Source organism: Cryptomeria japonica, chromosome 11 (assembly GCF_030272615.1).
Source record: "Cryptomeria japonica chromosome 11, Sugi_1.0, whole genome shotgun sequence".
Classification (NCBI taxonomy): Eukaryota; Viridiplantae; Streptophyta; class Pinopsida; order Cupressales; family Cupressaceae; genus Cryptomeria; species Cryptomeria japonica.
In genome coordinates this window covers 627,534,406-627,606,494 of record NC_081415.1, presented here as the reverse complement: position 1 = coordinate 627,606,494, position 72,089 = coordinate 627,534,406, and the positions used below count along the sequence as shown (strand labels likewise).

Here is a 72,089-nt window from a genome sequence, read left to right as displayed (position 1 = left end):
AGTTTTTTTTTATGGCTAAGGGGAGATTAACGGTCAAATTACCTCCAGACCCCTTGAGAAAAATGAGCCGCAAAAGAATTTTGAAACATGAAATTTTGGTAACTTTTTGTCAATATGTTATCAACCGGTTTTCTCCTTGAGCGGTAAAATTAGTGTTTGTAACCCTAACGAGCGAGCATTTAATGCAGTAGGTAAAAAGGATAAAAGCAAGTTTTTGCTTTGTCATTTTTACCCTAACGCATTCAAGAAAGAAATTTGGAGCACTTGCTAAGCTGAGATAGATTATTTGTTGTTAATTGTTGAATTGTTTCGTGATTTGTGTAATTAAGCTGAATTGAAGGTTGCAAAAGGTCGAACTGGTGTGCACTTGGGCATTTCAATTGGTAAATAGGGCAACGTGTGCGAAACAAGGTATTTCTTCAAACATCCTACTGAGAATCTTGTTCATCTAGAATGGCATCAACTTCAAAGACTATAGAAAGGTTAATGATTACTTCTGAGCCTATGGAAGTTGTAGAGGCATAACAAATTATGTCATATAATGCATTGTCACAAGTTCCGAGTGGAGTTTTGATCAAAGGTGATTTATCTAGTTTTATTGACTATAAGATATAAGATTTAGGATCTCTATACATTTATACACAGTTGAAATCACTTTGTGATGAGAATGAAAAGATTGAAACAAAGTATGTTAGGGTTTTCATAATGTTGCTTACTTTCTTAAAGATTTCGAGGATGAACACATCAGAATAATTTTGAGTCGAGTTCATGGAGAGAATATGTATTTAGAGAGAACTCACACAATAACTAAGGAAGTCATTCGTGTTGTAACTGGTTATTTCTCAACCGGTGAAGTACCTATTCTCAAGTGAATTTCAAAAGATACGGTATTCTCTTTAACCGGTTCTACTTCTGATAAGTGTGCCTTTTCTATCAACAATATTAGAGACCCTGCAGTGAAACTAGCAACAATGGTGATAGGCTACCGAGTATTTTACTCTAGTAGACTTAATAGTGTTCCATCTGCGACAATTCATACAACTCACAAAATGATTGTTGATAATGCAAATTATGATCTCTGTGAAGCCATCAAAAGGCAATTATTTCAAAATTTGCAATCTATTAAAAAGGATAACAGTCAAAAATCCAAGTATGGTCAGCTATTAATTGGGTTGTTCTTCTATTTTCAGAACATGCTACCGTTAATTGGAGACATCGAATGGTCAAAAGACCTACTAGTCTCTGCACAAATCAAGAACAACATTAAGGCTATAAAGAATACTTTCCCTGCAGCCACGAATAAGTATTTTAATAAATTTCAGAAAAAGATGAGCATGAGAATGAGATTACCGGAAGATGTGATAAGCCACTTTGCAAAAGACATAGTCTTTATTGTTACCACTGACTTTTGCTTGATGCAAGCAATTGAGCCAAGGGAAGAAGAGATGGAAGACATGAGTTATGAGGTGAACCATGATCTACTGGTTGGTTATGCTAATACTCTATTAGCATCTCCCAAAGACAAACATAAGGCAAAATTGGACACTGTGGCAGTCCAAGATGCACCAGCAAAAACCAGTTCTGCTCCTATCACTAATGTGAAAGGAAAGAAAAAGAAAATTGACTCACCTCTAGTGATAAAGACTACAAGGGTGACTTGGAGTGTCCTAACCAAAAAGGAACTGACACCTAAAGTATATACAAAGAAAGAGAATGCACCAAAGAAGAGGAATCAAAAACTTATTCTCCAACTAGAATTTGAAGGTTCAGATACTGAAGAAGAACCTAAGAAGGTAAAGGCTACCGGTAGAGTAGCAAAAAAAGTTAAGGAAGTGCCAAAGGCAACTGTGCCTATCGATATAACATCTTTCAAGCCTGAAACCCATTTTGAAAGAACAACAAAGACGCTAGGGAGGAATAGATTTGACAATGTCAGAGAACATTTTGATTCCTTCACTATAAATGAGAAAGAGAAAGTCATTCAACAGGTAATCTCTCATTTGTATCATTACAATAGATATCCACAAGAACTGGAAAAGGATATCTCAAATTCTTTGTCTACTATTATTTTGGGTAAATGGGACCAAGCTATAAAATTAGAAAAATAAATCGTTGATGAGATATTTGTATAATATTTTCTTGAACTTTCTAAAGATGATATTAGTGCTTTAGTTGCTTGATACAAATCTCATTTTATGTTCAAAGCAAGAAGACTGAAGTTACTCAGTGGAAAGAGGGCAATTGTTGAAACTGAGACCCATCGAATAGCCTGTGAAATCAAAAGAATGGAAGAACTCATCCAATCTTCTATGAATGAGGATAATGTTGTTGATGATGTTCAGCGACCGAAAATGGATGAAGAAGAGATTGTTCCAGCTGATGAGGTATATCCTATCAAGAAGAAGGATGAATCCATTATTCATGTTGATAATGATGCTCAGGACATAGTTGATCTATCTGGAGACAATACTGTACCAAATATGGAGCCTCTTGCAATTACTGATGTACATGTTACCTTAGTTGAGAAACCAACTACTCAACTAAAAGTGGACAACCCACCGGAAACAGAACAACTAGAGAAACCCCAATCTCCATCGGTCACTAAAGATAATAAGAAGGAGTCTACTGAAAAGGTTGTCACACAATCTTTTGAAAGGAAACAAAGAAGAATATAGAAAAAGAAACCATTAAGGTTGTATCCTCTGAACCAGCAAAGCAGAAACAACTTGATGAAGATGATGATGATTCTTTGAGTATTTTAGGACCTATTGATATGAACAACATGAGTGCATCGGAAATGATGAAGATTGCAAACGCCATGCAATCTAGAGCGCATAAAAAGAGATTGAAAGAGAAAAGGGTCGAAGCTGGAATAATTTAGACTGCAGCAGATTTTTTATCTGGTATGCTATCGGAAACATCTACAACACATCTACCTACACCTATTAGCAAACTTGGTTAGTTAGTTGTAGATGCATCTGATCAAATCAAGTCACTAGAAGATGCTTCTCAACTCTATGTTGAAAAGACTCACAAGAAGAAGTATGGAGAAAAACTGGCAAAGGACATTGATAATGGAAGAATGGCTTTGTCACACAATAAAGATTTGTTGAGTAAAGCTATTGAAACAAGAGGAAAGTATCTTGCTTCCACCTCTAATGTTTCTTTTTGTTATTCTGACATTTCAAAAAGACAAACAGAAATAGAGCAAGAGCTGGAAAAGATATGCAAGGCATATGTCCCACTTCAAGACTCTATATTTTCCTTTAGCAAATTTGTAGATGATTTGCACAACAGGCTGGATATCTATGATACTAAGAAGGAAGAGAGACTCCGGTCTCTCAAGGAACTCAAGAGTATGCTCACATCACAAGTAGACCTACTTCAGAGAGCCTACTCCAATGCAGAAGCTATCTTAGCCACTCCTGAAACCTACACACTGGACTCAATGAAAGAATTCCATACACAATTGATGTCTACAAAAGAGTACACTAAGAACGTGCTAGCGACATGGTAAAATGCCATATCATAGTTGAAGCAGAACTTTAATGATATTTTTATGAGATTAGCTAATGCATGAACTTTTAAGTTATTGTTGTATATGTTGAACACTTTGATACAAATGTAAAGCGGAAAAATCGAACCCTAGTTGTTCTCCCCTCCCCAACTCCGAGGAGAGAGAAGGGAGAGTCACTAGGGTTGATGGTTTTCACTTGGGAAAGACTTTACATTCAAAAGAGGGGTTGAAACCCACAAGATCCAATCCCACACAATGCAAGATTGGATTCTAAATGAGTTTCAAGGGTTAAGATATCAAGGATACCCTCTTTTGTAAAGATATGTAGATAGAAAGATTGAACTAGGAATGCATGTAAAGTAGGAAAGATTCGCTTATAAACAGAGATAGGGATATGGGATGAAGCTGCGGACCTAGAATTAGCAGTAAAATATCAAGACGGTGCTATTCTGCAAATTTGAGCGAAATTTGATGGGACGATGGCGCCCGGCGTGCACACGGTCCTCCGAAAAATCCGTGAAACGAAGGGGGATTTGTTCGTCTCTGCACAAGGATTCCAGATCTTCAATTACAGTCGCGTACCTGCAACCTTGTTGTAAGAATGTTTGTATTCTTACATGCAAAGGTGTAATGTATGTAGTATGTAATGTGTTGTAAGTGATCTCCTCTTCAATGGTTGAATCCTTGTCTTGAATGCAACACTTAGCCTTGAATGGAGACTTAGAATGCTCAATTGCTTGAAAGAATGTTTGAATGCTTGAATGCTTGAATGCTTGAATGTTTGAATATCGTTTTCGCCTTTTTTCCCATCTACCAAAATGGGAGAGGAAATGTAGTTTATATACTTGTCAATTAGGGCTGATAGACTGATTTTCCCGACCTTAGGCCGACCAGGAAACATTATTTTCCAATTTGCAAACTTAAAGACCCGAAGCCCCATAAGAGACCGGGCCCAAAATAGGGCCAGGGACCAGGGCGCTGGGTGCCCTAGTCCTGAAGGACCAGGGTGCTGGGCGCCATGGTCCCACCTCCTGGGACAGCGGGGTGCAAGGAGGATCAGGCCAGGGTGCTGAGAAATGCAGTTTTTGGTGTCATGAACAAGTTTCGGGGTCTCCATTCAGGTTCCGTGTTGCATCACCATCGTGAAGACCCAAATGCAGTCGAAATTGCAAGTGTCGCAATTTTAGGACGCTACAACAAATTATATATATATATTGCCTTTTCAATTTGGCATTGTTGTCAAAGGGGGAGTAGAAATATGTATGTGTGTTTTTGAAAATTTTGTATAATGTATGCATTAAGGGGGAGCATAAGTATATGTGTAAATTTGTTGTGTATGCACACTTAGTGGTATTACTGTAAAATTCTCTAAGTGTTGCCATCAATGCCAAAGGGGGAGATTGTTGAATTGATGGTGATTGTAATGTATTAGTCATTTGTTGTCATTGATGAAACACTCATACACACACACTTGATTATATTGACTACCGGTGTAACTTCAATTGTTTACTCTGTCAACCGATATGTTAGAGGCTATACTAAGAGGTTTATCTCTAACCGGTACTTTGTTTTAACTGGTATGTGCATAAGAGACAACCTGTGATTATACTAAGTCGGCATCAATGAAGATCAAGCGGAGATTCAAGGACAATGGTTCATATGTTTTATTCAAATCGATACTTGATTGATTCAACCGGTATTTGGTAATTTTGTGATGAGTTACCACATTTCATGGTAAGTTACTAGCACCGACTGCTTGGCGGTAATTTTTGTGATGAGTTATGATCACTTGTCCAGATACACTACACCTAGGAAATTGTGTTATGATTTCTTAAGGCCGACATGAAATCATAAGGTCTATATATTGACATCGCAATGAATTATTTTGTAAGTAAGTGAAAGAGTTATGTTACGTGTGAAAGAAAAAAAGAGTTAAGTTGGAGAGTATGCAAAAGAGAAGTGTTGAATATGTTTAAAAGGATTTGATCAAGCAAGTATTGTGCTACTCAGAACAAATCAAACCATTCTTGTTATTTTCTAACAATTACAATAGAATCAAATCCCCTAATTGGGTAAGCTCTAACAAGCTTCAATGTATAAATCCTTTAACAGGGTGATCCATTAGTTTGGATTTAGAAATCCTCCACCGAGGTTACTCCTAATAGGGTACTACCTTTAACAAGGTATAAGCTTCTAATCAAGCTTTGGGATCTCTAACAAGATTCTCTCATAGCAGAGCACATTATAGACCTTAACTAGTTAGTTATCTATTGTTGCAGCTAGTTAACTTGTGAGTTCCATCTCACCATGGTTTTTACCTATTTGGGTTTTCCATGTACAAACACTTGTGTTATGGTGGATGCTTTACTTTTTGTGGATTTTGTTATATCATTTTGGATTGCATGCATTGTGTTTAAAAGCTTTGTTAAGTTCATCTACTGGTTAGTGTTTGAAGTAGTTTTATTTTTTGTGTCATTGATTCATGCCTCCCCCCCTCTCAGTGCTTTTCAAGTCCATCAGTGCCATTATCCCATGTTGACTGAGCATCAGGCTTATGATGAATACATAACAATCAATTTGGGTGCTCATCCCTTTAGATCAGATAAGGATTGGTTGGACACTATATAAGTTATTTTGTCTAAATGGGATAAGAAGGTGGAAGGGAAGTTTGGGTCAAATAGTAAATTTGATGAACAGTCTTGAATGAATGTATGGGGTTAATTGTGGCTACATCTCATGTTACCAATGTGGTGAAAGCCTTAGAGAATTCCATTACCAAACCAAATAAAGTTGTTAGAGTTGTTAACTTTCTAATCAAATGGATAGATAGGCCAAATGAAATATCTTTAGGCTACTATTTGTATAATTATAAGGAGTATAAGGAAAGGCAAAAGAAGGCTTCCTCCACAAGAAATCCAAGTCTGAATTGATTTGTTTCAAATTTTGATCAAGTAGATGGCAAATAATGGATTCTTAGTTAATTCGAAGTGATGACCTAGCAAGCTTATCTTTATTTAAGTAAGGGCCCATCCAAATACTATTAGTGAACTGCACCCAAATTAGAAAGTTTCCTTCTTTCTACAAGCATTTCAACTTCTTCCTCTACATACATGAAATCCAACTTCAAAGCACACAAAGTATAAAGGAAAGTGTGAGTTGTCCACTCTAGTTCGGGCTAGTAATTACTCACTTTCTCTTATTTGGCATATCATACTTACTATTCTGAGGTTATTGGACTAGAATGAAAAAATTTAGCAACTTACATGTTGGCTAGACTTCCTAGAGGTTAGGTAATTTTGGGCAAGTTATTTCATAGAATTAAGGAGGTTTCCTCCTATAAATTGATGTTTTCAAGATATTTTAAAGGTTGGAAAATTGATGATTTGAGACCTCTAGCATAGTTCATTTCAATTTTTGTGGCTCTTTATTCTCTTTGTTTCATGATACATTTTATGAAGACAGTGGACTCAAGTGATAGTGATTTGCTAGTACATGGTTAATATATCAAGTTGTTGTTGATTCATTGTCTCATTGAGTTTTTGGTATTTTTCTAGTGTCTACATCTTCCAAGATTTAAGAATGATCTAAAAATATTTGTTTCAAGCTTATTTACTTCAAAAATCACTTTATTTATGCTAACATTTGGTGTTTGAGGTTAGGGTAAATTTATGGAAAAGGGAAGGGTAATATGTGGTTACTTAATTTATTTGCTAGATTTGATTAATTTAGCAGGTCAAATGGATCTGAAAACTAATCATGTCAATAATGTATGCTTAGAATATGTGCTTGTAATTTGTTTTCTCTTGCTCCCTACTCTATCTTTCTTGTTAGAGTATAGTTGAGAGGTCACCACTACCTCAATATATTTTTTATTTTTTCTAAGTAGATGATAGTTTCTTCCTAATAGAATTCACATGAATCATTCAATCACCTTCTATCTGCAAATTCTGCACTCATTTGAATCTCAAGTGTTCACAAGTCTATAGGTCGAGAAATGGTGTATGTGCTTCTGCTTCATTGATAGTTACTGGTGCTAATCTCTTTGAGGCAGCTCCAACCATATTTCTACTAAGGTCCCCTACACGACCATATTTCCACTATGATCCCTAAATATGCAACTAGTTTTTGAGATTACAGGGTGTCCCCTTGACACATCAAATTAAGTTTGAACCAACCTTTGGGGCTGGACAAACCAACCTATTCCCTTTCTTGGATTTTTCAAGGGATTAATCCCTCCATCCCCATTAACATGGGGTTATTTACTACATTAATTATTATATCTATATTATTTTATCCCTACTCTATTTGTTTTCTCTTGCTCCCTACTCTATATTATGCAAATATTATGCAAATTCGAAGATCCAATGAATGAATTAAGGTGAAGATTCAACAATCCTCATTATGCAAATCCAAAATTAAGGTGAAGATTCTACCTCAAATGGTGAGTGTGTCGTTTGATCTTGCCAGGGTTGAAGTCGTCGCGGAAGCCTACGATAGATTGAATGCACAAATGACTTGCCCTCTTTTTTTCTTTTTAAGTAATGTTCGTTGTCGTCAAAATTTTGACGAACGCAAACACTTTTTTGAAAAAAACAAAAAACAAATTTCTTTGCTAATGCCTTCTCCGTTGAAACCAAATGTGAAATTACTGTCAGAATTCCGATGAATTCGGCCATTTTTTCAAAAAAAAAAAATCAAATTTGATCACAATATACCTTCTCCATCGGAAATCTAGACCAAATGTATTAGTGACAATATCAACCTACTAGATGGATCAGGGATGTAAACAATGAGTACATGGAAAAATGTAGAGGTAGATGTACAAGGCATAAACTAATTGTAAATTTTGAAGTAGTCACCATAAAAGAGCCCTTCAATATATTGCGGGTAATTGGCAAGGCTAAAATGGTTTGTTAATATAAATGGAGTGGTAAAATCTAGGAAGGAAGAAATGTATTTTGTAGATAATACCAAATTTGTTCACATTCCTTTGTAGAAGATGATGGAGGTAATTATTATGTAGAAGAGATTTCTCAAGATGGAGATGAAGAGGATAACACAAAATTGATATATTTTTTATCAAATAGAATAGAATTGAGGAACTAGAAGGAGCATCCAAAAAAATGGTTTTGGGTGAATCTATATGATGCAAAAAAAGGGTCATATGTACCACAAGATATCACAAATGGAAGAAATATATTAGAAAAATCAGAAGAAGGAAATCAAGGTAGCCTAGTTCATGTCTCTAGAGAATCATAGAAAGAGAATCGTATTTAGAGGGTAATTTCACATATTAATTTACCATTATTTTATGGAGTTGGTATTTTAGATGAATACTTTTGAGATGAAGACACATCGAGGTAAAATATCTCAATGTCATGCCTTTATAATCCTCATTAGAATAAGGTACATAAAAGAAGAATATGAACACTCAATAATTTTAAAATGTAATGGATCAATCATACTAGAGGATCATCTCAAGATATGCACTATAGTTTGGAATAGAATAAGGGAATATGAAACTAGCATGTACATCCAATTATTTTATTATACCTTGACATTAGTTGTATAAACATGCTATATCAACCAAGAATGAGGAAAAAGACCAAGTATTAACAATAACTCTATAATGATTTTAAATTATATCTTCCCATATTGGGATGAACAAATGCACATTCAAAATGCACTACTCCAAATGAAATATTATATTCAAACTAGCGGAAGAAAATCACATTCAATAGCATGCACAAACTCCACCACCTCCTAGGATAGAAGGCATTTGGAATTTAATTAAATAGATGGAATATGTTACGATACAAACTAGGAAGATGTGGAACAAGATCCTAAACTAGAAATTCAATCAAAAGAAGGAGAAAGAAAAACATAGCTATATAACGATTCTAAGGACAAATATTTGTTGAATTACCCACTAAAATTATGGGAGGAAAATATAACATATATAGGGAATCTAAAGATGATCAAATAGGATATTATTAGGATGATAAAGTTGTAGAAATATGATTGAATTTGTGTTTGATTCCTCAAACATTCACGACATGAAGGTTATCAAGGAAGAAGTTGGTGTCATGAACATTCAATTAAAAGAATAGGTGAAACCACAAAGGAAGCAACTATACTAGCCCAATCCAATTATGAAGAAAAAGTGAAAAGGGAATTGGATAAAACGTTTGTGGATGAAATCATCAAAATAGTGAAGTATGGGATAAATAAATGAGCTCTCTAATAGTTGTACAAAATAAGAAAATAGGGGAGATGAGAATCTATCTTGATTTTAGGGAGCTTAAAAAATTATGTATTCATGATCCCTTCCAATCCCTTTCATAGAAGAAATTTAGGAATCTATTGTAGGCAGGGAAATCTATTCATTATTGATAAATTCACTAGATATCACCAAGTGAAAATATAAGAAGAAGATCAACCAAAAATAAATTTTGGTATAGAATGGGGATTATTTATGTATAGAGTCATGCCCTTTTTCCTAAAAAAATATTTTTTGTTGTTTAGTTGTATCATGGTAAATACATTTAAATATTTGAAAAATAAGGGGCCAATGTCTAAGAGTGGAACCTACCACCTTTGTCTCCTTAAAGAAAAATATGGAGATTTGGGGAATATTTGAAAAGGGAGGAATGACTCCATTTCTCAAAGCCATGATAGGGAAGGATGAAGTTGTCATCTCAATTCATGAATAGTTGGAAGGATGGAAGGGTTCAAGTGGGAAGTGTGTGTAGCAAAATGTGATTCAAAGTGAATGAAAATAAAAAGTAAAAACACTCAAAATCACAAAAAGAAACAACAATCAAGATTGGGTAAGAAATAGATCAAACCAATGAAATAGCCATTGAAGACCAAGTATGATGCTCTCCTCATTGCAACGGTTTGCCCAGTGATAATGGATTTGATGTGTGCTCACAAATTTGGCAACATAAGGGTGCTCAAGTGATCAAGATTTCATGAAGATGATAATGGTTGCATATGAGAATGATGGATGCAAAATTGGCTAAGCTTTGGTTGCATGAAGGAAGATGGAATGGATAACCAAGATTGATTGCATGAGATCAAGGGTTTAGAATCATTTGGTCCTCACATCTCATGACAGGTTGACAAGTGTCAACTTAAGAATTCATGCGAGGAGAGCTGGTTGGAGGGAGGATATACTTGGAGTGTAGACAAGACTTTTCCATAAATGCAAATCATGTCTCCACACTCCAAGTACTTGGAGAATGTTAATGAGGGGGACAAAAGGGAAGGGATCCATGTGGGTACCCTCCCAGAAGTGGTTAGCCTTTAAGGCTGATAAGGCAACTTGGGAGGCCATTTATAGCATGGGTTTACCCTCTCCCTCATCAAATGAATAAGGAGTGTGCACATAATTAAAGGAGGATTAGGGGGAGATTATGAATGGTAATTAAGATGCAAGTGGGAGAGTTGGAGGATTTAACTCATGGAGAGAGAAAGTGAAATTAAAAAAATATTTTAATCCAAATGTGGAGGAAAATTGACAAAGTGAATTTAATTAACTAAATATGGGAATTTGTTTAATTAAATGGATGAAGGGTTAGGGAGCATAAATGAATATGAAAAATAACTAGATTAATTTCCTAAAGGGGTTGACCAAAGAATAGGAGAATTGATCGCTAATTAATTAGATTATTGCAAATTATTTATTAATGGGATGACAATAATATATGAAATTAAAGGGTAATTTGACCATATGTTAATGGTCAATTTTAAGTGTTTACAAGATCTATGGCTACAATTTCTTCAACAAATCCTCAAACTACAATATAGGATGTTTGGGATGCAATGGATTGAAAAAGCTAAGGGCCTTGTAAGACTATATTTAGCAAACTATGTCCTATTGAATTTCCATGAAGAGCAAACTATGGGAGAACTTTAGAAGAATCTTGGAGACATCTTTAAGGCTAAATCCTTGGTAAACAATATTTTCCTAAGAAAGAAGATGTATCTTGTAAAGATAGAAGATAGAGGATCAATTGCTGATCATCTCAATGAATTCAACTTGATAGTTGCCAAGTTAAGTTTTGTTGGTGGCAAGATTGAGGAGGAGGGCCATTACATGCTTCTATTGTGTTCTTTACCTTACTCTTGGGACCATATTGTTATGGCTATTGGGAGTAAAACCACCAATTTCAAGATGGATGAGGTGGTAGCATCATTACTTTCTAAATAGATGTAGAGGAAGACTTTTGAGTCAACTAAGGAGGCTTTTGCAGTTCATGGTAGATCAAAAGAGAAAGACAAGAAGAAGGACAAGAAAGATGAAAGAGGTAGATCCAAATATCATGGGAGATCTAAGTCTCCTATAAAGTCCAAGGCAAAGTGTTGGAATTGCAAAAAAACTAGTCATTTACGTAAAGAATGTAAGGAGGAGGAGAAGAAGAGACTCTCCAATTTAGATTCAAACAAATCCTTTAAGGATGATGATGAAGCATTTGTTGTAGCCTTGGCAACACATGTGTTGAAAGATGTGTGGTTAATAGATTTAGGTGCATCTTTTCACATGACCTCACATCGAGGTTGGTTTTCAAAGTATGAAGAATATAATGGTGGGAAGGTGTATCTCAATGATGACTCTCATTTGAAGGTTTTGGCCATGGAAGAGTTAAAATTAGACTCCCTAATGGTAGAGTGAACGGGATCAATGGTGTAATGCCCATCCTAAGTTTGACACAAAATATTCTCTTTATGATTAAATTGAGTGATGTGGGTGTGTAGGTTGTTTTATCATAAGATGGATGCAAGATGACTAGAGGTTTTATGGTGCTTGCTAAGGGTGTTTAGATTAGCACCTTGTATAAGATAGATTAATGCATAGTATAGTGCAATAGTACTTCTATAAAATCCAAGAAGAGGGTTCATAATTCTTCATCCTCACCATTAGATCAAGTTCTAAAGAGGACTATTGCTTCTACATCTAGTGATCATGTTTTCTAGGTACCTAAGGGTGCTAATGCTCTAGAGATGAAACTACCAATCGAGAAGACAATATTATGGCACCAAAGACTTGGTTAAATTAGTGAGAAGGGTCTCAAAACCCTAAATATAAATGTCTAATTAAGGGGATTAATGACTGTAATCTTGAGCTAGATTTTTATGAACACTGTATTTATGGTAAACAAAATTGTGTTCAATTTTATTCTAGTTCTCACAAATATTCTAGGATGTTAGATTTGATACATTTAGATGTTCTTGATCTTGTTAATGTTCCTTTTATTTCTAAATCTGTGTATTTTGATCATTCATTGATGACTATAGCAAAAGGACATTTGTTTATTTTCTTATAAATAAATTTAAAATCTTCAATTGGTTTAAAGATTTTAAGGTTCTCGTTGAGAATTAGGCTTGTAAAAAGCTTAGGTGCATGAGGACTAACAATAGTGGTGATTTTTTCTTGACAGATTTTGATAGGTTCTATAAGGGCCATGGGAATGGGAGGCATGAGACAACTCCATACACCCCTCAACATAATGGAGTTGTGGAGAGTATGAAAAGGATGTTGATGGAGAGAGCTAGGAGTATTCTTAGTGGTGTTTACCTCAAACAATTTTTTTGGGATGAAGATGTAGTCATTGCTTGCTATCTAGTAAATAGATCTCCTACATTAACACTTATTTATAAGACACCAATGGAGGTTTGGTTAGGAAGAAGACTTCTATGCAACATCTCATAGTATTTGGTCATGAAGCTTTTGCTCATGTTTTGAGTGAAAAAGGACTAAGTTGGAGAATAAGGCAATGAAGTATATCTTTATTGGCTATGGTGTCGGTGTAAAAGGGTACACGCTTTGGGATCTAGTGACAGAGAAGGTTCTCTACAACAAGTGTTATTTTCAAAGAGATGAAGCCATCCACTATTGAGCTTCAACTAGAGAAAGAGATAAATAAAATAAGGGGGTAGTTCAAATCCCTTCTACTCCCAAGAGAGAAGATCTACAAGCTCCTAATGTACCTAATGATGAGGAGAGCTCTAACAACTCTAAAAGTTCAAAAGAAGATGAAGAACCTTAACCTTAGCCTTTGAGGAGGCCTACGATAATCATGTGAAAACTGAATAGGTTGGGTTATTCATTGTTAGATTCCAATTGTATTTTTTCTTTGAATGGTAACAATGATGAGCCTCAGACTATTAGAGAGGCTATGAATATGAGTGATGCAGATTCTTGGATGGAAGCCATGGGTGATAAAATGACATCTTTGAAGAAGAAGAATACTTGGGATTTGGTACCTTTTCCTAAAGGACGTAAGCCTGTGGGATGCAAATGGGTGTTCAAGAAAAAGTTGCACCTAGATGGTAGTGTTGAGAGACATAAAGCATGATTGGTCATGAAAGGTTATTCCCATATTGAGGGGATAGATTATGGTGATGTTTTCTCTTCCATTGCAAAGTTGACATCAATTTGATTCTTGTTATCACTTGCTAAAAATAATGATTGGGATCCCAATCAAGCAATTCAACGTGAAGACATCATTCTTTCGTGGTGATTTGAAGGAAGAGATTTATATGTCATAGCTAGAGGATTTCATGGTGAAAGGTAAATTAAATCTAGTATGCAAGTTGAACAAGTCTTTGTATGGTCTAAAACAATTCCCTAAGATGTGGTACCAAAAGTTTGATACTTATGTGTTGAACTTTGGATTTCATACGTCTAAATCTTATCATTGTATTTAATTCAAATTTGATAATGGTTGCATTCTCATTATTGCATTACATGTGGATGATATGTTACTTTTGGGGAATGGATATTTGATTTCTGACTTGAAGTCCTAGTTTTTATAATAGTTTGAAATGAAATATTTGGGTGTAGCTAGGTACATTATGGGAATGGGGATCATAAGAGTTAGAGCTAACAAAAAGCTTTGGTTAAGCTAGAGTAAGAAAGTGAATTCAGTGTTGGAGAGATTCACCATGATAACTTGTAGATCTATGATAGTTCATGTTGCATTAAAAAAAAAAATCATCTATGGAGAATTGTCCAAAATCTCCTACTGAGGTGGAGGACATGGCCATTGTACCATATGCGAGCGTTGTTAGAAATCTTATGTATGCTATAGTCTATACAAGACTAGACATTTCCCAAGAAGTGAGAGTCCTTTAAGTTGATATATGACTAATCTTGGATGGGTACATTGGGATGCAGTTAAGAGAGTGTTCAAATATTTGAGGGGTAATTTTGAGTATTCCTTATGTTTTGATGGTTGTCCATGATATAAACTGAGTATATGGTAGCTAATCATGCGTATAAGGAAGCTATCTGGCCAAGAAATTTATTTTTTGATATTGGGTTTGATGCAGGATTGCTTACTATCTATTGTGACAGTCAAAGTGCCATTTGGTTAGCAATCATGCCAAAATAAAGTACATAGATGTTCAGTTTCATTTTGTTCTAGATATGGTAGATGATAAAATGTTAGAATTGAAGAGGTTGACACTTTAAGAAATATTGCAATTGCATTGACAAAACTCATGAACATAAAGAAGTTCAGATGGTGTTCCAGTTCTATGGGCCTCTCGACCCCCTATAGTTGATTGATAGGTTCTTGAAAGGTCTTTGACGAGTGGGATAATGTTGGGATAATGGTGTCTCAACCTTTGCAAGTCCTAATATTGGTATTTGGACTTATTTATTTAATATTTAGTTTAATTTATGAGTCTACAAGGATAATTTTTTTGGCACACGCTATTTCATCATCTAGTGGGAGTTGGCATTTTAACTTGTCATCCTACTAGGAAGGTGACATGGATTATATTGTCCTCACATGGAGGATCTTGGACTTTTGTGGAGGTGGGTGACAAGTGTCATTTTAAAGACAAAAACATGACATAATTCTATGACACACCTATTGACGACTATTTTTGACACACCCGCCAATAGTCAAGTAACCAATGTGAACACTCACCACCTCTCCTGAAAAGCAATGAGTTTGGGAAAACTCACTACCCCAAGGTCTCTATAGTTGGGTCATGATGGTGATGGGAAACCCAATGGTTAATGTAGCTATACCTATTAAGGGGATTGCTGGTTGAAACTAATCCCGATGGTTATTAACGGTCAAACTTCCTCTTCTTTTTTTTTTTGTATTTTAAAATTTAAGATTTTTTGGAAAATAAACTGCAAAAGATAGATCAAGGAAATGAGAAAATAACAATGAAACCAACACAATAACAACTTAATGAACTACTTAGTTAGTTCCCTGCAATCCAAGAAATTATCAAATATCATCCAAGTTAGCATTCAACAACGGACCTCCAGTAAACCTGCAAAATCATCAATTTCACAGACTTATGGAAATAAAATCATCAACAATACGACCTACCACAATAATCCTCATACACCACTGACGTGCACAATATGATTCATAAAGTAATAAACAAAAAGATCAAACCATGTTGCTAACTCCAAACAATAAACATTACCAGATTACACAGAACAATTTCGTAGAATATAGAAGTAGATCAGGCAATCTACAAGCTACTTCTTGTATTAATCTTAATGAATGTATAACAAAAATAACTGAACTTCTTAACAATCTGCAAAATACTCTAAAAATCTCTAAGTGGGCCACAAATCATCAATTCGGGCACCCTTACAAATGAATCAAACTTCTCAATTTATAGAAGTTATCTGGCCTATTATCTAGGAAATAAACCTAACCTAAATTAAGAACTGAAACTAGGAGTCGCAGTTAACTTGCAAGTTTCTACTTTGATACTCCACTTAACAACTATGAAATGGGGACTGCATGAGCACTATGAAGACCATGTTGGGTGAGCCATGTTTTTGTAGTCATGCAGGATTTCTCTCAAAATTGGAACTTGAGTAGGAGCTACAACTAAAAATACAAAATTAAGGATTTATGAAAAAGCTTTGCTATCTTTAGCAACTATGCCTTTATTCCTTATTTCTTGGCAAAAGCTCTATAATTATCAATTATAGATGCAAATACTTGAACAAGAGGATCAACTACATGCTTAACTCTAAATTTATATTTCTTCAACACTTCATCTGCATGCTTCTTTCCTTTCTCTAGTTCCCCTATTGTCTCTGCCACCTCTTGACATTGAGTGATCAAGTACGTGTACCTATCCATGAGGGCGACATCAAACTAGGCCGAAGGTCCTAAGTGTTGAGCTTCGTATGCATCCCACTGATTCAAAACTTGTCGCTGCTCCATTATCCCCGTACTAGTCAACCCTAATCTGAAGGCTCCAAGCATACTCTTTACAAAATTCTCATATGACAAAATTTCCCTGAGAAGGGGGACTCGAATCTGTTCCATATCCTTCATATACTGCTGAAGCATTTCAATCTTCAGCTCCAATATGTATACATAGGACTGTAAGTTTTCATAACTGTCACCTCCTAAGAGGTCCTCCTCCATTACTATCTCTTCCCCTAGCCATAATACTTTATTCAAAACTCGGAATTGCTTATTGAAAATACTTAGCTTTCGTTCCCATTGTGTACACAAGAAGCTAAGGCTTCGCCTGCCTGTACTGCCCTCCAATATATCTTTATTGTATCCTACAGAAATAGTCTAATCTTAGTTGCATTTATTTGGGTCCATGACTTGGCTGCATTGGCCACTTGTCTCACCTCCACTAATGCCTTAACTTCTCCCTCTGGCAGTGATGAGGTTGAAGGTAGGTCATTAGATCTACAGGAGTCCAGAGGTTTTCTCATTTCAACTAAGAGATACTTGTATTGTTCCACTTATGCTTTGAGCTCTAGATTCGAAGTTTGCTCCTTCTCTACACGCCCTTTGACGACACTTGTGGCTAGCTCCAAAGTATCTAGTCTCCCCACTTAGTTTGTTTGCCCAAATTTATCTAGGATATTTGATACTTGGGAGAAGCTTGTCCCTCAGCTTGGAATGGAACTGCCACATCTACAATCACTTCATTGGAATAAGTTTTTGATAAATGATGAACGGTTTTTAGCTTCTTAGCCTTTGGTGGCTCCTCGGTGATTACTTATTGTAGAGTGACCTTGGGAAGCTCCACTTTTCTCTTTTTCTTCTCAAAGGTAAACTCAAGCCATTGCGGTATATCTTCATCTTTGTCACCTTGATGTGACACTATATCTACAGTTACAACATGGACGTCCGCCTACTCCTTTGCTTCATCTCTTTCCTCTGCCTCTGTTTGCCTGGGATCTTGAGGTAATGTAACTTGGCGGGCTAGATTGGTTTGGAGAGCCTATTGCTTATGTAACTCTCCCAGTTTGCCACTGACCTCTTCATTAAATGGCATATCTTCCTCACCTGCCTCTTTTTCACCTTGCTCAGCTGCTATATCCTTGAGGAGGTCCTCTTGATCTTGAGAGGTTAGAACTAGTCTTTCGTTCAATAGGTCTTCTACCTCATCCCCTTCTTGCTCGCCTTCTAGCGGTTGTTGTTGCTCAAGATCCTCTTCCTCCTGATCTAAATTAGATTTGATGTTCCTAATTTTTACTTCTTTAGTGGTAGACCTGAAGCCTTGCACTCCAGGCTGCCCTGTGGGTATATCGACTGGTGGTGGTACAGGGGCGTTGGTGCCTGGGTCTTGTGTGGCAGCTGTTGAGGTGGGTATATCTTCTATAATCTCTATTTCTTCTTCCTGTTCTTAGGTACCCTCTCCTGTAGTCTTCCCTATAGTTGTCCTTGGTGGGAGAACTTTGGCAAGTGGTACCGCTCCCAATCCATCAGTCACTCCCAGGTCCACCGCCTTCTTTAACAATTCAGACTCCCTCATCTTTTCTTGGAGTTTCTTCATTAAGTCCTTAGTACTTTCTTGAGGTTTGTCTCCCTCATTTGGATTGGTGGATGTATTTTGCCTCGAGGCTGACCTTATCTTCTAAGCAAACTCCTTATGGCCCCTTGATTGAGGTACCTTTGAAGTGAACTCCTTCTGTTTCGCCTTTGAGGCACTGGGCCTTACCCTCTAGCTTAACCATTGCTTGGTCCTATTGATGACCACTTGAGAAACTTTTTCAATATTTAGGTCTTCATTCACCGACCACTTCATTGGAGAGAGAGGTTTCTTATCAATCTCTAGTCCTTTGTATGTCGCATCGAGCAAGTCTCCATCTTTTGAGGTCTTTGGGGAGATTGGTTTCAATTTCAAAATCTCTGATCTGTGGCACAGACAACAAACTATAACTCTTTTCTCTCACTTCAAAACTATTCTGAAGGTTAGCCCAAAAATCCTCCAGTCTTGGCTTGTGTCCCTCATATGCCTTAGGCATAGCTTGTTTGAGTTTCCCGTAGGGGTCATAGAACTCCCTAGCATAATCATATTCCTTCGGGTTCAAATCTCGAAGCTCTAGCTCTGCTAATTTTGCAACCTACATTTTTTAGCATGCGAAATATCCAATTGATACCGAGAAATCAATTCTTGTTTTATGTTTTGAAGACAAAAGAGACCGGAGGCCCAAAAGTTGCCTTACATACTCCAGCAAAATTACTCTATCATTGCAGTATCAGGGCATCAACATTGGGTTCCCTGTGAATTCGCTAACCCTGATGTAGGTTGAGCGTGGGTTTTGGATGAACCAACGTGCCCACTCTCGGATAATAGCCATGGCCTCCGGGCTAATCTCGTATCCTACGTCCCCTACTAATTTGATTATTATTGGAAAAGTAAAGACAATCTTGAAATGAGCCTTTGTACTGGCTAGAGTGAGTTGGGAATAATACTCCCATACCTTCTTCTGTCCTTCCTCCTCTCCCAATTGACCTTCTACCTGTAGCCCTGGGAACTTTCCAGCTTTAGCAGCTACCCAGATGACATAAGATGTGAAAAATAACTTTTGGTGATAGTTTTGATACTAAATGTAAGTACAGATCCAATAGCCAACAAGATGAGGGGGGGGGGGGGGGGGGGGGGGGCGCGGGAGTGGGTGGATCATACAAACTTAATCTTCCATAAAAAACATCAGATTCAACATCGGCAACATATACTTTAGTAATATAACCAAAATTGTTAAACATGCAAACTCAAAAGCATATAAACATCATAAACCTCATAACACCAGATTTAACGTGGAAACCCAAATAGGGAAAAACCACTATGGGATTTCGGACCCACTAAGAAATATACTCTTCTAGAGTATGCTCGGTTAAAAGCAAATCTTGTTAAAGATTACAAACACGTTGCTAGATGTGACCCGATTAAGGGATTTCCCTCATATCTGTTAGGATCTTCACCTTGTTAGAAGTGACCTTGTTAAAGGATTTCAAACACTCAATCAGAATGTCACCTTGCTAGAGGGTTTTACAAATAAGACTGTTAAGTCCACTCAGTTAAGAGATTTTTTGTCACTTTCACAAAATAACAGTAATAAAAATCTATTTGCAACTTCACATCTAAAATGCTAAAGCAGATTCTTATTTGTTCAATACAATCTAGACATAGAACTAATCTTGTCCATCTGTTGGGCTTCTATACTCTGTTATTCAAAACAGGTCTTCAAGCTTCAGTGCTTGGTAATCACTATGTAGCATCCCTGTGCATACACTTGCCCGCATACATTGTTTATCAACAGTTCCCTATTTATAAACAATTAGCTAACCGCTTAATCTCCTTGATCACATTTCCCATGATCAATCATAGCCATCAGATCTTCAAACTTTGACTAGGTTCAATGCATCTTTCGATCTGAAAATGTTTTACCCTGCCTTGGAACTTGCATACATTTCTTGGAACTTGTGCTAGGGTATTGCAGTTCAATCTGAACTGTAGATCTTCATGTCAATCTTCCATTTCCATAGATTCTTAACAAACTATATTTACGGCATACCAATCATTTAATCAGTTCCAGCTCATCAGCTTCCTTCATTAAATAATGCATGTAACCATTTAATGCATTTTATTATAGCTCGGTTACAACTCGGTTACAACTCGGTTATAACTCGGTAAATACTAAACTTCACTCGGTAGACATTCCGCCTTCATTAACCGATAGCGATAACCTTAGGGTTTACCAACTAGGTTCCTTAGGGTTTACCAACTAGGTTCTTTGCTTGATAACATAGTATAGTATTAACCTTACAATTTACAACATATGTATGATATTAAAACAATCTAAACATCATGATCTCATCATTGTCTGACTCGGTAATAGTTGCCCATTGAATACCTTATTCATCCCCTTATTCATCATAATCTTTCTTGTGTCTTTTACTGACATCTTTATATTCTTCAAATCATACTTCTCAAGATATGGCAACATCATACTGAATTAGAAAATCAATTTCTTGACATTAATGACAAAATAATAATATCAAGATAGTAAACATCCTTAAGCAGTTATATCCATAATCATCAACAACCTTCTCAATATCCTTATTGAAATGCCAACAATCTTTCATTGTCTGTTATAATGCAAAATTGCCAACAATCTCCCCCTTTGGCATTGATGGCAAAACCAATTGATTTGACCTTAAAAGATTCGGATTGCTATGATTTTCTAAAATGCTGAAATGCTCTCCTGCTGTCAACATATTTTCTCCCCCATACATTAGACTTCTCCTGTTTTCTTCAGTCTTCTTTCCAATCTTCAGTCTTCTCTCCTTTCTCAGTTTTCTCCCCCTTTGACAACAATGCCAAAAAGTAAAGAACTAAAACATAATTTCTTCCTGTATGAAGTGAATGCCTGCTGTAATGTGTCAATTTAGTCTCGGTCAGAGCATTTTGTCTTCAATTCCTGTTCCCTATATTGTTTCATGTAATATTTCTTGTACACCTTTAGAAAACATCCTAAAGTGTGTAAATCAACATCAACTCCTAAAAGATATTCGTTAGAGTCGTCGGATTGATGCTTTCACCGAACTCAGTCAATGAGTAGAAGATAGGGGTAGGACCCCTAACTTACTTTTGAGATATTCAAAAGTGTCCCTTGGCAGTGGCTTGGTGAAGATATTTGCTATTTGTTCCTTTGTGCTAACATATTCCAACACCACTTTCTTCTCTTGAGCTTCTTCTCTAAGATAATGATATTTAATAGAGATGTGCTTTGTCTTAGAGTGCATAACAAGATTTTTTGAAATATTAATGGCACTAATATTGTCATAGAATATAGTTACTGGCTCGGTAACATTCTCATTTATACCTTCCAACAATTGTTTGATCCATGCAATGTTAGTACAATTCAATGCTGCAGCAACGTATTCAGCTTCTGTTGTTGACTGTGAAACACATCCTTGTTTCTTGCTAAGCCAACTCACTAGTCTTTCTCCTAAAAAGAAGCTCCTCCACTTGTGCTTTTTCTGTCATCGATGTTGCATGCCCAATCAGCATCAGTATAAACTTCAAAATCATTTCCTTTCTGATATACTAAGCCATCATCTTTAGTGCCTTTTAAGTATCTAAAAATTCTTTTGATCACTGTCACGTGTGTTTCCTTAGGATCTGTAGAGAATCTTGCAACTATACCTACTGCATGTGCTATGTCCGGTCTGCTATGAACAACATATTGTAGCTTTCCAATCATGGATCGGTAAAGTGTCTCATCAACAGATGCAGATTCATCATTCTTTGATAATTTACAGTTGGTAGTCATAGGAGTACTTACTGGTTTTGAATCCTCCATTCTAAATTTCTTCAAGATTTCCTTTATGTACTTGGATTAAGTAATGAAAATCTCATTTTTCATTTGCAGTATCTGTAAACCTATAAAATACTTTATCTCACAGATTAATGACATCTCAAATTCTTTGCTCATTTCATTTCCAAAGTTCTTGCATAAAGAGTCATTTCCACAAAATATAATATCATCAACAAATATGGCTGAGATCAATATTCCATTTTCATTGTTTTTCATGTACATATTATTGTTCTCACTTGTCCTTATAAAACCAATCTTAATCAAATAAGAGTGCAATCTTTCATACCATGCTCTAGGTGCTTGTTTCAAACCATATAAAGCTTTGTTCAATTTACATACCTGATCTTTATTATTGTCTTCAACTAATCCTTCAGGTTGTTCAATAAAAACTTCTTCTTCTAATATTCCATTCAGAAATGCAGATTTGACATCCATTTGATATACCTTGAAGTTTTTGAAAGCAGCATATGCCAACAATGTTCTTACTCCTTCAAGTCTAGCAACAAGTGCAAAAGTTTCACCATAATCAATTCCTTCTTCTTGAGCATAACCTTTGCAAACTAGTCTTGCTTTGTTTCAAATGACCTCTCCTTTTTCATTTAGCTTGTTCCTGAAAATCCACTTTGTACCGATTACATTTTTGTCCTTCGGTCTTGGGATTAGTGTCCATGTGTCATTCTTCTTGATTTGATCAATCTCTTCTGTCATAACATTTGTCCAATCTTCACTCTTAAATGCCTCTTTCACTATTCTCGGTTCAAATTCAGATATCAGACATGTGTTCTGTCTCAGTTTGTTCTTTGTCATCACTGGATCATTCTTATCTCCTATAATCTGACTTGGTGCATGATGTCTTATGACATACTTGGCTAATACAGGCTCGGTAGGCTCTATATGATCTTCTTCATCACTCGGTAACTGGATATTCTCTTCATTTTCTTCAACAGTTTTCTCGGTAAGACTTGTCGGTTGAACATAGACAAATTCATCATAGTCTTCTGGTTCCTTGGAATTTCCTTCATCATTTCTTTCTAAAAATTCATCAATTTTCACATTTGCAATTTCTACTATTTTGTTAGATGATTTGATCAGACATTTAAATGCTTTGCTTCTAGAAGAATAACCTAAAAATGTTCCTTCTTCACTCTTCTGATCAAACTTCCCATTTCTATCATCTTTGTGAACATAGCATCTACTTCAAAAGTTAAAATAACTTACATTGAGTTTCTTATCATACCAGATTTCATATGGTGTCTTCAAAGTACCTTTCTTCAATTATACTCGGTTTAGGGTGTAAACTGTTGTGCTTATTGCTTCTCTCCAAAATGTTTGTGGCACCTTCTCTTTAATCATCAATGTTCTAGCACAATCCACAATAGATCTGTTTCTTCTCTCAGCTATTCCATTCTGCTGTGGAGTTCTCGGTGCAGAGACTTGTCTTTTAATATCATGATCATTGCAGGATAAGTTGAATTCATCAGATGTGAACTCTCCTCCTCTATCTGATCTAAGACATTTCAGTTGTCTTCTTGTTTCATTTTCAACTCTTGCCTTGTACCATTTAAACATTTGAAAAGCTTCTGATTTATTTTTTTAAAACATTATTGACATCATCCTTGAATAGTCATCCACAAATAATATGAAATATTTATCACCATAATAACTATGAACTTTCATAGGACCACAAAGATCAGTGTGCACAAGATCTAAAATTCCCTTTGAAGTATAAGACTTACTTGTAAAGCTTGATCTTGTCATCTTACCCATCTCGCATCCTCAGCACATGGCATTCTTAGGTTTTTCAAGACTTGATAGACCTCTTACTCAGTGCTTCTTACTTATTTTGATCAGATTATCAAAATTTACATGACAAAACCTTTTATGCCATAACCAGGTATCATTTATCTTTGCATACAAACACTTGTTACGAGTTGAGTCAAGGTGAAATGTGTTACCTTTTGTTTGTGTCCCGGTAGCAGCTAACTTTCCATTCTTGTCATGATCTTTGACAATTCCTTTCTGAAATTCTATTCGGTAACCTGTGTTGTTTAGCTTTGCCACACTCAACAAATTGTATTTCAAACCTTCAACCCAATAAACATCATTGCATCTTGCATTGTCAAGAAGTGTTATAGATCCTTTACCTTTCACTGGACATGGTGCATCATTACCAAATCTAACATAGCCTCCATCATAATCTTCTAACATAACAAACTTGTGTTTATCTCCTGTCATATGATGTGAGCATCCACTATCTATGATCCAAAAATCATTAGTGTTTATGTAAGATATTAGGGCTTTTTCTTCATAACTTTCTTCATCTGATCCATCTTTGATAGCCACATAAACTACTTCCTCTATATCAGTGTCATCTGATTTATCATCATTGGATTCCTCATCAGCTATTAAGCATGTCTTTCTATCTCTTCTTCTGAAGTCTCGGTGTCCTCTGTAATGATTATCTTTCTGTCTATCATCTCGGTAATCTCTCTTTTCAGTAGAATCTTTGTCAGGATAGTTAGAAGCTATATGTCCTATTTTATCACAATTGAAACATTTCAAAGGTAGTTTTTCTTTATACTTACCTTTGCCTCTCGGTAACCTTCTGGCTAATAGTGCTTCAAACTCTTCTTACTTTCTGATTTCCTCATACAGTTTGTGTATTTCTTCCATGTTCTTATGAAATCTTTCACTTGCTCCACTGTGATCTCCTTCAGAGTACTTATACTTTCTTTCATTGTAATCATTAGATTCATCAAGATGAAAAGAACTAAATGCAGATTCAACTTTATTTACCGAAGATCCACTGTTATCAAAGTTACTTAACTCAAATGCATGTAGCTTACCAATAGTAGGATCTAAAGAAATTGGCATATTAGGTACAGACCTCAATTCATTGATTGTAGAGACTTGGATTGCATAAGCTGGTAGAAGGGTTCTTAACAACTTACTTGTTATATCCTTTTCTTCAATAGTTCCACTTGCTTCTTTGATTTGATTGACAATCTCCTTTAGTCTTGTACTGTACTGAGTTATGTTCTCACCTTCATTCATCCTCATGGATTCAAGTTGTCCTCTTAGACTATCTACTTTTGCTCTTTGAACATGTTCATCTCCTCCATATACTGATATGAGCTTATCCCACATTGCCTTTGCATCATTGCAGCCTTCTAGATCATTAAACTTTGAGTCAGTCAATGCAGATGTTATTTCAATCATTGCTTGAATATGTTCTTGCTTTTCCTTTATCTCTTCCATTGTTAATGGATAGGTGCTCGGTGTGACAAAATCGTTTTCCAGATATACAACATATTCTCCAACTCCTGATAGATGCAACTTCATCCTTTTATGTCATGTAGAGAAACTTGACTTGTTCAGCTTTGGTGCATCTCTCTTATACATCTTTGGATCTTTAACTCAAGTGCCTTTAAACTTTTCTTCTAGAGTCCAAGGCTCTAATACCAATTGATAGTTTTGATACTAAATCTAAGTACAAATCCAATAGCCAACAAGATGAGAGGGGGGGGGGGAGTGAATCATACAAACTTAATCTTCCATAAAAACATCAGATTCAACCTTGGTAACATATACTTTAGTAATATAACCAAAACTGTTAAACATGCAAACTCAAAAGCATATAAACATCATAAACCTCATAACACCAGATTTAACGTGGAAACCCAAATAGGGAAAAACCACTGTGGGATTTCGGACCCACTAAGAAATATACTCTTCTAGAGTATGCTCGGTTAAAAGCAAATCCTGTTAAAGATTACAAACACATGGCTAGATGTGACCCGGTTAAGGGATTTCCCTCATATCTGTTAGGATCTTCACCTTGTTAGAAGTGACCTTGTTAAAGGATTTCAAACACTCAATCAGAATGTCACCTTGCTAGAGGGTTTTATAAATAAGAGTGTTAAGTCCACTCGGTTAAGAGATTTTCTGTCACTTTCACAAAATAACAATAATAAAAATCTATCTGCAACTTCACATCTAAAATGCTAAAGCAGATTCTTATTTGTTCAATATAATCTAGACATAGAACTAATCTTGTCCATCTGCTAGGCTTCTATACTCTGTTATTCAAAACAGGTCTTCAAGCTTCAGTGCTCGGTAATCACTATGTAGCATCCCTGTGCATACACTTGCCCGCATACATTGTTTATCAATAGTTCCCTATTTATAAACAATTAGCTAACCGCTTAATCTTCTTGATCACATTTCCCATGATCAATCATAACCATTAGATCTTCAAACTTTGACTAGGTTCAATGCATCTTTCGATCTGAAAACGTTTTACCCTGCCTTGGAACTTGCATACATTTCTTGGAACTTGTGCTAGGGTATTGCGGTTCAATCTGAACTGTAGATCTTCATGCCGATCTTCTATTGCCATAGATTCTTAACAAACTATATTTACGACATACAAATCATTTAATCAGTTCTAGCTCATCAGCTTCCTTCATTAAATAACGCATGTAACCATTTAATGCATTATGTTATAGCTCGGTTACAACTCGGTTATAACTCGGTAAATACTAAACTTCACTCGGTAGACATTTCGCCTTCATTAACTGATAGCGATAACCTTAGGGTTTATCGACTAGGTTCCTTAGGGTTTACCGACTAGGTTCTGTGCTTGATAACATAGTATAGTATTAACCTTACAATTTACAACATATGTATGATATTAAAACAATCTAAACATCATGATCTCATCATTGTCTAACTCGATAATAGTTGCCCATTGAATACCTTATTCATCCCCTTATTCATCATAATCTTTCCTGTGTCTTTTACTGACATCTTTATATTCTTCAAATCATACTTCTCAAGATATGGCAACATCATAGTGAATTAGAAAATCAATTTCTTGACATTAATGACAAAATAATAATAATATCAAGACAATAAACATCCTTAATCAGTTATATCCATAATCATCAACAACCTTCTCAATATCCTTATTGAAATGCCAACAATCTTTCATTGTCTGTTATAATGCCAAATTGCCAACATTTGGGTCTGGTGAACCTCTTTCATTTATTTGCAGATATTGTCAGAGAGGATCTGTGGCCCATCAAAATACTGTTTCCCTAGTAAGATAATGGTCATAAACTGGAACATCCATGGATGAAAATGTTTACAATCCGGCTTGCCAAAAGCCTTGCTGAGCATAATGATTAAGTCTCTCTGGGGCTCTTTGAAATCTGCTCTCAAGATCTTTGTTGCCTTGAGTTTTTCTTTCTTCTTCCAACCAGTTTTTATTCATGTGCCTTTTACTTGATGCAACTTTGTCATTCCATGCCTTTAAGGCATCTTCTTCAGTTAAAAGGAATATCTCTTCTTTGGTTGGGATGCTGAAAACAAACCCCAACATATCAGAAGACAAGTCTATAACCGTTTTCCCTTGTGCATCTGTGCACTTTCTAGTATTTAGGTTATAAAAAGGTGCTCGTATTGATTGCAAAAAGGTAGTGGCTTCCACCAGGCCTGATCTTTTGATTCTTCGGTAGAGGGCCTCCAAACTAGGTTTGTCTAACTGAGTCATGATATCCTCAATTTCTGTATGGCCAATTTCTGTATCTGTGACCCACCTGATTTGATCATCCAGCTTCAAAGCATAGACCTATCCCTGATAATGATACTTCATGGTGGCTGGGAGTCTATCAATTTCTTTGCCTCTTTTGCTGGAGGATGAGTCCATCTAACCACTCGAATCTGCTAGAAGAAAACAAAATTTCAGTTCTTGATTATAATCATAAAAGTTCATTTGCTTCGGGACTTCAGGGTTCTGGGGTCTCGGGCTGGGTACAGATGAACCAGGTCCAGAACTCCGAGGTTTCGGGTTAGGCATGCATAAGGCAGTCCAGAACTCCGGGGTTCTGGGTTGGGTAAACTAAGCTCATCTCGGGATCTCGAGGTCCCGAGCCAAACAAGATTTAGTAAAAGATCGACCTCGGAACTCCGGGGTTCTGGGCTAGGTGAAGCAAACTACTTGGAACTCTGGGGTTTCGGGGGCGCGCGAAAAGCCAACCACCCGAAACTCCGGGGTTCCGAGCGCGCGAAAAGCCAACTACTCGGAGCTCCGGGGGTTTGAGGTTTCGGGGGCGCGCGAAAAGCCAACCACCGGAAACTCCGGGGTTTCGAGCGCGCGAAAAGCCAACTACTCGGAGCTCTGGGGGTTCGGGGTTTCGAGTTAGGGAAAACCAGGGCACGCGAAAGAAACAAAAAAAATAAACAAAAACCAACAAAGAACAATGAGGAAAGAAGATCTGATCTACAAACCACCAAAATGGGCAAGAAAAATCACCAACCTGGTGAATTGAAAAGCCCAAAAATGCCAAGGAAAGCTCGAAAGTCCGGAGGTTCGCAACTTGGAAGCAAAGGAGAAGGAGCTCTGAATGCAAAAATGAATTTTAAAAGTTCATCATTCCTATTTATACCCCTTCCCAAGCCCGTCCGTACGAAGGCTTTAAACATGACCTCGGGACTTCGGGGTCTCGAGGTTCCGAGCTTGACACAAGAAAGAAAACACCCCACCCTAAAACTTTGGGGTTTCGAAGCAAGCAAAAAAAAGGTTCCACCTTGGGACTCCAGGACTTCGGAGTTCCGAGGCAGAAGACTCAAAACCTCAGGACTTCGAAATTCCGAGGCAGAAGACACAAAACCTCAGGATTTCGGGACTTCAGAGTTCTGAGGTAAAAAAACACAAAACTAAGGAAACCAAGGGACCAACCTCGAGACTCTGGAGATACGGGGTTCTGAGGTTGGTAAAAAGAAAAGAACAAAAAAATAGACTTAGGGACTCCGAGGTTCTGAGGTCCGAAACCAAAAAGAACAAAACAAAAGAAAAGACAAGACAAAAAATAGGGGACCCAAATTTCGATGCAAGGGGACTAATGAGGGAATAGATATGCAAGGCATAACAACACCTACCTATGACAATTTATGACAACTTATGATAGCTTTATGACATATTCTATGATAGAATGGACAATTGTCAGGAGACACCTTTTGCATGGAGAAGGTGGTCATGCAAGTTGGACAATGATAGGTTGTAAGAGGATCTACTATCATTAGATAGTTATGATCGAGTCTCTTATAGTTGTCAGTGTTATCAATATTGATTATTTTTATGATAATTATAAGAGGTGTAAGAGCATATGTCATACATAAAGATAGTAAATTTTAGGCACCCAACTTAGGGAGGTTTGAACAAGGAGTCATTTAAAGATGTACATATGCCATTTGCATGCTTATAGGTTCATGAAAAGTGTTTCAAATATTTCACATGACCCCATCTTTTATCTTCATCTAGAAGCTTCCTCTTTTATTGTACTTCTCTATATAAGGTGGCCTTGTAGAGCATTATGCATGTCATGCTTTGGAGGTGAAGTGTTATGCTACCAGAATTAATGCAAATTGCGAGTTGTAGACTCCTGTTGAAGAAGCAATGTACTGCTATTGTATTGTAAATGTTGTTTTCAATAATACAAAGTGTTGTACTTTTGGAGTTTGGGTTTTTTTATCCCAAAAGGGTTTTACCTACATATATCTTGTGTTTATTGTGTGTATCTGTAGCGTCCTAAAATTGTGACACTTGCAATTTCGACCGCATTTGGGTCTTCACGATGGCGACGCAACACTGAACCTGAATGGAGACCCCGAAACTTGTTCATGACATCAAAAACTGCATTTTTCAGCACCCTGGCCTGATCCTCCTTGCACCCTGCTGTCCCGGGAGGTGGGACCAGAGCACCCAGCGCCCTGGTCCCTGGCCCTATTTTGGGCTCGGTCTCCTATGGGACTTCGGGTCTTTTTGTTTGCAAATTGGAAAATAACATTTCCTGGTCGGCCTAAGGTCGGGAAAATCAGTCTTTTAACCCTAATTAACAAGTATATAAACTACATTTCCTCTCCCATTTGGGGAAGAAGGACATATGGGTACAAGGCGTGGAAACGATATTCAAGCATTCAAGCATTCAAGCATTCCTTCAAGCAATTGATCATTCTAAGTCTCCATTCAAGGCTAAGTGTTGCATTCAAGGCAAGGATTCAACCATTGAAGAGGAGATCACATACTACAACATACAACATACAACATACAACAACATCTATACCTTTGCATATAAGGATACAAACATCCTTACAACAAGGTATTAGTACTTGTTTTACATTACATTTACAACATTTCTCATTTCTTGGTTAATTCCAAAACTGGGGTTTGACCTAAAGGCAAACCCCTCATCCCTAACCCCCCAATCGTCCTCTCTTTTCTGTGTGTAGGTTGCAGGTACGCGGCTGTAATTGAAGATCTGGAATCCTTGTGCAGAGACGAACAGATCCACCTTCGTTTCGCGGATTTTCCGGAGGACCGTGTGCACGCCGGGCGCCATCGTCCCGTCAACTTTCGCTCAAATTTGCAGAACAGCACCGTCTCGACATTTTATTGCTAATTCTAGGTCCGCAACTTCATCCCATATCCCTATCTCTGTTTATAAGCGAATCTTTCCTACTTTACATGCATTCCTAGTTCAATCATTCTATCTACATTTCTTTACAAAAGAGGGTATCCTTGCTATCACAACCCTTGAAACTCATATAGAATCTAATCTTGCATTGCGTGGGATTGGATCTTGTGGGTTTCAACCCCTCTTTTGAATGTAAAGTCCTTCCTAAGTGAAAACCATCAACCCTAGTGACTCTCCCCTCTCTCTCCTCGGAGTTGGGGAGGGGAGAACGACTAGGGTTCGATTTTTCCGCTTTACAGTATCCTTATGCAATTTCATTATCTCCTTATGAATGTGTTTCTATTTTTGTAATGGTTAAATATTTGTAAAGAAAAACTGTAATATCTCTCCCACTATATTAGTGTTAGGAAGCTTTTTTTGCACTTTTGCTTTGTTTCAAAAGTAGGTCCCCTTTTCAAATAATTCCCATTAAAACATTGATCTCATACCATAAACATTGGTCCATTGAGGGCCAAGTCTTAGTAGAGATTCCATTCCATGAATTTAAAAATGCTGGACATGATGGAAAAGTTTTTGCATTTGGTTTCAAAGACAAAATAGGTTATGAAATACATACAACTTGATTTAGTGAACTTTTTGATGAATTCTACCATGCTATTCACTTTGATAGTCTTTACATTATTTTCAATGATCACATTAAAGTGGCCAACACAAAATATTGTAGCTCCATAAACTCTTTCAAAATATTATTCCATAACTCATCAATAATAACTCCTTCCATATGCATAGACTCTATCACACCCAATAAGAACTTCCATATAAAGAGCATAGATTCATTGGTTTCATTGCCTGTTAATTCCCTTGTAGATGTCATTGGCATACCTGTATCTATCTCCCCTACATCAACTCTACATAAAAGAGATGACACTAAAACAATGAAGTATACTACTACAATCATAAACATGTCAAGTTGTACCATTGATGTTACACTTTGGGTTCTTCATTGTCAATTCGAAGGCAACCAAATATTTGATATGTCCTTATAGCCAAACCCCCCTTTTTTTGATAAAATCTAGGCATATAATCACCTGTTGTGGAAAAGCATTTGATACTATCTTTCCAACAATAATTGTTATCAAACCAAATTTGTTGGAAGCCTCAACATTACAAACGTGGTATGCCAATATAGGGATTGATTGACCTTTCCTTTCCTTGTCAAAGAGCCACCTTTCTCCTCACAACTTTGCAAAACCAATAAATATTTCACGTATTGCAAATATAAGCTTTCTTAGGAAGATAATGTATGTGTAAAGGTCACTATCTCAAAATTCCACTTGGATAACTTTTATTACCTTTCTTGTTCTCAGTGGACAATAAAAAATTGTTCAAAGTTCACTTAGTACATTTCAATTTCCAAAGTGTTCTAGTAATCTCTTTGGATGCATTTTTAACGACATGCTAAAAAAGGACTTGCCAGATGGAACATGTGAACTTGTTACAATTTTAACATATTTTTTGACAACTATTCAAAAAATTTCCTCATGTAACCATTACACACCAAAGTGTGATTGCTAGTACTATTAAAAATCAAAGACAACACTCTTTAATATATAAGACGCCCTAAATGATTGTGCACCATAGCTTCATTGATAAATGTTCCTAATAATATTGACAAACAATAAAAAACAATAGCTCTAAAATCTGGATTTGATTGTGTGACTTTTTTTTGCATCAAATCAAATCTAAAATAAATCACCACAAAAAATAAAAAAAGTATTTTAACTAAATATAAGATAAACCTCTCGATAATCCCTTTAATTACACCACAAAAAATAAACAAAGTATTTTAATGTCTTAAAATGACACACAATAAATTTAGCTTAAAAATCAGATTTAAATTTTTTATATTCACTATCGTGGAATCTGGAGGTGTCCTTGCCGAAGCAAGACCAGATTTAAATTTTAAAATAAAAGAACCATTTATATGAAAGAAAAATAAAGAAAACAATTAAAATTAAAACTAGTATCTAAGAAAAATTATAATAAAAAAAACTCAAATGACATACCCACTATTATAATATTAAAATTGACCTTAAATTGTTTTCCTTGAACGAATATAAAAAGTATATGGTGCACAAAATTCTCCCTAAAGCTTTTATTCTCTTGTGATTAAAGGGGAGAAAAAAAAGATAAAGCAAAAGGGCAAACCATTAAAGGTTACAAAAATAAAATTTAATCCATATTTATTAGGCGGTAATTATTTTACTTTTTTGTTTTTCAGAGTACAATTCAAAGCAAAAGTTGCAAGTGCAAAAATCAAAAGATATAAAGAAAAAGAGACACAAACCGGCCATTGTCAGAGCAGTACCTAAAACTATGTCAAAGAAAAAAAAAAGAATTTCTGGATGGATAGCAACATATACACACACATATACTTTTATTATGTATATATATACAACACATACACACAATTCTTTCATCTTTTCTATCTCTGTTTGGTTGGGCACTTCTCAAATTCCGCCATTTGACGTGTTATAATTTATTCGGTCGGTATGAAAGATTGTTCTTCTCAAATTCCAAAAACCCCTCATTTCGTTCTGTAAATTCTGCTAAATTCATATGTATACTCGGCAACTGGGACGTTGGCTTGATATTAGTAATAATAACGATAACAACGACATAATTCAGAGCACCTTGGCCATCTGGGTTTTTCTGTAAGCTTCTTGAAATGTCTTATTATTATTATGAATTTTGTTTTCTTTCTCTTGATAATGAGCACGAAGAGGAAAACCATGTCAGCCGAGGGTTTTGAATTATTTAATGTTATGTAGGGTTTGAGGTGCAGTATATAGGGTTTCACGGCATAGTGATATATTTCATTTTGTTTCTTTCCTTTTTCAGGTGGGTTTTACAGATTTCTGGAGAATTTGCTGACGGTTAAGCTGCATTGTGGAAGATTGAAAGAATAAAAAGGCGATTTCTGGTGTCTCTATGAGATTATTGGTAAGGAGGGGGATGCGGAGAAGTGGAGAGTCGGCTATTGCGCAAGAGAAGGGTTATAATAACAACAAATTCATAGGCCGCGGCATTGGCATCAATGCGCCTAAAGTGAGGACCAGGGATAAAAGATTTTTGTCTTTTATCTGATCAAGAAGAAGATCTAGGGTTTGGGGTTTGTGCTGTTACTGCGGTGGCTGAATTGCTGTGGCTGGTTCGGTTATTTTTAGATTCCCATTACAACTTTGTGAAGCTTGGCATAACCTTATTTGTCTTGATTATTTCTAGATTGCTACCTCGCTGTGCTGAGTTGGGTGGGGGTAGCCTGACAGAGCTCCGGGTTTTAAATTTACGCCACGCATTTTTAAATAGCCTCTTATTTGGGGGAAGATGACTCGAATTCTGGTGCAACGGGGCGGCGGCGGTTCTTCTTTATCCAATTCTTCTCAGAGCCGCTCGTCCTCTGCAGCAGCTTCTTCTTCATCTTCCGCGACGTCACTGCCTGTGCCCCCTGCGGAACTTTCAAATTTTCAGCCCTTGTTCGTCCCTGAAGATGAGCATCATAATTTCGAGGGCCTCGGTGATGGTTTAAGTTATCAAGATTGCACTGAAATCCCCTATACGTTGGAAGTCGACGAGGCTGCTAAAGAGCTTGCAGCTTGTGAAATCGGCTCTGCCGAAGAGAATTATGATGGGTCTCATGTTGGGGTTGATTTGTATGGAAATGCTAGCAGTATTGGGGTCTCTGGTTTGGAATTGGGGGAAATTGATGTTGGGGAGAAGACCATTGTAGAAGAAGATAATAGAGAGGTCCAATGTGAGAAGTCCAGCGGTGTTCAGGTTGTGAGTAGTTGTTCTTGCCCTCCTCCTCCACCAGTTCCTCCCCCAAAACCTGGGATTATTGGATTGGGCTCTAGACGGATTGTATCAAGCGGGTCGGCTGTACAGAGAAGTGGGTCTTCTAGAAGACAACAGTTTTCATGGAATGCTATGGCATCCCGGACTTCGCCAACAGGTTCACGACCATCCTCACCGAGGTCATATGGAGATGGAGAAGGATATAATAGTGCAGACGAACAGAGTACATGTTTTGGGTCCTATGATGATGCTGTAAGTTCTCATAGTTCATGTCTTGATTCTTGAATTTTCTGTAAAAGGGAATCTGCAACACCCTTGAAGATAGTTCATGTTCTGGGTCCTATGATGATGATGATGTAAGTCTCCTCGTAGTCTGTCTTGTTTGTTAATATTCTAGTAATGAAATCGTGCAAGATCCTGATTATATTCACTGTCATCAATTTTATTCAGTTTCACACCTTCAACATTCACGCTTTACCACCAATGCCCAGTTATGAATTCACGCTTTACCACCAATGCCCAGTTATGTAATGAACTTTCTTGGACTACCCTGGGTGACACTGTTTGCTTTTTATCATTTGTAGAGCTAGGGTTATCCGTCTTGCGTTTAGGTTTGATTATCAGCTCTTGAACTATAATGATGTTTTGCTTGTTTTTGTTAGGAGACAACAAGCCAGGCTATTGAAACATTTTTAGCTTGTTTGCCTGATATTATGTGGTTAAGTATGATATCATTTGGTCTCTTTGCATACACTTCTTGTAGACATTTCGTATCCCATTACAATTATGGTCATCTAGGTTTTGACATGTCTATAGGAATTACATGTCGAGGTCTAAAATTGATATAATTTTGTATAATAGATTGTATGGCATCCATTTATTATTTTTTTAAGAAATTGTTATTATTCCCTTAATCCGTTGTAGAACAACCTGATGTGATCAGGAGGATTAGAACATAGTACCATGGAAGCCTAGATACACAGCAATTTGAATTTTACAATTGAAGTTAATTTTATCAAGCTGTACTGCTGTTATACACTTGGCAGTTGTTAATTAGTTTTTCCCTTGGGTTTGAGTGTAGGCACATGGTTACACATTTGATTCATTTGGTAGGTTTTAGAGGTACCATGACTGCATTTAGGCACGTCTTTGTTCCCTCAAATTGATCTTTAGTGTCCAAAATAACAAATCGATCTTTAGTGTCCAAAATAATAGCTTTGTACTATTGCAGCAGTTTCTTGCTTTTATCTTGGCAGCATTTAAAATACTTGGATGAAATTTGAAGATCCTTAGAAGGATATTTCTGTCATCTCGTTCCTGTGCTCTTAGTCTTATTTTAAACACAATACAAAATGGAGGCTGCTTTGTGATTTTTTTTTTTTTTCTATTTCAGGGTTTGAGCAGGCACTTTTGCATTACCGTGACTCGTCACACTCCAAATTGAATGGCTTACTTTTGATATTTATATTTCTTGGTCAACCTACATTTAGAGGGGTTCAGTGTCTTTGATATTGTGTCAGTTTTGCATCATATAGCTTGGGTCTTTTGGATACTGTTATCCATGCTTACAGTTGGGTCATTATGATACAAGGCTTGCATATGTTTAGTAATTAATATTAATAATAAACAATATGCTATGTAATGTTATGGCAGGCTTGTTATAATTTCCATTGCTTGATTTGCCCCAAAGAATTGCCCCTAATTATTTTTTATCTTCTGTTAGACTCTATAGAAAATTCTCATTAAATTGTTGTATGTTCTAAAGATCATGGTATATGCCATTATTAACTCAAAATGTTGCAGGAAAGAGAACGGCAGTTTGAGAGTGATATTCGGCATGCACGAGGTTTTGAAGTTAGACGCATGGCTGCAGATGGCAATTGCCTTTTCCGTGCTGTTGCAGACCAGGTTTATGGTGATGCAGAGTTATACGATCATCCAAGACAGATGTGCATTGACTATATGGTAGGTTTTATTATTTCATGTTTGGGTGGCAAGTTCTGATTGATCAAATTTTATGGTTTGGTATCTATTTCTGATAATATCCATTAAAAAGCAAATGTGAAATGCCATCTTAAATGCTTCCACTATAATGAATTAAGAGGATTGGAAAATTTGAAACATATACAAAAATCATTTAATTGACAAGGGTACCATGGTTTGTTTTAGAGTGTACTTTCTTTTTTATGAGCTAAGATGATGTACTTTAATTTTGTGAACTTGAGTGTTGTATATAGGGGACAGTTTATGTTTAATTTTATTTTTGAAGTGAAAACTAAGACAGTTTAGAAAATTTTGATTTTGTTTGGTTTTTGTTCAGGAGAAAGAGAGAGATCATTTTTCTCCATTTGTCACGGAAGGCTTCACAGCTTATTGCAAAAGGAAAAGAAGAGACAAGGTACAGTCAATACTCCATTATAGTTTTGTTGATTGTGAATTCTTTTTTAAAGGAATCCTGGCCTATATAGATTTGTATGTTTATTTTATGATTTGCAGTTAAATTTTGCAATTATCTTCTGTGCATTCCCTCATATTAATCTTTCTTGTATGTATTTTGTATGAAAATCTTGTCATTAATCTTTATGTCTAGGACTTTCAGTTAGACTAATAAGTTCATTGGATTGCATCTTTAACTTGATGCAGTGTTATGATGTAACTTGATGCAGTCTTACAATGTACTGCATTTTGTAGTAACAGACAACTTAGGATAGGTCACACCTGGAAGCATCATAGACAAATTATGGCAATCAACATTTGAAGTCACATGGCATGTTCAAAAGGGATGAAAGATACATGAAGTTCAATAATGTAATAACTAATAAGTTAATGTGACTAATCTTCATTCAAGGTCATACCCTGTTCAGAAGGGATTGTAGATTTATAAAGTTTGGATTTCCAATATCTAATAAGTACATGCAACTAATAGCGAGTAGTAGCCAGGTCATATATTTATAAAGTGCAAATTTGCACTACTGGGATCTATTGTCAGTACTATTTAGTTCAACTATGCTCCACCAAGATGTATAGCCACATTTTAAGTTATAATTTTAAAATCCTGGAAAATGTCTAGGTCCGAGTTTGCTCAGAATTTGGAAAGTAGGAGGATCCAAGAACGTAGAAAGCAGGAATTATGTTGGTTCTGAGTGCCAAGTGCCAAGTTCTATGTGAATCAGATATTAGATGGGGTCACATACTCAGAAGTCTGCAAAGTTCTTTTTGGAGTGTGTTTCTACATAGAGTGAATAGAGGAATGCAGTTGCAATATACTGAAGGGTATAAGATTCAAGTGCTAGATGATGGATTGAGTATTGGCTAGGTCTTCTTGTAATTTGACAACATAAGAATTAATTTTTTATCTAGAAATCTGTCTGAAGTTGTGGAAGCTCTGAGATCTAAGTGAAAAGTACATGATTGTGATAGTTACTTGGGGATGCGGAAGGGACATGCTTCAGAGAATGATTGGACAATCTCACAGAATGTCCAAGTCAGCATTTTGTTGAACAACAGCACACAAGAAAACTACTAGTGGGGCTGAGGATATTTTGCTATATGCCAAGGAATTAGGCATGGTCTGTCAACCTTAAGCAGCTTACTTGATGAGTTGGACCAATAGATACAATCACACATGGAAGTGCATCTCCATGCAGGAAAATAAACAACAGGGGAGAAAGTTTCACAAGGTCCAATTATTACTTTTTTAAGAAAACTTTTATTTAGATACATAGATAAGTTACAGTAGGGGCATAAGATGCATCGAAAGATACAAAGTAATGCTGGACTTATACATGGGTGGGCAAAATAAGAAAAGGGCCCAAGAGTCATGTGAGGTGTTTGCTCGTTGACTTCTGAGATGTTGTATGCATGTAGAACAGTTGCCTAATTGGATTTCTTTGTTGGCTTTCTTGTCTATTAGATGATTCAGCTTTCTGGTAATGTGATGCCAGCTAATTTGATCAAAATTTTGGAGAACCGCAGAAATTTGAGAAAGCCTTTTTGTTAATGTGAGAGGCATTAGATTATCAGTTTGGAGTCTCTGAAACATTGAAAGTCTTGTGATTTTCCTTAACAGTGAAAGAGAGGTCGAAGTTACAGCCCATAAACTCAGCAGTACCATTAGAAGCTTGCCCTAAATTGATGCTGAAGTTCATGATCTTGAGATTGGAGTCGAGCCATATAAAAAAAGATGGATATCTGGAGCGGGGATCCGAAAGAGGATGTTGGATGGAGTGCTAAAGAAGCCATTGAGCTTCCAAGTTTTGACAAGGTTCAGCTCCACGCTAGAAACAACTGGACTTTCCTTGTGTCTGAAGTGGGCTATGGCATTCTCAGCCATCGCATGCCAAATTTTTAGAAGAAGAATGTGTCTTCAAAAATCTTTTATTACTGTTAAGCCAGATTATCCACATACCAAAAAAAGAGGTCTGTCTGTTAGTGCACTACTGTACCAGTCATTCCAATGTTGAGTGCATGTTTCCAAGTATAAATTGTTTTGAAATTGGACTTTAAAGCAGTGAGAGATGGAGGCCTAGACAGAAGCAGCTTCTTTGTCAAAAAGGAGATGAGATTCTTTGAAATGTTGGAGGCAAAAATGGAGACTTCTTGTGATTGAATTTTCTCTGGTGAGGATCTTATTTTATCTCACTAACCATTGGAACATTTTGATCGTAGGTGTTATGCTTTTTTTCTAAACTTTGTGCAAGTATCACACAACCGATTCACCAATGTGATGGTAGCGAATGCCAGTCCACATCGAGAAGTAGTTTGAGCCATTTACCCTGCCCTAGATTAAACTATTAGCAATGTTTTTGTTAGAGGTGAGAATGCCCATATATTGCTTAGTAAGCAAAACCATTGTTGTTGATGCCCATCCAAAAGACCAAGGATAGTGGACCACTTCAGTAGTTTCCATCCCATTCAATAAATTGGTCAAAAGAAGATCTCTAGGCATATGATTTTTAAGAGGGTTATTACCAAAATAGGGTCATCCCAACATTTGATGTTGCGGCTATTTCCAAGGTACCAAGAAGAATTATTTCTAATTATCTCTATTGATCTCACAATTAGGGAACAAATTTTGGAGGCCTAGTGATTTTGAGAAGAGAGCAAATCACAACCTTGCTGGCATTCTCAATGCTTTTGACCAAGAATTTATTTCCAAAGAGACATGGGAGGTTAAATGGTCTAAGACAAGTTCAGCCCCTAGAGTGGAGCTCATGATGGAAGCAAATCTGATGTTCAAACTATCATACTGCTTTTCTTTAGCGACTTTCAACCATCTAACTAGATGAAACTTCTTTTGTTGAGATTGTTTTGCCCCTTGCTAGAGCTTGAAGAATACAGGCGGAAGCATGATGGATGATTAATTAATTATATTGAGAGGCATAACCTATAGCGGTAGCAACGGTTGTAGTGTAATGGTGTGATTGTGAACATTAATATTTCAAATATATATTAAAAATGTTTATTACAAGGTTACATTTAAGTAAATAATGTTTTACTACATTGTACAAAACAAAAACAAAACAAAAGAATTATAAAAATAATCAATGTTAGCTTTTTCAAAAACAGAATCGAAAGTTAGATATACATGTAAAATATATACAGCCTTTTTCAAAATAAAAGCAAAACAAATGTCTGTAACAATTTGAATACAAATTAGAATTAATATTTATATAAAAAAAATACTTGTTTAACTACCCCTATAATTGTGGTTAGGAAGGCTGATCTTCCTTCGAATCCTAGGGATGGTGTTGTTTGGTATGCCCTTGAGGAATGATGGGTGAAAATTAATTTGATGGAGCCTCTAAAGAAAACTCGAGGATGAGTGGGGCAAGGTGCATTGTCAGGGATTGGTTGGGTAGAACGATAGTAGAAAAATTGGTGAATCTAGGGGTGACAACGACAATGAAGCAAAGATTGGGATGGTGCTGATTGGGTTGGAATGTGGTTGGGATCTCAAATGCCCCAATATTCATCTAGAAGGTGACCCATTGATTGTAATTAATGCCATTTGTCAAATGTTTACACCAAAGTGGAAACTGCAAAAATGGAGGGATTGGTTAATAATGATTGGGAGGGATTAGAGCCCCCTGCAGTGATTGAAGTTAAAGTTCGCTTGTGTGGTTTTGGCAGAGGTTATCCTTAATTTGGATGGATATGTACCTCTCTAGATTGGGAATTCTTTCTAATTGCAGTCCAGTGGACTTGCGGCTTTCCATTGAGTGCGAAGGACAATCAATGTAAATTTTGTATGATTTCAAGTTATGCGAGATCAAGGGTGACGACAATGTTTTGTGGATATTAGTACTAAAATGACCAGAAGACGAGGAGAAAGACTTTGGAAAAGCTTTCCTTATATGATATCTCGTGGGTCGTAATCGCCATGATTCTCAAGCACATGGGGTGATCATTATTATGTGTGCCTCCAACTTGTTATGGGGCGCGCCTATATTCTGTCTTTTCACAGTGTAGTTGTCATCTCTCTAGGGTATTTGGTGCTTGGTGTCGTTTGAGAAGAATACCTCTATTCGATTGCTTTGCAAAAAATGAAAGAAGGTTTTCCTTGGTGTTGTGTCAGAGAGAAAGGGTTGAAAGTTGTGCTAAGGTCTAAGCATGACCTAGTATCTCGTGTGGTTAGGATGGTTTTAGGGGATGAATTTTTTAGAATGGATCATTGGCATAGGGTAGACATGGACATCCCCTTGCTGTTTTTGGCCACCCTTCTCAATGCTTGAGAGACCTTAGAGATGGCAAATGCTATTTACCAAGGTGTGATGAAAAAGAGATCTGTGGGTGGCATTCACGATGTTTTGGATGGTGTGGTTATGGGTGTCGGTGTCCCTCTTCCAAGAGACTATCATGTGTTTGAAGGCAGGGTAGGGAAGTGGTAAAGCACTTGTTCATCATCTCAGTGTGCCAAGAATCTCTCCCTCGTAGGAGACTAACGGTGGAGTGAAGGATCTCCTTTCTAAAGCAGCTGCTGGACCTTAAACCAGAGGAGGAGGATGGGTGGTTTTAGAACTACCTCTTGGGGGAAGGGTTGATGGAGGTTGGTGTGGCGATGGGCAATGCTGCGTCTGGAGATGTGGATTCAGACTTTGTGGAGGTGAGCACTATGGAGGGTGCAGAGGAGTCGAAACTTCATAAAGATTGTGGGCCTTCTGCTTGGTGAAGGTGAAATTCATCATCAAATCTGAATGGATGGTTTGTTTTCATTCTTATAGTTATTAATAAACTAAGTTGAGGGGTTGGTTGATAATGAGCGGGGCAGGGTGCATTGTCTAGTTGGGTTTGTGGTCCTTCTCTGCTGTATTTAGATGTGTAGATCTTCTGTGTGGGTGGGATGGCAGATAGTGTTTTGGGTAGTAAATAGCATGGATGGTTGGGATTGTGGTGGTTTTCTGATGCAGTTTGTTGGTAGGAGATTGATATGCTAATATGGACACACTATACATGTAATCTTTTTTGAATATTAATGTAATAGGTGCAGCACCTTAGCTGTTTTGACTGATAAAAAAAAAGTTCTTTAAGTAAACATTTAAGTAACAATTATTTTCATTTAACTATAAACTAAGTTACTGGTTTGTGTTCAGGTTTGATGGCTTGGTTTGGGGGTTTTGTCAAATTTTTTTTGGGGGTTGGGTTCATCAATGCAAAAACATATAAAAATCAGTAATACACACACACATACATATATATATATACACATACATATATATATATGTGTGTGTGTGTGTGTGTGTGTGTATCTATGTACATAGCAAAATACACCATTAATATATATCAGTGTTCCACGGGGACGCGTCCCCCCCCCTTTGGGCCACGTCTCCCCGTAAGAAACGTCTCGAGGATAGGGGACGGGGATGCGACATCCCTCGCCGTCCCGCCACCGCCACCCAAGCGCCGCCGAGACGCCGAGACGTCTCCATGTCCTTCGAGAGATTTGTAGATGTCTCTCAAGGGATGGGGAGACGCCCAGACGTCTCCTGTCGCCCCCACGTATATGCAATGTTTAAAATTAATTTTTTTAAAAAAAGTGACTCTAATAGGACGTGGGCCAATAGAAAAATAACACTCGACGCCTTTAGAAAATAATAAAAGTATTTTTGGCCTCGCGGGGCGTGTTGATTTTGTAACTAGGTTAGGAAAATAAATAGGATTCGGATTGCATTAAGGCATCATCCGAATCCTTATAGGGCAGGGCCCTATCTATTGTATTTATATGTAATGTGTAAAACCATTAAGGGCTGGACCTAACATGTAAAGGGGTGCATCTCTAGGTCCAACGTGTGGACCTATCTCCAGCACACACATTTTGTGGCGTATAGTCTTATATATTGATCATTTATGATGGGCTGGGCCCAAATGATTGTATTATTAAAAGGACGCATTCCTTCTCCAAACGTGTGGTCCTATATCTTATTTTAGCACATCTCTATGTAGCGTGGGCTCTTGTAACATGGAAACTATATTGTTTAGGTCCCATGCTTATGGTGGCGTGTGGAACTAATAATATAGTGTTGGCCCCAAGGATGGATTGGGCCGACCCAAGATAGGGCTCACCTCTTGTATATATGCACAAGCATATCACTAGTCGAGAATGCAATCAAGCAATCCGAATATTAGACAATCAATGTGAAGACCCTGTGCTCTACAATAAAAGGTCAATGCGAATTCTGATCAAGGAATCAGCGAATTACTTCTGCCATCAGCATTTGCCATACATGCGATCTTGGACAGTGAATACAATGAAGAGGATAGCGAGTTCCTCTTGAAGGTCTACAAACATCATTAGGTCTGCAATCTTCAGTGAAGAACTACGAAGAGCTGGAAGCTGTATGCTGATGATATTCTTATATAAGAAAGAGATAAGTCTGCTATCTTCTGCTGTTACATTGTGCCCTAGCTGGGTTACGACTGTAACTCTAATTCTGCCCTAGGTTGACAGTTATATCAGATAAGTAATCTGATCTTTATTGCCATTGTATTCTACAATTAATAAAAGGATCTAGATCTGATTTGTTGTTGGGTTTTTCCTCCAAGAGGGAGGTTTTCCCAGGGTAGTCTTGTGTTGTGTCATCCTCTATTTGTATGCTTTACTGTGCAACTTTAGTTTTCTGTTTATTGTGGATAATCTGATCATGAAAACTAACAGGGCGCTGCCCCTCGACCCCGCCCTGTATCGCAAGGGGCGCTTCCCCTTGATCCTGCAAGGGGCGATGCCCCTTGACCCCAACTTGGGGGTGCTGCCCCCAAACCTCTATTGAAAAATATAGGGGGAAACCGCACCGATAGAATTAGGGAAAATCTAACCTCTGAGTTTGATTAGGCTCCATACAACAACACAACTTAGAAATCTTGGTAATTGGTATTTAGATTTAATATTTCAAATTTCCTATAGTCTCATTTGAAAATGTAATTCTTATACTGTAATACTGTCATACATCTTTTCAAAACTATTTTTTCAAGTACTATATGTGTATGTATAACTATATCAGCACCACCACCCCGCCACCCCCCGCCGCCGTCCCCAAACTTAGGCCCTTGGTCCCCCTGTCTCGGAAACGCGTCCCCCCATCCCCAATGCCCGTGGAACACTGATATATATATATATATATATATATATATATATATATATATATATTTTAAACTTTAAACTTAAAAATTAATAACTTCAAGTGTCAACAATCAGCCATCATTGATCAAATATCATATGGGTCATCAAAAAAATCATCATTATTCATATTAGATGATCTATGCTGTGTTAAATTAGAAGAACCACAAATAGTGCTATTGGCACTAGCACAACCACTACAACTAGCATTGCCACTAGCTTCTCATATTCATTAGATAGCTTATAGTCATCATTAACATCAAGTGCAACAAAGTGGGAAGTGGAAGCATTCAAGTCAATACGCTTTGGTTTGTTATCCCACTTCCTTGTTCGCCCTTCTTTGTAGCCACTTTATTTGTGTGTAAGGAGCTGCAAGTTTGAATGCACATACACCAAGTCCAATGTCATTTTTGAGTTTGGTCTATTGTGTTTTATTGAGTGGATGAAGGAATATGTGCTTCAATTCCTCTCGGATGCACATGTACTAGCAATCTATTTAAGACAAAATTAGAGACTTAAAAGCAAACTTGTGATAAAACTTTGATTGCAAGATCTAGGTGCTTGTATGTTTTGCCATGGAAATACCACCAACTACGAGCATTGACCATATACTTGTCTCAAAAGAGATCAAGACCACAGTCATTGGAACATGCAAAATCCATGAACTCAACCCTCCCTGCATCTTGCACGTCATTGTCAATGAAGAATCTACGAAGTGCTCCCTTGTATGCTTGAGCAACTTCAAGATCTTTATATGGTGCAACTCTTGTTATCATAGAAAGGATATTTGGGACTTAATGCTAAAAGAAGAAGATGCAATAGAGTGGCCATTTTGTTCCATCTTTCTACAATGATTTTGTGCAGTTTTTTGAAGAAATTTTCTTTAGCACTCGCTCTTTTGCATGATTCTATTTAGCATGATCCTCATTTTCTAGATCTATCTCTTTGGGATGACTACTTATTAGTCATTTAATTTTATCATTGAGATCTTAACAACACTATTAGACATTTATATCCTCTTTGATGACGATTCACATGGAATTGCATTTCCTTGATTTCTAATGAGGGCAAATTTTGGCAATATTCTTTCTCTATCTCTACATACTCTTATAATGATAAACTTACAATCATTCTCGAGTCCACTGATTCAACTTTGTCATCATTGACACCTTTTGTAGGTCTACATGATTCTTATTGGTTTATATTTCATGCTTATGTTGAGAGCCATTCCTATTTGGTTATCGTATCCATATATTATACTTGATTTGATTGATTAGCACTTGTCATAGTTCATCATTGACTTGGAGAAATTTGACCACTGCCATTTTTGTTATCTATTCTATTTCTATTTCCACATGTTTTTGAGATGTTATTTTCTTCAGTTAGGCCTAGGAAACTTAATAAGAGCTTGACATCTCTTAGTATCGATATAGAGATATGTGAGTAGATTCTAGAGACCATTCTCATTCCTCTAATCCACCTAAAGGGGGAATTCAACAAGTTTGCATCTTAGCTTTTTTTTTGCTTCCTTAAGGAAGGTGGATATTCAATGTACAAGGATCTACTACAACACTCACCATGTGACTATTTGAATGCAAATTCTCTTTTAGTTGTGTAGGCATACATGTGCCTTATTTTACAGGGTTTTTAGGAGGGCATTCCATTTTCTCTCGCTTTTGGTAGGCAAAGGAGGGAGTTTTACTTTCTTTTATAGGGGTCTTTCTCTTTTTCTCTTCTTTTGGAAGAGGATATTTTCTACATGAGTATCTAACATGTATACACCTTATGGTGGGTGATGGTGCATTATTTCATTTCTTGTGTTTAGTTGTCTACTTTATTGCATATTATGCGTCTAGGATAAGCTTACCTAGGTATGTTAAGTAAAAAAATTCAATTATGATAACTTATTTGCGGTCACAAAATGCTACCATTGCTTAATCAATCTTTGATTGATGACAGTTTGGTGCTGCCTTTGTCTTGGTTGAGTTAATGACTCTTTTGATTATTGTAATTCTTTTCACGTGCTTTATATTTGGATAGTTATTATATCTGTTTGCATCTCGTAGATCTTGGATCTTGTGCTCATTGGTTTACATTCTTGGCAAATCATATAAACATTGCCCTTTTGCTTTTAGCTAGTGTGATTTGTTTCTGTCACCTAGATCTTGGATCTTGTGCTTGTTGGTTTGCATTCTTGACAAATTGTACAAACATAATGCGTTGGCACCTTTGCCAAATGACATTTGAAGCGATAAATACTTCCATAGCTATGAAAGCCTCAAAAATTGTATGATTTTGTTATAGGGACAATTGTGTCATATATGCATGTAAAGCCAGTTTTTGAGGCACAATGACCAAAAACCTGCAAAATGAAGGCAAAAACAACCACTAGGGTTAGGGTTAGAGCATAGTACATACTGAAAATTTAAATAAAATTCTTAACCCTAAAAAATTTAGTGTTTAGGATTAGGTTTAGCATAATCTAGAAATTGAAAAATTCACTAACTATAATTGAAAACCATAAAAAATAAAAAATATTGTAATCCTCACCCTGAAAAGCTTGATTGATTGGATTTGATACGTGTGATATTGCTTCATTAAACTTTAAATCATCAACTGAATCTACTCCCAAAAAACAAAATTTGGATGCAAAAGTGAACCTTAGGAATGAAAAAGAACAGAATTTACAATGCATTCTGGGGCACGATTTTATTTTTATCAAACTCACAATTAAATTACAATTCCTGAAAATTTGCAATTCACTTATTTTTTGGACAGTGTGTGGATTTGTTTGATAAAAATCCATGCTGCAGGTCACCAAGTCGCACTTTATTTGCTCTTTCTGCTATATTTGATTATATAGTTTGGAGCAATTTTCCTTATAGCTTCGTTAATTTTGTCTATGCCTTTGGCCATAAGTAACACTTCGATTGTTTGGTGTTGTACCGTTGTCTTTATCATTTGGGAAATATGGATAAAAACATTGCATCTTTGGAAATACAATTTTTTTTTCTGGCCTGAAACAATTCATATTGGACAGTGAACAACATTTCCAAGTTATCAGTGAGCACATGCTATTAATACTCTGACTCAGACTGGGCAAAAAAGTGCAGTAAAATCTTAGATTGAGTTTGCAAATTAAGATGTCGTAAATGTTAACATGTATTTCATTAAATGGATTGATTCTTTTGCATTTTCAGAAAAGATTGTTGTCGATCATGAAATAAATGAAAACTGGGAAGGAGCTTCAAAGCATTTGAACTTTGTCAAATCAAAGTTGCAAATTGAAAATGTCTCAAATTAATATTTATGGAATAGCAGTTGCAAGGTAACATTCAAATTCACATCCACATACATGATGCAATGCTCAAATGAAGAGTTAGTGCTTAAAGATGGGTTAAATTTTATATTTGACCCTACCTATCAAGTTGATTTTTCATGATATTTATCCATTCAACATTGCCTTTCAAATGTTAGGGTCATCGATATTAAAGGAAACATCATAGACAAGATATATAACTATAATCCTCTAGAAATTCAATGGTATGCCCAAAGGTTTTCCTTTAATGTGATATACATATTGCTATGAACCATCAAATATGCCCCCTTATTATTATTTTTTTTGATCGATTAAATTCACCCCGTTATTATTACTATCTTAAAGGATCAAAGAAAAATATTTGATACAAATATTTAGTGTATGCACAAGTTGAAAAAACTATTAACGATCTTACATAATTTTTATATTTTGTCTGCTGTAAACACAGTGGCAGATGCATCTATTCAAAAGTAGAAAAGTTAAATGAAAATGGTTAGTGTTTTAAGCATGTAGATTTAACTTATGAATTTATGCCAATTCAAACTGGTAAAATTTATTGCAGTCCACTTGTCTCAGGATTCTGCAAGTCTGATTGACTCACATAGTCTCAATACTATGAGTAAGAGTGCCTACTGTTTAGCATGCATCCACTGCAGGATGGATAAATTGTTTTTTTTTGGAAATGTTTGATTTGTAAGTTGATTGTGTACATATTTGCAAGTGGTGTATTTTCTTTGGTCTACATTCATTTATCTTTCATTCTCTTGATATTTGAAGGGATGTCCTATATTTTGTTGATACAGGAAGGCTTTGTGAATTGCAACATTTCTTCATGCATATAAATGACCGTTGATGTAATGATTGATAAAACAGGTCTATGGAAACAATATGGAAATCCAGGCAATGTCAGAAATGTACAATCGCCCTATTCATATTTATATATACAGTATAGGTATGAGATGTTTGAGCTGTACGTGACAATGTTAGATTATCTTCCCTTACCATGGTTCTAACAGTTTTAAACTTTAATGTTTAGCAGAGCCTATCAATATATTTCATGGGTCTTACAATACAGATTCACCTCCTATTCGCCTTAGTTATCACCGTGGTAATCACTACAATTCTCTTGTTGATCCACATCGATTAGCAATTGGTGCAGGCCTTGGGTTTAGCAGCCTTCAAGGGGTGTGTGCTTTCTTCTTGGCTTATGTTATTTTTGAACTTCAATTCAGGGAAACTGGTTATTTTATTTCATTGCAATTAAAGATGCCTCATGCTCTATTAATTTATCTGATGTCTTTTCCACTCATATAAACATGTTGGTGTATGTTTTCCTATTAACTCTTCAGGCAAATATAGATAAGGATCAGGTGAAGGCTGCTTTAAAAGCGCAACAGGACCAACAAATCGAGAATGTAAGTTTTCTGACAATCAATAGTGAACTTGTGAGGCACATTTAATAAATTGAACATCAACTAAGCATAAATGATTAAATCATGGATGCAGAACCTAGTTACCTTTAATTTTTCTTGGATGCAGAACATAGTTATACCTTTCATTTTTTTTGGATGCAGAACCTAGTTTTGGTTAGGAAATTCTGGATATTCTAGTTAAGTTATTGTACACATTGTTGTGGTATATAGATCTGCTAAAATAATATATTCTTAGAGAGTTCAATCTTTTGCGAAGTAAGTTATGCGAAATAATCATTTAGAGAAGAAATTGGATCTATATGTAGGGCTATGTTTTTTGATTCACTATCATGATAAATGAAAAGATCTAAAATTTGAGCTTTTTATATGAATAACTCACATAGTTTTTATTTTATTTAATTAATTCTAATAAAATAGATTTAAATTTTTACTTACATAGATTGATGAAAGGAAAAATACAGTTAAATTTCATGCCAATTCAACTTTCAAACTCAACAAAAGTAATCTTTTTTTTAAAACTAATATTAATAGGAGTAATTTCACTCACTCAAAATGCTAGTCTACAAACATGCTCAATTGTTCTTGATCTTCACTTTGGTATTTCATCTATTTATTTCTCATTTGTTTCCCATTTATCTATAATTTTCCTTATTGCTTTCATTTGATTATTAATTTTTGTTTTAAATCGCTGTTTTTAAATTTTAAAATAATTTTCAAGACAAATAGAAAAGAAGATAATTAATTAAATATTATTTATTTATTTCTTTTGTTTTAGTATTTAATTTCATAATATTATTTAGGATAATGTTAAAATAAAAATAATTTAAAAAATATTCTTTAGGATAATGTGTAAAATAAAAATATTAATTTTAAATCAAGATATTTTTTAAAACACTAGTAGAGGAATAAAGAGTACTCTTTTTTAATGTCTCCCATATGAGAATAAATCTAAATGAACAAAATCAAAATTGATATTAAATGCTACCCACTTAGTAATCCATCTAAAATTAATATTAGTTTGTCAAAAATCTTTATTTTAATTTTGTTTTGTTTTGTTTTATATTTTTATTTTAAATGATTAAGATAATCTTTAGATATTATCAATTTATTTTAATAGTTAATTATATTTTATTACTATTTGTTATTTTTAAATAATTTGTTGTTTTGTAGTCATTAATTTGTTATTAATAGTTTTTGATTGGTAATAGATAATTATTTTATTGATAGAAATTATAGAAGGTACATCAAAATAGTTAAACGAGCCTGCCATGAAAAATCCAACCATTCACTCATGAGCCCTAATACATCCAATTACATGAACTAGACAATATTTACAGCACCCCAACAACCTAGTATACACCATATACAAAATTTGGCCATAGCCATGGAAATCTAAATACAAATACTAAAGACAAAATTCAGTCCGTTTTATGAATACAAAGCAAAATTTAAACAAAATTTAACCAGAAGTTGGCTCGCTTCTTCTTTCTTCCTGGCTTCAGAGGCCCGTTCACCCAGTGATCCTCCAAGGAGAATTGCAAATGTTTCTTCTTGGTCCACTCCACACTACCTGAGCCCTCGTTCCTTTCCACCTCTTTTTCCTTCAGAAATTTGAACGTGTCCTATCAAATTTGAGCCTCGGCTTGCCTCTCATTCTTGTTGGAGGTGGCACTCCACTTGATGAATGGATGCATGGGAGGTTCCAAGTTCCCAATTTGCACCCACTCCCCATTATTTGCAGAAATCTGATCCCAGGTATTGACATTGCCAACAAACCGTGCATCCCATACAACCACCCCTCGACACAATTCTGCAACACCCAACAAACATCCTCTTCGTTGCCCAATTCAAGTCACCATGCCATGACCATGGACACAATGTCTGCGTTGGTTTGATAACGGTGTGCAACGCTCATAAACTCTTCTCCTAGGAGGATATCCATAATCTGAAAGAAAATGGGCTCTTCATAGTTAAAAATACTATGCATCCGCTTCTCTGACACTTCCCATGAAAACCAGCTGTTGCTTGGTGAGGTCACCAGTGAAAAGTTCGCCTCCATACTGCAAACACCACGACCACCTGTCTCCCTCCTGTTACCAAACTCACTCCAAGTTTTTCTACAAGATGAATGGAATGCCACCATGGCCATAAATAACGGCGTTTGACACTTCACATTAAATCCAACACTTACCATAATTACCATCAAAATTTGGTGGCGTACAATCTCTTTTTCTCATCGGCCATCCCATCTCACCATTAATTAATCATTAGGGCTAATGCCTCAGAGATCTTTCCATATCCCCCCCATTTGATCTGCATTTAAATCCACTGCCACAATGGACATCTTGTTCACCACATTGTTTCCCCCTCTCAAGGTGTGAGTAACAAGAATTTTTTGAATTAATTTAATGTATTTATTTATTTTCCATGAAATTGATTCACCTTTGATAATGGCATTGACTACTATTTGAGAGTCGCCTTCGAGATGGAGATTGGAAACTGCTAATTGATCTGCCATTTTGACCGCTAACAGAGTAGCATGAGCTTCGGCTTCATTGTTTGTACCTCCGCCAACCTCGTAGCACCTATTGGTAAAATATTTCCATTCCAGTCCCTTGCCACATATCCTGCCCCCGAGGGACCCTTACTTTCGCAGCCCCATCAAAATTCACCTTGATCCACCCCTCCCTGGGCCTTTTCCATTCAACCTCCATTTGCCCTCTTCAAAACCTGATTAACCCGGAGATTATTTATTATTATTACCATTATATATTATCTTCAATTATTATTTGCATCTAGTTAATTAAGTAATAAATAATTTTATAATCTAGTTAATTAAGTAATAAATAATTTTATAATTATCTTCTATTTTATAATTATAATTATCTTCAATTATTATAATTATTCATAATTTAATAATTTCAATAGAAATGAATCATGACAACCATGTTGTTTAAGGCAATTCTTGGCGGCAGCCATTTGATGTCCTCACTAGTCCACCAATTGAACCAAGTTGAGTGTATATAAACTATGCAATATTGTAGAAGGGTCACCAATTTTTCCTCTAAAATAGAGCTTGAATGTGCACACTTTTCAACTAGGAGAGATTAATGGGCATGCTGAGATTTAAACATTTAGCATCCATATTTCAATATGGGACTATACAGGCCTGTGTGGGTAAATCCCAAATCCATACCAACATTCTATTTGATTTAATTATAAGGGGACATTACAAGTAAATAGTCTATATGCATCATCCAGATCCATGTATGTAAATCTCATGTATGCTAATTTGTTTTTTTTTAAAAGAAAATCTGATATCACTTTTTACCAGTTTACACAATAGCAGGAAAAAAAGTCCAAGAAGAGGTTTAAGTAGAACTGAGACCTTTTAATACAGTCAACATTGTTGTGCACAAATGTTTTCTCTGATTTGGTTTCAAGAGGATGCTACAAGCAGAGAACTCATGCATCATGAAGCCTACGAAGTAAAGAGTGCAACTATGTAGGGTCTTTTGTTGGGGGGTGTAGTGTCATGAGACCTGACCTTTACAAACACACGGATGGGCGCAAATTTTGCACAAATGTTTTATCTGATTTGGTTCCAAGAGGACGCTACAAGCAGAGAACTCATGCATCATGAAGCCTATGAAGTAAAGAGTGCAATTATGTAGGGTCTTTTGTTGGGGGTTGAGACCTGACCTTTAGAAACACACGTACTTCAACGACAGAAGGTTCAAATATGCAGGGGCTAGCTTGAGATACGCACCTTTTTTTTGGCTATGACTCGCTTGCTAATGTCATTCCTGGCAAATTTTCTTACTTGTATGCATACATGCCATGTGGGTTTTTACTTTGATTTGTACCTGATCATCGTATTCTTAGCAAATATTGTTAACATGGTTGTGACACTAGGAAGCATTTACCAAGACACTAGCCTTGATTCAGTCTTGTCTGGTCTGCATAGTTAAGTCACTGACTTGGTCGAGTCTTCCTCTTAGTATTTGTATCTCCAAAAATGTGCAGTATAAAAATTCATGAAATTCAGTTCTTTTTATTGTGAAAACAGAACTGCTGAGCTTCGTTGTTGAGCCTCAAATAAAAAATTGACTTGTAAGTCCAGGTGTCATTACTATGTTTTCTATAATTTATTGGTTTGGTATCGCATGATTTCTGTGAGTGTTGTTTTCTGTGGTAAGATTGTATTAGAGAACACAATGGAAGAAACATTATTCTTTCTTTAACTAAGAAAATTAAGGAGTTGATTCACTTAAAGAAATGAGAGGTCAATAAAAACTAGTGTTCCACGGAAACATGCGCCCCCCACCCCCCCCCCCCCCCCCCCCGCCACTTAGGTCACATTTTTGAGACTGGGAGATGGGGACATGGCGTCTCCCGCCACCACCACCGGTGCTTCTCCAAGAATGCTTGGGAGACGCCCAAAAGTCTCTTGAGGGGCGGGGAGATGTCCCGAAAACTCCCGTTGCCCAACGTAGAAGGCATTTCAATTTTTAATTTTTTTTAAATATGAGCCATTTTTGGGGGTAGGGGGTGACCCTAATTTGACGTGGGCCCCACCCCTTACCCCAATGCAACACAAAACCACCAAATTTAGTGATTTCATTCACATTTCTAAGTCTGATTTTTTTTTTCCAGCAAGCTGAAGAGGAGAAAAAACTTGGAGAAGTCTGATTGAAGGAGTTTTGACATTTTGGCATTTTGTCTTTTGTAATGCTATTGCTATTTGCTACTCATTGTAATGATGCATCATGTAATCATCTTTATAGACTTTGTGATATCAGATATTCATATTTTTGATATAATAGAAATCTCCAATTTGACAATTTTATTTGTCAAATTTCATTTAGCAATTTAGCATTCAAGGAATCTTCGTACTTAGATTTAGTATTTATAATTTTGCTATTTAGTATTTTATAATTTTACTAGTTTCCTACAGTTTCATTTGAAATGTAATTCTTATACTGTTGTACATCTTTTCACAACTAGTTTTTCAAGTACTATAAGTATACGTATAACTATATCAGCACCACCACCCTGCCACTGTCCCCAAACTTAGGCCCTTTGTATCCCCGTCCCCAACAGCCGTGGAACACTGATAAATACAATTAACAGCTGCCTTTTGCTTTCTCAGCAAGATAATGTGTGTTGTTGGTGTATTTGTTAATGGATTCAAGACGTGGATATGACAAATCTGATTATATATTGATAATATTATTTCTACAATAAGAGAGTGTTTCCACAATCCATGATAGTGATCGAGTGCTTATAGATTCAACTGTGTAGTCGTTTCTAGCATCCTTCAACTTTCCATATCACTCTCTGTTATCCGTCATTACAGAATCTGGTTTGATGCTAAAAACTACTGAAGAGTTAAACCCAGAAGCACTCTCAATCATTACACCTACAAATTTGGGAAGGATGAAGTTCAAGCTCATATTGTTGCAGGCTTTCTATGGATAGAACGCTCTGGAAAACTTAGGAATACTTCTTTTGTCAAAGACCACCACAGTATATGCATTAATGCTCTATATATTGGAAATAGTAGTTTCCTGTTTGTCATGATGAATATGGAGTATACTGAATAAGTTGGGAGTTTCAGTTTATTCTGCATACATTACTTACATGTGATGGTGACATTCTTAATCAGCAGCAAACTTCCTTATGCCCTGATATTCATGATTTGGAGGCACTATATTGACCTTATAACATCTATGTTTTTTAATGGCAGGCTCTTTTAGCTGAGGGTCGCTTCTACTCTGATTTGGAGCTAACAGAGAAGGAAATTGAACGCACGGTTATGGAGGCTTCACGGGCTGAATATCTTCGCACCCTCCAACAACATGGTGGTAAAGAGTCCTCCACTTCTGGAGCTGAACCATCATCTTCTAGTGCAAGTGAGTCTTATTCCTTGAATGCCAAGCTTTTTTTTGTGGTTACATTCCACTAATTATTTTCTAGGTTTGTTTTGGACAAAGAAATTCTCAATGAATTAGTTTATTAGTGCTTTGGTTTTCAGTTTTTCCTCTTTTTATTGCCTCAGGAACATCCACAAATGACCATAGGGTTCATCTTGGAGATTTTCAAATAGTTCCAGACCGTGTAGTCACAAGTAGTGTGCAGACTGTTCTATCTATGGGTTTCAGTTATGCAAAAGTGATGGAAGCATATAACATTTTTCGTGATGATATTGATTCTATGGTCTTTTATCTTATAGAGACCACGTCAGGCAATCCTAGGATGAAAGGAAAAGCTGCAGAGTAAAGTTAGTGCATGGCCTTATGATGCCAGAGCTTAAATCTGGGCATTAGAATTCTTTCAAGGTTCTTCATTTAGTCACTGACCACTATTTTAAATCTTTAACTTAGCAGTTGAGCAGAATTTAAAATTCAATGAAAAAGATATGGGGAATCTCATTCCCTAGAATGTTTTAAAATAATTGTACACAAGTATTTGAGTATATAATAAGGAAATATGCAAGTTTCTCTTTCTTACTTTCTTTTTTGTTGGATTAACAGTGCACGTTTCGAAGATGATTTTCATGGAAATGCCCATTGCTTAAATGGTTCACTGTTATTATTTTGCCCAAATTCTGTCTTGCACCATATAACATTGGCCTGAATACCTTTAGCATGCCTGTCAGTCAAAACATATGGTTCAGCCACATTAATGTGTTGAGGAGGCATTGTAAGAACAGCAAGTTCTGGTTAGTTACAGTGTTTTTGACCCTCTGTATTCTAGGCAGCTTTCTGCTTCACTAATTGGCATTGCTACGAAGGACAGGCAAAAGACTCACAGACACTGCTTCTAACTCAAAATCTCTTTTGTCATCTAATCAGGCAAATTGATTCCTCAACAAATGAGGCTTTAAATGTTCTTCTTTCATATTTATAACTACTCAGATGTAAAAAAGTGCACTTCAGACTGAATGTAATATTTTTAAGGTGGTTTTTTGGTTTGCAAATTGAATGTACATCCTCAAATTCAATACACAATTTAAGAGATTTTCAATCTATTCTCTTTACTTCAGTTCACTTGCAGTACGTAGCCATACGTACACAATGCATTGTGACATTCCTAGTAGCAAATAGCTGTAGGGTACCCCATATTTAAGGTTTACTAAAAGCATAATCTTATTCTTAGTACCTTTGAAGGTTATGCTATCAGTCACAATTAAACAAAATTTTGCTGTACACGAGCAGCTGTATATTTGTTGAGGATAACAACTTCATAATTATAGGAGCCAGGTACCCGCCTGTTTAAGCTTTAATCTTGGGTATTGCAGTGGTGGCTTTCCCTAGTATTGCTAAGATGAAATTTGATATAAGAACCTTTGAAGTCATAAACGGTCATGTGTGTTGGAAATGAAGTATGGTTGTCACCTGCCTTGTAAGTACCAAGTATGTGTTGTGTTAGTTATAATTTTCTAATCTTGGTTAATTAGAGGGTAATTTATTTCTGCTGGTGTCAAGTGGGTGAGGTGTTCCTGACTCTTCGGAGACGTCCTGACTATCGACAATTTGATTGTGGAGAAGTTCGGTTTAAGAGGTGTTTAAAAAGTGAGAAGTCAGTTCTCGTTTATGACTTAAAGGATTGATATAAAATGTTAGGGAAACAAGATATGATATAATAGCGTGAAAGCACGCAAATTTTTTAGGAAAAACTGATCTTAAATATTAAAGGGGGATATTAATGGAGGAATATGAGCTATGAAAGTTCAAAAATTGTTTAGAAAGAGAAAGCATATGAGCAATTAGCTAATGGCAGGGCTGTATCCCTTCATTGGTTACTAATGAAATGAACAATCAGCTAACGGCATCAATCACTCTTGAGGAATTGGAAATACTGATTTTCTAAATGAAGAAAATTAAAGCTCCTGATCTAGATGGATTCCTAATTGAGTTTTTTCAAGAATGTTGGATATTTTGAGGAACAATTTTTTGTGTGGTTCGTAAATCTCAATTTTTTTAACAATTTCTGGTACTTTTTGCATCCAAATTTTTTGATGGAATGCTGCAGTTCCTTCCGGTTAAAAATAGATTTCTGGTACTTCTTGCACCCAAATTTTTTTTAGACAATTTGATTAACTTTCCCCACAAAAAATTGGGTAAGGAATTTTGAGTCTCATGTGTGGAGCCTTACTAGATGGGATTGGGTTTGTGGGCCTAAGCAATATGGAGGTCTTGCTCTTAGGCTTTTTGAGTTTAATAGTCAAGCCTTGGCTGCAAACTTATTTGGAAATGGTGGCAACAGCAGAATCAGCCATGGGCATAACTTTTTTCATCAGAAATATTTATGTGGGGTTGCTATTGAGGAGGTTCCCAGAAAGAATTTAGTTGGCAAATGATCGATGATTTAGAACATTATTAAAGGAGCATCTCTTGTGAAGAGGGGTTTTTTGGGATTATCAAGTTTGGATGTAATGCTCTTTTTTGGTCACACTCGTGGGATCTTAATCCCCGAGTTCTTACTATCATTTTTTTGGCCTTAAAGATTTTTGGAAGACGGTTGGTCTAAAGTTTCTGATTTCAAGACATCTCGATTGTGGGCAAAATCCAATCTTTCGAGCCATTGGCAAGTAGGGGATGACTTGAACGATCAAGATGCTCTCAATTATATTTTGAAAAATCATTTATGTTGTTCCTTAGAGAAGGATGGAACCCTAGTTTGGGGTTTTAATCTAAATGGAGTTTGTAGACACCTAAAAATGTCTCATCAATCATGTGCTAATTCGTCTATTTGATTCCGAGGAAAAATTTAAGAACCCCCCCCTTGGACAAGGTGTAAGAACATGGCGAAAGTTGTATAATTCCGAAGAAAATTTTAATTTTATTGGCGAATTTTTGCGGTTTACGGAGAAAAATAATAATCTCCATTGGCGAATTAGCCATGATCGTTCAAAGTTTGTGAAAAATCTTGGCGAATTGTACTGTTTTTAAAACCCAAAAAATAATTGCATGGGCGAATGGTAATGTTTTTAAAACTATAAAAATATTTGCATTGGCAATTTCGACCTATTTTCAAACCATAAAAATAAAATATTGGCAATTTCAAGCTATTTTCAAACCATAAAAAAAAATATTGGCGATTTCAAGATATTAACTTTGAGTAATTAAAACATGTGGCACACAGTCGTCAACTCTCTGACTGGAAGATTGCCCATTAGAAAATCTCGCGACCTAGCGACAAGCCCTTACGACTCTCTATCTCCAACTCGCAAGTTGAAAATGCTAAGCCTTCTTAACCTCGAGATCTAGCGATTGAGGGAAATTGAACTGACACTCGCCAATTCTCGACCACAAATGTTAAATCCTCGTCATCGCAGCGACTTGGAGATAGTGGTAACTTTAACCCTTGTCGCATACTCGCCAACATAAAATTGTTTATCTCTTAACCGCTAGCATTTCACTTGCAAGCTCGCGGCTTGATCAGGTCTTTAGACATTTAACTTCACTCGCAAGCTCGTGGCTTGATCAAGTCTTCAGACATTTAACTTCGCGAGTTGACGATAACCATTAAACCTAACTACAAACTGTCAAGTTGCTAGCTCGTGACTTAAAAATGCTAACATTAAACAAACATGAGAGCTAGCGACAACTGTATGAAATGATTTACTCGCTAACTCTCGTGGCTATAATGTATGACATCAGACCAACTCGAGACCTCGCGATCAAAGCAATTTCACTAACAATCTCCAGCTTAGTAATATAAAACGCTAACACCCAAAAAGCTAGAGACCTCGCGACGTAAACCCAAACCAACTTGTCGCCAACTCACGGCTTGATCATGTCTTTAGACATTTTACCTCGCAAGCTGGCGATAACCATAAAACTTAACCACAAACTATCTGGTTGCTAGTTCGCAACCTAAAATTTTTAAGGCTTGGATGCTGACTCGTTCTTGAAGGACTAGTTTGAAGGTTTCTCTTGAGTCGAGGTTGATTAGACAAGCGAGGACGACAATTTCAGAGACAAAAAAGGATTTGAGAGCTTCTGAGTTAGAGATGGGAGATCACGGTTGCTTGTTGTCAGGGATTTTGAAGCAAAATTTGTCCAATCAAGGAGGAATAAAATCATAACAAAATTGTTCACAATAGATGAGCCTTAGTAGGATGTAGTGGATTTCTAGAGTCTACAGTTATGTCGAAAAACACCAAAAAGATGATTTTTCACATGAATGAGCATCACCAAATGAAGTGTGAAAATGTTATAAATACAATGGAGTGGTGACTTAATTGGTAGAAGAGAAACTTAGAAAAGAAACCTTTCTCATTTTCTGAGAGTGGTTTTTTCCTCAGAAAGGAAGATGATGTTTGAGCAGGATCGTGCATGGAGTAGTTGTGTGCTCTGTGATACCGGATGGGTGTTTTTTTGTTTTCTTCTGTGTGAGTTTGTTTATTGTCAGAGGGGTTGTGAAAGTGAGAAGGATTGTCAGAGGGGGTGTGAAAGCCTTTTCTTGTCAAGAAAGGCCAAGCATGGCACATCCTCTTCTTCTACTCTGCCATAGGATGGCAAGGGGTTTGAAGAAGGAGTCCGTAGAGGAATGAAAGAAGAATTTGTTTGGGTGGGGAGTGGCAGTCAGTCATCTTTGTGACGACATGGAAGCTGCGATCCCTCCCTTACATATTACATTTACCTTAAAGCTCCTATTTCCACTTTCCCTGATCGTGGGCATGAAGGCTCGAGCTCCTCTTTCCATTTTCTCTGTTTCTGGGCATGAAGGCTTCCTCCTCTATTTAGAAACAATCTGTTGGACATAACGTAACATCTCACGTTCCATCGGAAGACATCATGGTGATAATGGCATGGCTCAAGCAGTTTTGCAAGTTGTACAGTCATTGGGGTTCCTTTTTTGGTTCCAGTAGTGATTCTAGACTCTAGGTGAAGGGAGCAAGTTGTATACTGTATAGTCATTTACAGAGCAAATGAAAAGCATTTAGTGCCAAGCTTTGTGCAGGTTCTTGAAGGAGTTATATATAAATTTATTTTGTGTATAATTCTATCTCTTTCAAATGATCAGAATCATGAGATTTAACTTTTTTCATTTGTTGCATTGTTATGGTGTATGTAATTTTTCATTTAATGCTTCCTAATCCTATTATGCCCAGGAATGCAAAATTTCTATTAGTCTGGAATCATATTAAGGATTCACCTCATTGTAATTGGTGGGCGGATTATAAATAGTCATAGAACACCTCCATATATATTACATAAACATCCATAGCATATAAAATCATAAGAGTATTAAGAATGAAAGTATTAAACACCACAATAGATAGGAATACAACATAATTAGTAAAACATCAAGACAATAGACCAGTGCCTTATCCTAGGGCATAGAGTCTCAGTCACTTACAATTCAAGACAACTTGATAATAAATTTCAATAAGATTCATTTGCAGATAAATAGGAATGAAATTATGAATAATGCCATTACGTACACAACCCAGATTCATATGTAAACTGAAAAACCCTTGACCATTCAATTCACAGTGAAAACATAAATTCAACACAAAGACAATTATGTGAAGATCTCATTGCTCAAACTGCAAATGATATTGATATTATATTCATAATGATATCAGAAAATAAATTCACAATGCGATTCAACTATGCACTTATCAAATTCTTGAACAGTTGAGCTATTCTAACTATATAATATTAAGAGTTTTCAAGTTCAACATCATTGATCAATAAAAGTGGCAACCTCAACCTGAGGATTCAACAAGCTTAGGATTACTGTGAGGAATCTTGGGTAGCAACCTCAACCTGAGATTTCTTCTTTGGCTTTAGCATGGCTTGCCACCTGTCCCCTCTTTGTCTGTTGGCCAACTGAATGCCTTTACCTCTTCCAACTTTGCAACTGAATCTGTTCATCTGACATTTGTAACTGCCCTGGATTCAACAATAAACTTTGCATGGTCAACCTCAACCTTGAATAGTGAATCAAGCAGACCGTTAAGGAAGTCAGCATCGACCTGTTCATTTACATGCTTGATTATTTCTTCTTGCTCCAGAATCAAATCAAATTTGCTGGTCCAATAAGAAACTGATTTCAAATCTCCACTATTACCATAAATTGAAGACACCAATTTATTATAACCTTCCCCAAATGTCTGCAATTTTTCATTTATAAGCACATCCTTCTTTAGTGTCACTGATCTTGGGAGGGAACTCGTCACTATACATCATTGCAGTATCTAGCTTATCCATTAATCTGCTTCTTCTTGACCAAACATTGAACAAAGGTCCAAAAAAAGCAACAGCCTCAAAGGATGTTTTGCTTGCCTCTTTCAAAGAAATGTGCAAATCATGCACAACCATTAATTTGTCTTTCAATACATTAATCCTGTGTTTCAGAATTCCTGACACAATAGAGATAGCCTTGACATTTTGTTCCTTTTCAAGCTTTTCAATTTTCCCTGTGTATTCCTCCATTTTTGATGTCACATCAGCTGGTATTTCTTGTACTTGTTCTGTAATCTGTATTGGAGGGGGCTCATTTGCAATTTTTTCTTTCAACTCCACTAACTCTTCCTCTAGAGCGCCCTTCTTCATCAGTGTCTCTTCATATTTTTTAGACAATGCAATCAATTGGGTATATGTTTCTGTGTATCTTCTTGACAAATCCTCTGTTTTTGATAAATTCATGAAAGAAACTTGAGTAAAAAATGAGGCAATCTCCATGTCAGTTGTGTTCTGCAAGTTCCAGATCATTCTGTCAACTTTTTTTTCTACTTGGATATTTAGAAGGTGGGGCTTTTGAGTGGAAGGGGCCAAAGACCAAGCAACAAGTGTCTTTGACTTAGGATTAAATCCCGATCCTCTTATTACATCTTCAATTTCAAATTCAGTTCTAAACATTGGGTCCTCTTGCTTCCTAATTTGATCAATAATAAAAATAGACTGGATATCCCAATCAGGCATCATAATCATACCAGTACTCTTTATCAATTGTCTTGCTTGTTCCACAAATATTTCCTCCTTGTCAGGATCATATTCATGCAGTGCCTTGATGATCTCCTCTTTCTTTTTTTAATTTGTTTCCTCTATGATCAGATTTTGTTTTAATTGATTTTGTTTCAACCTTGTCAAAAAACTTTTAAATTCATCTGACTTAATAAAGTCATCATCTTTCATGAACTCATTTGACAACATCACATGCTCATCAAAGCCTTGAGCAAGAGCTTCGTTTGTTTCTCCCTGTTCTTCATTCTGCCCTGCTTCTCTGAGATGTGTCCTTATTTGATGAAAGTAGTGTCCTTGTTCTGTAACAATTGCTCTAGCAGGGTCTCTCCTCACAATTGTACCGACCTCAGTGGTTTTTTGTTTCTTTGCAGCTGACACTTGGGTAGATTGAACTTCATCTCCACTCTCTACATCATCAGTATACACACTAAGTGGCCTTTTGCCATGTGAAGAATGTCCATCTTGGGGGTCTTGCTGCTGAGCAACCATTTCTAGAATTTGAGGCATTTGTTCCATCAGAGTTTCATATAAACTCAGCATTTTGTTAATCCTCTCCAAGTACGGGCTATCAGGGCAAAAACTTGAGAAACTAGGGTCTACAGCCTTCAATTCTGCTTCAACTCTCATCAAATTTTTCCATTTTCTTCTCCTTTCTTGTACTTCATCTTTTCTCAACAAATTTCTAACCACATCTTCATCATCCAATGGGTTCATGGTCCTTTATTGTGGCCCAAGGTGTCATTTTTGGCATTGCAACTTTAGTAAATTGTTCTGGATCACAGAATCTAGACACAACATTAACCAACCTATACTGTTTAAGGAAATTGTTTACTTCATCGAAGGAACTCCTACCAATGGTAAAATCAGATGCAACCCAAAGCCTAGGAAGAAGAGAACCCTTCCTGTGTTTGTCAAGGTATTCTTTTTCAACTAGGGTCAATTGCTAGATAAACTCCATAAAAGCAATCCTAATTGGAACAAATTTTGGTAAAATATGGGGAGGCTGAGGACACCCATAGAATTTGATCACAATAAAGTTATCAAAAAAATAAAAGTCCCCCTAGTTATGTGAAATAGGCCAGTTTGGAACATACTGGTAAGGTCTCAAAACTCTCCTAACATTAATTGACAATTGTTCCCTATTTATTCCTAGCATTTCCATAATTGGCGAAACAATCCAATTTTCAAAGAAAAGGAAAGAAGAATGGGGAGAACTACTGTCCCAAACTTAGGTCCATCTTTGTATTGGCATTAAGACACCCAATTCTTCTTTGAAAAGCTCCAATTCTTTATCCACGAACTCAACATTATAGAACAAGATTAAATGTATCAACAATGAATAATGCTTGAATGTAGGGCTGGGTGCACCACTCTGAATTTCAACTAGAGCTTTATGAATGTGTTCAACCACATAGCCCACATAATCGTAATCTTTGTTAACATCTGGGTGTTGAATGTCCATAGCCATCATCAGGAATTCAGTTGACACTGTTGAATCTCCATCAAAACCCAACACTCTTCATACTCTTCATAATCGATAGATTGTACAATGCATATAATGGTGGAAAGGTGTGATGTCAAATGGTGGTTCAATACTCTCTGGAATTATAACCAGCTTCCTATTCACCCTAGGCATGTATCTGGGGATTGCATGCTTCTTGATAACACCTTTGTATTTGTCATAATCCTCTGCAATCCGCTCCAAATCAATATCTGTACATGCAACACCAGTAATCTGGAAAGCTTCAACAAAGCTAGCTCTGTTAATTGAAACTAGGGCAGACTGGTTCTTTCTTTTGATTACCCTAGATACTGGGCAATAGCGTTTGGCCAACTCTTTGATCAAATCCACATCAACATACACATCTGGCACAATTAACTTTGCCATATTAAAATCCCAAGGGTTTGACATTGAGACACCCTTAACCCTATTATTCCAAAAATAATTAAACAGAGTAGAACCAGTCATATTAGGCGTGGTAGGGTTTTTGCATTGGCTCCATAAATCTCTCCATGCCAAATGATTTGTATTCAAAGCAACGGAAGTCCCTAGCATCAAATTCCTTAGTGGCACTGGCCTTGGAACCTCCAGGTCCTCCTACTCCACTTGTCGTGGCCTTGGGCTTGGGCTTGGAACCTCTAGTACCACTGGTCGCCTGGCTCATTTTAGCTGCAGGAGAAAAACTTAACCAATTTTCTGAATTTTTCTCACACCCAACACTCCGAATTCTCCAACGTTGTTGCAGAGCTCAATTCACTGGATTACCTCGAAGATAGAATGCATTAATGCAATTATACAAAACCTCCGCTTGATCATGCAATTTATGGTATTTACTATTTGGGCGCCGTCACTTCTCTCAAGTGTCAAGTCTCATTAATTGCCACACTTGCATGAACTAGCTACTGTGGCATTAATTCAAACTTTAAACTGAAGTACTCAAGCAAAATTTAAATTCATGCCCTTCTATTTGATTGGCGATTGACATTCAAAACTTTTACAGAACCTGACAAACAAGTCCACATGTTAGCGAGTTAGCGACAATGCTACCAAATCCTCTTAATCGCAAGTTCGCAACCCCTTTTACGAATCCTCAAAGAATCTCGTGAGTGAGCGACAACCGTTGATCTAACAAAACAACTTATTTCATCGCAAGTTCGCAACTAGAAACTTAACTTGACTTAAACCCTTGCAATCCCGTGACAACAAGACACTTAACCGCCGTCACATGCTCACAAATCTTTTTGACTTAAGACTTACAAACCTGCGAGCATGCGATGACCACAAAATCAGACCAAAACTTACCTGTCGCCAGATCGCAACTTAAAATGCTAAACAACTTCAAAACCTGCGAGCAAGCGACTTAACCGCATTGCATGATTGTAAATTAAAATGACTTAACTGCGAACTCCTCGCGACCTTGCGATAACATAAAATCACACCCCGTCGCAACCTCGCAACATAAAATGGTATTTGGGCGCTGTCACTTCTCTCAAGTCTCGTTAACTGCCACACTTGCATGAACTAGCTAGTGTGGCATTAATTCAATTAAACTGATAGAATGCATTAATGCAATTGTACAAATGTCAAAATCTCGGCTAGATCAATCATCATGCAATTTATGGTATTTGGGCGCCATCACTTCTCTCAAGTCTCATTAATTGCCACACTTGCATGAACTAGCTACTGTGGCATTTAATTGGCGATTGCCTTTCAAAACTTTTACAGAATCCGACAAACAAGTCCACGTGTCAATCCCCATATTTAATCGCACACTCTCAACCGGTTATAACAATTAGGAATGGAACCGGCGAGTTAGCGACAATGCTACCAAATCCTCTTAATCGCAAGCTCGCAACCCCTTTTACGAATCCTCAAAGAATCTCGCGAGTGAGCGACAACCGTTGATCTTCATCAAGCCCTTCAGTCGCAACCTCGCAACAACATTTGTAATATTCTTTCTTTACCTGCGAGTTGGTGACCACTACAAATCTAACAAAATAACTTATTTCATTGCAAACTCGCAACTCGAAACTTAACTTGACTTAAACCCTTGCGATCCCGCGACAACAAGGCACTTAACCGCAATCGCATGCTCGCAACACTTTTTGACTTAAGACTTACAAACCCGTGAGCATGCGATGACCACAAAATCAGACCCAAACTTGTCTGTCGCCAGATCGCAAGTTAAAATGCTAAACAACTTCAAAACCTGCGAGCAAGCGACTTAACCGCATCGCATGATCACAAATTAAAATGACTTAACCACGAACACCTCATGACTGTGTGACAACATAAAATCACACCCAGTCGCAACCTCGCAACATAAAATGGTCAAGTGCAAAACATCTTGCGAGGTAGCGACAACTAAAATCTCCTAGTACTCGCAAGCTCACGACTTAAACTGACTTGATGATAAAGGACCCGCGAGCTAGCGATAACCATAAAATCTGAAAACTGTTTATTGATGTCTTATGTTAATTACCGTCATAAACAGGCACGAGCAGTGGCACACAGACCATTAATAACTTGGTACTTACTCGCTAACTCTCACGGCTAATGGCTATAATGCATGGCATCAAACCAATTCGAGACCTTGCGACCAAAGCGATTTCATTAACAATCTCCACCTCGCTAACATAAAATGCTAACACTAAAAAAACTAGAGACCTCACGATTTAAACCCAAACCAATAGGTCCAACACTCGCTAACTCGCCACTTAAATTGTTAAACATAAAATTTATTTGCGAGTTAGAGATGAAACATTAAACATGTCCGACCAACCGTTTGACCACACTTGACGTTGACATGGACAAATAAATAGAGGACAACTCAGATTTTCAACGCATGACAACTTCGGTTTACTAGCCAACTAAGACAAAAAACAAACACAAAACCCTAATCGCCATGAACATCATTTTAAGCATTTAATGTAGAAGTTAGAACAATAGAAAGGTTCTAGCAGTAACAGTTATGCAATATGAATAATTTTATGGATCTTGTGACACAAATTGTTGCATTTCATGTTCAACATAATGTGGAACCAAATACCAATTTACTAATAATTCAATTGTTTAGTAATAATTCAAATTCACAATTAAAAATATGAAATAAGTATCCGTTCTACTTCTGATTGACAAATTCAAGGAATACAATATCAAAAATCATCAATGACAACTATAGTATTGCAATTTTGCAAATTGAAATTGTAATATGACTCAAGAACTGTAGTATAATTATAAATACCTATAAACTGATTGCTCATTCACTTCAGTGACTCAGTCCGACTGTCCGAGGCTTCTATATCCCAAATGGACTCAAGATCCAGAAACTGACTAGTACTAACAGGTTCATCTTCATTCTGAGTCGGGTATTCAAAAATGTCTTCGTCTTCATGCTGACTCTGAGTCTGCTATCCATCATATTCATTTGTCTCAGCACTAGCACTAGCAGTAGCACCACCAACTTTTAAAGTGTTGCACACCCCTTGTCTTTCACACATGGAATTCCAGATTGCTAGTGCCCTATCATATGGAAAATCTCTAACATTATACTAGGTTACAAACAACCTCAAGCAAGTTTCCAAATTCTTGTCTAATTTGTTTATGATTTTTGATTTCAAAAGCCCTAATGCACTGAAAACTCTCTCATCTTCCACCGACCCCAATATCATTGTTTGACATAAATCAACAAGTTTCAAATATTCTGGTATTGCAATACGCAATGCTTCACTTTGATTTCCTTTTACAAAGCCTTGTGATTGATTGAGGTTCAAATGAAATCTCCAAGTTAACCAACTGTTGTTTCATAACCAATGCAAACTGTTTACAATGTGTAGTCACATAAATCTGTCTAATTTAATTAAATGAATATTTTATATTTATTTGATTAAAAATCCACTAGCCATCAGTTAATTAAATTAATATTTAATTAATTCATCTTCAAACATTCTACTATTAATTAAATAAATTATTCAATTTATTTTAATTAATTCATTATACCAAAATTCACAATCAATTAAATGAATAAATCATATTTATTTAATTTAATCCCCTATTCCTCTTTTAAGTAAATTAAATAAAACATTTATTTAAATCATTTATCCCCCCCCAACTTGCATTTTCCTACAAATGCAACTTGCACACATTTATTAAAATAAATTAATTTATTTTAAATAAAAATCCTATTTTCCCGCACCCACCAAATCCACTTGCATTCCTAAACCCCCTTCTAGATTCTTTTAAAACCTTCCTAATTAGCCTAATCCATCCCCTAATTATTGTCACATTCCTAAGCAACTTGGAGTCACTTTTCAAAGACTTCAAAGTCTTTGAAAAACATTTAATGCTTTGTGTGTTCAACAATTTAACCTCCAAAGTCTTCCAAAACAACTAATGGCTCTTACATGACCATTAATGGCTCTTACATAACCATTTATGGTTATTTCAACTTGCACTCATGTGTCTCCTCAAACATTTATTGTTTTGACCATGGTTATCCCTTTTGCCTTTGCACAAGAGTTTATCCATTGGATAAAAGTTTTATTCTTTGAATAAAGAATTTATTCACTCAACCCAACTTTGACCCTAACCCCCAAGTTAACTCCGAGGTCATATCAAGCATTTAATGCTTATTCCCTCTCCTCTCAACCTATCTCACATTGACACTTGTCATCCTGGGATTGGGTTGAAAGCCCTCACATGGATTGAATTTCATTCAATCCTGACCCTTGTTGAGATTATTCAATCTCAACCATCCATTGCTCCATTTTACCTATAAATAGAGCCCATTTCTTCATAATCCATATCCTGAAAACTTGTATGCATTTAATCTATAGTGAATTTTAGAGAGCATTTTAGCATAATAACTTATATAATTGTCATTTTGGTTTAAAACAAATCATCTTAGTATCTGTAACATCTAGTATTAGCTTTTCATTCATATTTAGAGCAAATACTTTAATCTTGAATCTCCATAAGCATCTATAGTGCAAAAAACTGCTGAGAGTTACACTATTTTGGAACTTGGAGAGGAGAGGAACAAGGAAGGAGAAGCTACCAGCATGGTAGAGAGTATTTGGAGGAGCTTAGTTGCTTTTTGTAGATTCCTTAAGCTTTCTTTTTGCTTAGTAGTGCCTTTCTTGATATGCTTGGTTAGGATAGTTTTTAATTTATGATTTTCTAACATCTAACAATCGACTCTTGTTGTTTCTTGTTCAGGTGTTTGTTTGTCCTAACCTTGTCCTTTTTGCAGAGCATCATTTGGTGAACCCGACGTGAATCGAAGCACCCAAAAACTTTAAAAAAAAAACCCAACTAACATGTTTGAATGTTGAAATTGACACACAAGTCGCGCTTTAGCGCTTTTGATCGTGTTGTAGCGATATTGCAACTTGTTATTCTAGCGCTATTGTTTTTACAATAGTGCTATTGTCTCAAGTTTGGCGCTATTGCGCTTGTTTTAGCGCTTTTGTTCTTATTTTAACGCTTTTGAGTTTATTCTAGCGCTTTTGTATTCACTGTCAAATTCTTCTTTTAGTGCTTTTGTTTCTGTAAAAATGTGTTTTTGGTTAACTAGCGCTTCTGTTTTCACACAGACTAGCACTATTGTAACATAACATTGTAAGGGAGGCCTTGTAACCAAAAAATTGACTTATTTTAGGCTTGTGGAAGCCCCCCTTAGGTGTGGATTTTACTAACTGTTTGCTTTTTGTGCAGGTCTAAAACTCACTTCCTTAAAATCAAAATTTTGTTTTTGGTGTTTTGAAAATTGAACAAAACAAATTTACTTCCTCGCAAGTTAGGTTCATTTTATTTTGGTGCTTAAAACAAGACAAGACAAATTTCTTTCTTGCATCAAACTAAAATTTACAATCTACACTTCAAATTTTGGTGCAAGTAAAATTCACAATCAACTTGTTTCAATTTTGCAAGCGATTTACTTCAAGCAAACGTGCCTTTTATTAAGTTGACCAAGATTTCATTTTCCTAGTTACTTAAATATATTGCCTTTGAAGTTAAAAAGAACATCATGGTTGTTGGAGCAACATCTCCAATTAGATAGAAAATCATTGCAATAAGCAAGTTAAAAAGAACAAGTGTTTTTCGTGATTGGCACACTTGTGCAAAAGGTTGGTCGAGTGGTCCTACTTCTAACACACATTATCTTCTCCCTTGGCTTTCATGGTCTTAGGTGCAAGAGAAAGTGTTAGTAACACTCAAATTTTTATCTTTTTAAGAGGGGCCTACCAAAAGACACATCACTCTTGGGAACGACCTTGCGCGGTAAATCCTTCGAGCCGCTATAAAAATTAGGTGAGAGCAAAAGTTGTAGCCTTGGGTATAGCTGTTCCTACAGTGTAACTTGCCGAAAGGACAAATGGGCCCCACCACAAGTTACAAGGCTCTTAAGTGAGACTGCAGAATGAACTTATGTCCAAAGATATAAAAAATTACTAAACACCTTTAAGTAGTAGCCCACTTGTTCTATTAATTGAGGATATTTGTGATATAATTCAGTGCAAGAGCATAGATGGTTCTGCTCCCAAGATACTCACCATACATATTTCTTTGAGTAGAAACATAGCTTTTTGAAAAGTCACTTGTGGCTTGATAAAAGTGGTGACTCCCCCATCATAGGGATCATCTATTTGTTATGCTCGTGCAAGACTCAGTATATCACATCCTTACCTGCCACGACGAGGATTCATAAGGTATGTAGTACCAAAGTCGAAGAAATATCAAGATGTGGGCTGAATTTATCGCAACTGACCATTTGACCTTAGGGATACAAAGTGTTTGAAGTGTTTTCATTTTAGTCAAATACCAAGTACAAATTGAGCCGAATTCAGGCTTTGGAAGGAAAAACACTTAAAATACACTTAAAGGGTCATAAAAAGTTCAAAGATTGGGTTGATCTAGACCCACACTTATTTGTGCCTTTTGAGGCAACATTTTTGTGTTTGTGTGCTTGCTTTGTTTTCTTGTCAAAGAAACAACATAAAATCCAAAAATCAAAACAAGTATTCATCCAACCAAATATTTATCAAAACAACCAAAAAGATAAAAAAAAAAGAGAAAAGTATCAAACTATATGACCATTCTTCACATCTTGAGAAAAAAGAATCTTCATCAAAACATCAACTTGAAAAGAAGACCATTGAGATCAAAGGCTTTAATCAAAAGGAGGAAATTATTCTATCTAAATAGACAAATCTTTGTCTCTCATAAAGATTTTCTACGTTGCATGCGTCTATACCTTCAAGGCAAATCAAACGAATTTGACTAAGAGTCATTAAACCGCAGAGCTTTTATGCAATATAGAGCTTTGAGTTATCACAAAAACCAAGGAGGCAAGATCAATCCCAACTTCTTCCTAGACATTTGTATCACATACAATGTAGCTCGAGAAATGCCACCAACGCCCGAAAGGGAAGAGGTAGAATTTGTTCCATTTGTAGCTCAAAGCTTTTATTGAAGTTAAAACATTTCATCCATTATCTCATTCACCCATCATCTCATTCATTTTCAACTCTCAAAACATTAAGAGGTTCTTGTCCTAAATTCTCTTTTGGATATTGCTTGAATCAAACACATCACATCACTTCTAGATTGTTTCTACATCTAGGATAAGCTCATCCTAAGAGATATATCTACATAGGTTAAAACTAGTTTATGGGTGAATCCTCTCATTACTAGGTAGTTAAGTCTGTAACACATCTCAGATTTCTCTAAACCTTATCACATCAAAACCTTATAAAAAACAACAAGCAATTCAAAGAAAGAATTTTGGTCACATCTACCTTTAAAGTGCTAGAGATCCACATGCAACACAATTCACCAACCATCAATCTTTCATTTCATCAACAAATCATCATCATTTTCACCCAACTTCAACAAAAAATTGTAAACAAAATGGCTCATACCCGATCACAGTCAAGGCAACGAGAAATAGAAATTGAAGAAGAAGAGGAGGAAAATATCAATGAATTTCAAGAATCACTTGGAGGAAATGCTAATGACGAAAACCCAAGTACTCCTACTCCTGCAACAATAGAAAGGGCTCAACACAACCCTCTCTTTAACAAACTTTTTGACGAAATACTCAGAAGCAATGTGGATGCTCACTTTCTAAAGCTTGCTCAAGAAGGAGTCAAACTCCCCTTTGACTTTGATCTTGCACAACTAAGACAAGCATCAGAATGACAAAGTCTCCATGAGGAAGAAAGAGGTAGAGATCCCATCAGATATAACATTCCTCGAGGTAACCCACCACCACCTCCTCCAAATAAAATAGAGATGTTGAGGCAACAAGTTGAAAATCTCGCCCAACAACTTCATAGTGGTGTGAAGACTAATCAATTTTCACTCAATGACATTTGTCCCTATCCCTTTGATAGAAATCTTTATATGCCACCTTTTCCACGAGAGTTCGAAACACCCAAGTTCGAAAAGTATCGAGGAAAAGGAGATCCTCGCGATCATGTCAGAGAATTCCATTCAGCTTGCCTCGAAGTGGCATATGAAGATACATACCTAATGCGCCTTTTTCCCCAAAGCTTGGGAGGAACAACCACATCATGGTTTTCTCGACTACCAGGTGGCATTAGGACCTTTGAAGAGCTAGTTCAAAAGTTCTTGGCACATTACTCTCATAACATTGAATGTGATATCACCATGGCTGATCTATGTAACACTAAACAAAAACTAGGTGAACTATTCTCAGTATTCCTGCAACGATGGTGTCAAAAGTCTAGCAGACGT

General features: G+C 36.4%; 1 protein-coding gene across 2 annotated transcripts; it reads left to right on the top strand.

Annotated features, from left to right (window-relative positions):
• The first annotated feature begins 33,067 nt into the window (after positions 1–33,067).
• LOC131063146 (OVARIAN TUMOR DOMAIN-containing deubiquitinating enzyme 6) lies at positions 33,068–55,873 on the top strand. Of its 2 annotated transcripts, XR_009111018.2 has the most exons (10): positions 33,068–33,336; positions 33,524–34,729; positions 36,281–36,442; positions 36,798–36,875; positions 48,283–48,361; positions 48,449–48,594; positions 48,759–48,824; positions 54,592–54,757; positions 54,904–55,183; positions 55,379–55,873. XR_009111018.2 is itself a non-coding variant. In XM_057996915.2 (9 exons), exons 2-9 carry the CDS (start codon positions 34,010–34,012, stop codon positions 55,122–55,124), a joined length of 1,638 nt encoding a protein of 545 aa, XP_057852898.2. In that variant the 5' UTR covers positions 33,069–33,336; positions 33,524–34,009; the 3' UTR covers positions 55,125–55,354. The 2 variants fall into 2 exon arrangements, 1 of the variants encoding a protein (XP_057852898.2); XM_057996915.2 differs by lacking the exon at positions 55,379–55,873 and having other exon boundaries at positions 33,069–33,336; positions 54,904–55,354.
• Positions 55,874–72,089: the final 16,216 nt, after the last annotated feature.

What these genes read in the sequence shown, in the direction of transcription:
- LOC131063146 (XM_057996915.2), top strand. Translation starts at nt 34,010, where the DNA reads ATGACTCGAATTCTGGTGCAACGGGGCGGCGGCGGTTCTTCTTTATCC. An exon ending in TATTTATATATACAGTATAG is followed by an intron (nt 48,362 to 48,448) that starts GTATGAGATGTT and finishes AATGTTTAGCAG; the next exon opens with AGCCTATCAATATATTTCAT. An exon ending in GGTTTAGCAGCCTTCAAGGG is followed by an intron (nt 48,595 to 48,758) that starts GTGTGTGCTTTC and finishes TTAACTCTTCAG; the next exon opens with GCAAATATAGATAAGGATCA.